General features: G+C 31.3%; 8 protein-coding genes and 1 non-coding gene across 13 annotated transcripts in view; 3 read left to right on the forward strand and 6 right to left on the reverse strand.

Moving 5' to 3' along the window:
- Window positions 1–4,556: 4,556 nt before the first annotated feature.
- On the forward strand, window positions 4,557–14,242 carry LOC107026673 (respiratory burst oxidase homolog protein A). 3 transcript variants are annotated; one of them, XM_015227728.2, is made up of 14 exons: window positions 4,557–5,416; window positions 5,495–5,654; window positions 5,959–6,007; window positions 7,902–8,015; window positions 10,044–10,466; window positions 10,567–10,953; window positions 11,045–11,140; window positions 11,647–11,762; window positions 12,091–12,258; window positions 12,397–12,556; window positions 12,661–12,861; window positions 12,936–13,064; window positions 13,246–13,324; window positions 13,410–14,242. In XM_015227728.2, the coding sequence occupies exons 1-14, from the start codon at window positions 4,717–4,719 to the stop codon at window positions 13,517–13,519; spliced, it is 2,892 nt and encodes a 963-aa protein (XP_015083214.1). In that variant the 5' UTR covers window positions 4,557–4,716; the 3' UTR covers window positions 13,520–14,242. The 3 variants fall into 3 exon arrangements, 2 of the variants coding, with proteins under 2 accessions (XP_015083214.1, XP_015083213.1); XM_015227727.2 differs by having other exon boundaries at window positions 4,557–5,654; XR_003580109.1 differs by lacking the exons at window positions 12,936–13,064; window positions 13,246–13,324; window positions 13,410–14,242 and having other exon boundaries at window positions 12,378–12,556; window positions 12,661–12,802.
- Window positions 14,243–28,901: 14,659 nt separating this feature from the next.
- Window positions 28,902–30,840, reverse strand: LOC107027308 (probable membrane-associated kinase regulator 2). Its single transcript, XM_015228484.2, has 2 exons — window positions 29,399–30,840; window positions 28,902–29,301 (listed from the first exon to the last, which is right to left on the reverse strand). The coding sequence occupies exons 1-2, from the start codon at window positions 30,636–30,638 to the stop codon at window positions 29,180–29,182; spliced, it is 1,362 nt and encodes a 453-aa protein (XP_015083970.1). The 5' UTR covers window positions 30,639–30,840; the 3' UTR covers window positions 28,902–29,179.
- A 3,989-nt stretch (window positions 30,841–34,829) lies between these two features.
- On the reverse strand, window positions 34,830–37,125 carry LOC114078240 (glycosyl hydrolase 5 family protein-like). Its single transcript, XM_027918770.1, has 3 exons — window positions 36,453–37,125; window positions 35,480–36,080; window positions 34,830–35,296 (listed from the first exon to the last, which is right to left on the reverse strand). Exons 1-3 carry the CDS (start codon window positions 37,035–37,037, stop codon window positions 34,872–34,874), a joined length of 1,611 nt encoding a protein of 536 aa, XP_027774571.1. The 5' UTR covers window positions 37,038–37,125; the 3' UTR covers window positions 34,830–34,871.
- Window positions 37,126–40,209: 3,084 nt separating this feature from the next.
- LOC107028813 (reticulon-like protein B4) lies at window positions 40,210–42,487 on the forward strand. The gene is made up of 5 exons (XM_015230020.2): window positions 40,210–40,581; window positions 41,359–41,539; window positions 41,663–41,804; window positions 41,921–41,990; window positions 42,069–42,487. The coding sequence occupies exons 1-5, from the start codon at window positions 40,332–40,334 to the stop codon at window positions 42,236–42,238; spliced, it is 813 nt and encodes a 270-aa protein (XP_015085506.1). The 5' UTR covers window positions 40,210–40,331; the 3' UTR covers window positions 42,239–42,487.
- Window positions 42,488–42,881: 394 nt separating this feature from the next.
- Window positions 42,882–49,514, reverse strand: LOC107028812. The gene is made up of 16 exons (XM_015230019.2): window positions 48,640–49,514; window positions 48,341–48,462; window positions 48,164–48,252; window positions 48,055–48,090; window positions 47,816–47,909; window positions 47,262–47,304; window positions 47,062–47,156; window positions 46,393–46,457; window positions 45,755–46,251; window positions 45,590–45,677; window positions 45,363–45,503; window positions 44,436–45,004; window positions 44,015–44,153; window positions 43,869–43,937; window positions 43,630–43,758; window positions 42,882–43,483 (listed from the first exon to the last, which is right to left on the reverse strand). The coding sequence occupies exons 1-16, from the start codon at window positions 48,852–48,854 to the stop codon at window positions 43,370–43,372; spliced, it is 2,505 nt and encodes an 834-aa protein (XP_015085505.1). The 5' UTR covers window positions 48,855–49,514; the 3' UTR covers window positions 42,882–43,369.
- A 1,624-nt stretch (window positions 49,515–51,138) lies between these two features.
- Window positions 51,139–51,222, forward strand: TRNAL-CAA. The gene has a single exon. It is a non-coding gene; the product is annotated as a tRNA-Leu (tRNA).
- A 469-nt stretch (window positions 51,223–51,691) lies between these two features.
- Window positions 51,692–55,851, reverse strand: LOC107026753. The gene is made up of 4 exons (XM_015227833.2): window positions 55,542–55,851; window positions 54,094–54,246; window positions 53,193–53,264; window positions 51,692–52,398 (listed from the first exon to the last, which is right to left on the reverse strand). Exons 1-4 carry the CDS (start codon window positions 55,755–55,757, stop codon window positions 51,730–51,732), a joined length of 1,110 nt encoding a protein of 369 aa, XP_015083319.1. The 5' UTR covers window positions 55,758–55,851; the 3' UTR covers window positions 51,692–51,729.
- A 1,138-nt stretch (window positions 55,852–56,989) lies between these two features.
- On the reverse strand, window positions 56,990–61,602 carry LOC107028454. 3 transcript variants are annotated; one of them, XM_015229530.2, is made up of 3 exons: window positions 61,429–61,602; window positions 60,399–60,496; window positions 56,990–59,581 (listed from the first exon to the last, which is right to left on the reverse strand). In XM_015229530.2, exon 3 carries the CDS (start codon window positions 59,303–59,305, stop codon window positions 57,260–57,262), a length of 2,046 nt encoding a protein of 681 aa, XP_015085016.1. In that variant the 5' UTR covers window positions 59,306–59,581; window positions 60,399–60,496; window positions 61,429–61,602; the 3' UTR covers window positions 56,990–57,259. The 3 variants fall into 3 exon arrangements, with proteins under 3 accessions (XP_015085016.1, XP_015085017.1, XP_027774619.1); XM_015229531.2 differs by having other exon boundaries at window positions 60,399–60,492; window positions 61,429–61,595; XM_027918818.1 differs by having other exon boundaries at window positions 60,399–60,535; window positions 61,429–61,595.
- A 6,131-nt stretch (window positions 61,603–67,733) lies between these two features.
- Window positions 67,734–70,689, reverse strand: part of LOC107028911 (protein PAM71, chloroplastic) — a 6,280-nt gene continuing 3,324 nt past the window's right edge. Inside the window, exons 7-12 of the mRNA XM_015230155.2 lie at window positions 70,259–70,310; window positions 70,091–70,165; window positions 69,671–69,800; window positions 69,367–69,437; window positions 69,001–69,048; window positions 67,734–67,971 (exon numbers count right to left, since the gene is read on the reverse strand). Coding sequence (XP_015085641.1) covers window positions 67,900–67,971; window positions 69,001–69,048; window positions 69,367–69,437; window positions 69,671–69,800; window positions 70,091–70,165; window positions 70,259–70,310 — 448 coding nt within the window. The 3' untranslated portion in view covers window positions 67,734–67,899. The remainder of the gene's footprint in view (window positions 67,972–69,000; window positions 69,049–69,366; window positions 69,438–69,670; window positions 69,801–70,090; window positions 70,166–70,258; window positions 70,311–70,689) is intronic.

Genomic DNA, 70,689 nt, shown 5'->3' on the forward strand with positions numbered 1-70,689 from the left:
TATGGTATTTCCAACTTAAACTATTAAAGATTGACAATTTTTTTTCTATATATAATCATATTTTTGATATATCGATATATAGATATATTATTAAAGATGACATATCCAATAATTTCTCCTTCAACCTAATTAAGTCTTATATGACTTATCACCTCATCATGGTTTATTCGGAGATCATTTTGTGTAACTTATATCAATCGAATATTTATGATCATCAAAGTTAACTAATTTTTTTTTGTATGTGTATTTATGTCTTCAAAGCTATAAGTAGTAATAAAATCGGCATGTACATCGGAAACAACGTTCATCCTATCATTTCACCATCATAGTTTAAAAATACTCGTAATACGATGTGATATAGTTTGAATATTGAGTAAAATTGCATGAATTTTTATAAATAAATAAATAAATAAAAAGTGCCACACAAATAAATGTATCATTAGTACCCTTTATGTACAACTCCATTTTTTTTTGGCAACCAACTTAAAACTTTATTTGCACACCAATAAAATTAAATTTTAGAAGATGAATATATTGTCATCAATATCTTATCTCATACAAGATATTTTATTTTTCAGAATAGACCACATAGGGGCAGGTCATTAAAAAAATACATTTAATAAAACCTTTAACTAAATTAAAGTGTGCAAGCTAAAAAGAGAAAATTTCTGATTCAGAAAAAAGATTGACAAATCCATAAACTTCTATACAATTTAGGCAATTGGAAAGGAATATTGAAAAAGAAGAGGATAATATAAGCCAGTTGGCCTAAGATTGTGACCTTATAGTATATGAAAAATAGTAAAATTCCAGAGTCATGAAGACATGCATGCACATGAATTATTATTGGTTAAGGTAAGGTTTAATTAATTTGTAGAGTAGGCCAATGTATGACACTATATGATTGAATTGTATTTTAGCTAGTCAAGGGAAAGTGGGGATGATGATGTACAAGTTTATAAACTTAACTAATTTCAAAGTCTATATTATAATTTTTTTCTAACATCTAAATAGAAACATTAAACTAATTGTTTTGAGTTTGGACTTTCTTGAATTTTAAATTTTAATATTATATTATATTTTTGAATTAATTTTTATTGGTTTACGAACTAATCCTATCAATATTTCTTAAGCCCCATAAATCAGCAGACTTATTCAGGCCGGGCTAAAAAATCATTTTCTTAATTGAGCTCCAAAAATCTTTATATCCCGGGTTAGACTAGGCCGACCAACGGGTCTAACACATATTGACGGCTCTAATCTCATCTTGGTCAATGAACATTTTCACATATTTTTGAAACTATTTACATTGTAAAATCTTATACATGTAAAATTGAAATATCATGTTATCAGTCAATTTATTATGCACCCTCGTAATACAATAATATGAACACAGGGAAAATTCAAATTATTATCCCTGAATTTGTTTGAAATTGAGACATTATATCTTTGTAGATTGTATATATATCTATATATATCGATTATTTTACGACTTGTACCACTAGTAAATGTCATTGTATAAAGTTAGAATACCACTAGAACAATTAAAAACAAGAATTAGCGATAGATATCGTCAAAGTTTTTTTGTCAACCTAAGGTATTCATAGGTGGAGGTCAGTGTCTCAAATGACTTGGTGGAGGACTTTTTTTTTTTCAACCGTTGTTCGATATTTATATTTGAGTCTAAATATATTTAGATCATGCATTGTAGGAATATTTTGAATTAACATTCTGATACAATTTTTTTTTTATATATTAATCAAGACTCGAATTCAAAATATATAAATAAAGATGAAATTTTTTTTGATCATTTCAACGCGATTCACGTTGATTGATGGAAGACTTTGTTTCTTCGTTACGATTGTGGAAGAAACTCAACCTCATAAAACTTTGACGCATTTTTATAATATGATTCTTTTACCTTAATAATATCACAAAGTGAAAGAGATTTGACTGAAAAGAAAATAAAGTAGAGATATCAAATTCAAGTTCATATTCTACTTTTACACCTCATGATGTTGTATTTTTGTCTTCATTTTATGTTAGGGAGACTCTCCCTATTCTTGTTATTTCACGTGTCATCGTTTAATTAATTTTACGGATAATATTTTGATAATAGGTGTACATCATCCTTGTGCACAAATTATTCTTTTTTTTTTATATTGATTCAATTTTATTAGTGTCTTCAAAGAAACTAATCAATTCTAGAAGGTTAATGGTGATTTTTTTTTATGTCCTAGCTCACAAATTCCACCGTTATGTTTGAATTTTGTTATAATTTACCTAATTAAGTAATGTTCATTTATTTTTCTTTATAGTTTTTATAAATTCACATCTAGCAAGTTGTTAAATCTTAGCCTTTAATTAAAAGGGGGAAAAACTACTTAAAAACGAAATGGCCATAACAATATTCATACATGTCGGGAGAAGCAATAACAATTATAATATTGTTTGTCTAAATATATATTATGTATATAATGTCTTGTTAATATGAACCATTATTTGGTTACGTTATATATAGCAATGTCTTAACATTTATATCGTCAATATATTTTCTTATACCAATTAAATTTGGCAAAATATTGAAACATTTGTACAACGTTTGAAATTTTACCAGTTCTAAAATAGAACTATATAAGACAAGTTCAATTATTTTCTATCTTTTAGCTAATTTTTCTTTTTGAAGTTTACATTACTATAAATCCTGACTCCAACACGACTATCGAACAATAAATAAAAAATTATTTTTCGAAATGCATGAATTCTATCTATTATATTATGTTTCTATTTATGCAACGTTATTTGATAGTTTTAAACATAAAAGTTGAACAAAAGTCATTCAATTGATGAACAATAATTCAACTCGTTCAAGCTAAGTTTGTTTCGTCCTAATCAAATTTTTTTTTCCCCATCCTTTTCATATACATACAAATAAAAAGAAAAGGCAATATAAACACATTTCTTCTTGAATTATTAGCTTAAATTCTTTCCAATGTATGATTATCAATCTCAAAATTATATTTTGGGTCATTTAGGTTAGTTGTTTGGCCCATTGGGTTTTATACTATTGATCTATTGGGTTATGCATGTCTGGGGAGTAGAGAAATTGGAATTAAAAATTGAGTCGACTGATAAATCAAATCGATAAAAATGTTATAGGTTTACGGCTTTTGGATTGATGAGTTTTTAATGGTTATAAATTTTTTTATTAGATTATCGATTGAATGTTGGTTTTTCGTATTGAATTTTTTGATAAATCGATAATTCACTAAGACAAAGTAATTTACTACTTTACCCTTCATAAATATTAAATATTAATAATTTAATATAACTATATACTATATTAGTAATTACATTACAATCTATATAATTAAATATTATTTTTCTTGTTTCAACATATCAAATCATTATAACTGATTTGCTTGTTTCACTATATCGCGTTAAATTATTAGAAAACTGAAAATTCATATATTTATTTAACGAATATTTTTTATTGATGAATCGAAAAATGAACTGTTAATGACAAAAAAATCCATAAACCGAAAATCGATAGAAAAATATATTTTATTGAGTTGTTATTGATTTGACATATATATTTATAAAAAATCGATATCGTATATAACTTATTTTAAGAAATTATTTTGAGATATCTTTTGTGTGAATACATATTAGATGTATATGCATATCAACACACACACATATATATATATATATCCAAGTGCATACGTTTTAGATTATAATTTAATGGTGTATACCTGTAACAAAATGTATACATTTCAGATTAGAATTTAAGGTTGTATACATAATAGAAGTGTATACATATCGAAATTGTACGTATTGTAATATAATGGTGTATACATATCAAAATTGTACTGAATAAGGTGTATACAAGTTTGATATTAAAGATACAATAATTTTTAACAAAATCGAAAAAGTATTTTACTACTCTAATATAATCCTTAATAAATTATAGTAACTTTTTTATTATTATTGTAATATGATGATTTCTTATATAAAATCAACAATTTATATATATTACACATCTTTTTCTTCCACTTTTGTTACTCATCCATTAAAGTTTCTACTATTATTAAAGTAGTAAAAGCCAAATAATCACTCTATATTATGACATAAATTTGACTGTGAAGAAGAGGATCCGTTACACTAACGGATGTTCATTTTTACCTAGTAAACTTCTTATCGTATAATAATTTATAAATTATACTAGTCAAGACGAATGTAATAAGATCAATTGAAAGATGTTGGTAGAAGAAATTGATTTGTGATTTTTATTATATGTATTTTTTTTGTTTTGATATTGTTATTTTTTGAATACCATCGAATAAACTTGATATTATATCATTTAACTCGATTAAAAAAACGTTGACAGATGAAATCGATTTATGGTTTCTTTACGTGTGCTACTATTACTATTACTATGTGGTACTATGATATGAACATCTATTTCATTCTATACGAGTCACCACAATTACAAATGCATGGTTACTAGTACTTTTTAAAATTTTATTTATATATAAATTTAACCTATTCTAACAAAATTAAAAAAGGACCCTCACTTCCTCACCATTTTTAAGAAAGCTCTGAAAAACTTTCATACAAAGCCAAATCTATTTCTCTCTCTTTCTTTTGGTCAGGCTTCTGCAGAAAACTCTGTTTTCAACGTATATTTATTTATTGTGATTTGATTTGGGACAGATGAGGGGTTTACCTGGGCATGAACGCCGGTGGACGTCGGATACGGTGTCTTCCGGGAAGGATTTAAGTGGTGAGTCATCGCCGGGAACTGATTCCGGGAATATTTCTGGTTTTGCTTCGGAGGAGTTTGTTGAAGTTATACTTGATCTTCAGGATGATGATACGATTATTTTACGGAGCGTTGAACCGGCTACTGTAATCAACATTGATGGTTCTGATCCTGCTTCCGGAGTCGGTATTGGTGGAGCATCGATTGAAACTCCAGCGTCGGTGACGTCGACTTCGGAAACTCGATCGCCGACGATGCGTCGGAGTACATCTAATAAGTTCCGTCAGTTTTCACAGGAGTTGAAAGCTGAGGCTGTCGCGAAAGCGAAGCATTTCTCGCAAGAGCTTAAAGCGGAGCTAAGGAGATTCTCATGGAGCCATGGACATGCGTCTCGTGCTTTTTCGCCGGCGTCGTTTTTCCAAAACGCTGCCGTCGGAACAGGCAACGGTGTAGACTCGGCTTTAGCGGCTCGAGCATTACGTCGGCAGCGTGCTCAGCTCGACCGGACTCGTTCCAGCGCACACAAGGCTCTTCGTGGACTCAAATTCATCAGCAATAACAAAACTAACGGATGGAATGAAGTTGAAAACAATTTCGCTAAGCTAGCTAAAGACGGTTACCTTTATCGTTCCGATTTCGCACAATGCATCGGTCAGTACTCACGCCGGCGATCACTACAGTTTAATTATAGATTAATTACATTAATTTTAATTAATTATTTGGTTAAAGGTATGAAGGATTCGAAGGAATTTGCATTGGAATTGTTTGATGCTTTGAGTAGAAGAAGAAGATTGAAGGTTGATAAGATTAGCAAAGAGGAATTGTATGAGTATTGGTCGCAAATCACCGATCAGAGTTTCGATTCTCGGCTTCAGATCTTCTTCGACATGTACGCACCATTAACTTAATTAATTAATTAGTAGTAATCAGATAAGAGTTAATTATCTTAAAGTAAAATTAGAGAAAAGTAGTTTTAGTAAACAAGACGTGAAGAGAGAGAGAAAAATTTACTGTTTGCTTTCCATGTGGAACACTCATCCACTACTGCATGACAACTGACAATAAAACTAATCGGAATATTTAAGTGGCACGTCATTATCTCTCTAATAGAGTAATTACTTGTGCAAATGGCTCAATAGTGCTTACATTTTACAGCACTTAACAATCCTTGTGGTTTTCATTGTATGGTACAGGGTGGACAAGAATGAAGATGGTCGAATTGGTGAAGAAGAAGTAAAAGAGGTAAATATTCAGTATAGTATTTTTGCTATATTCCCTCCCTCTGAATAGAGTATAAGTGAATTTCGATGAATATACAACATTTGTGACTCACTTGTGGTTGTTTGGTACGTAGATGGTGAGAAAAATTATACTATCCTTATAGTATAAATGATTAGATAAATAATTTTGAAATAAATTTTTTTATCAGATGTAAAATAAAATAATCTAATATTTAATCTCAAAATTATTATCACTTATATCTCATTTAAATAATTTCTTTTCTTTTTAATCCATTTTAAAAAAAATATTATGTACCTATAATTGGAAAAGATAATTTAACTTTAAAATTTACTCTTCCATCCTTAAGAAAATGATGTATGGCAACATAAAGGTATTTAGACTATATCGAGTTAACCACCCTCATATTAATTGTGACTAGCAAGTTTTATTTTTTTAAAAAATAAAAAATTAATAACTTGATATTTTTGTTTAAAAAATAAGTATTAAGTTAGATAGATTAGTTTTTTTATTTTTTATTTTTTTGTTCCAAAAGAATAATATATTGTGTTCATATTACGAGAAATGAACTTGCCTAAATTTCAGTGTTAAATTTTTTAACGGTTAAAGAAATTATGAGAAAGAAGGAAATTGCTTGATTAACCTTAAGTTCAGGATTATTTTTTTAAATTAACATAGCCTTTATAAAATAATTTTTTCGGAGAACAGTCTGTCAGGTTGTGGTTTCATTAAAATGTCCCGCTGACTTTGCCTTATAAAAAGCGTACTGACTTGCATAAATAATTAATTATGCATATACAAAACACATGCATTTTTAATTAAAAACGCTACTACGAAGTGGTTAGGCTTTGTAATCCCTATTTTTATTTTTATTTTTTTCTTGTGATGAGATAAAATAATATGTGTTTGGCGTGATGATTAGGTAGCCAGATAAGAAAATTATAAGAATCAACGACTCCAAATATAATTATAAATGTATTTTGTTAATATAAATTCATTGCATAATCTCTCTAGTCTTGCTGTCTGACGCTAACCATGTTCTAGAAACTTTTTTGTCTGGTTCAAATAATGGAACGTCAATGTATAAAGCTCTTTATGCAAATAATCCCTACATTTTTGTTTTATCTTTTCACTTACTTAAAACATCGTTTTCATTGGAGTTGGTGGGGGCGTTTTTGTCAAGTAAACATATATCATTTATATGTTGTCAAACCTTTTTCTAATTCAAGTATATTTTGTTTTTAAAATTATTTATTCTTCCCTTTTTCCTTTTAAAATAAAATGTCTTTTGGCCCAATTATGTTCCTGAAAAATTATTGAAAAGACATTTGATGGATTAAAACTCCATATTTAAATAAGGGTGGACAAGCCAAATCTTATTTCTTATTATTTTTTAGTTTGTGATATAAATTCCAACAATATATATTACTATTTGACAATCTAATTCTTATTTTTTTGGTGAATACCAAGTCAATTCTCCTATCTAATTAAATTTCATTTGGCATAGATTGAGGTGATAAACTTTATTGGAGGATAATTGAAATAGTTTGAGGTGATAAAACTTTCTTGGAGCCATTGACATATTGCTTATTTTTGTTATACAGACTAAAAGCAAGTGTTTAAACATTTTTATAAAAGTTATTTTAGCTTAAAAACATCTAAAATAGGTCAATCTATACATGTTTTAATCTCCTGGATATGTGTGATTTTTTTTTTAATTTCATACTTTGTCCTAAGAAACTTTTTTCATAAGTAAGACTTGAATTCAAGATCTCTAATTAAAGATGGATGAAGTCAATAGTGCAACAATATTTACTAGTGAAATTAGCTTTATTATATTGTAAACGACAAATAGATAATATTTGCCTTTTAATATTTAATGTGATGAATAATGTAGATCATCATGCTAAGTGCCTCTGCAAACAAATTATCAAGATTAAAAGAACAAGCAGAGGAGTATGCAGCTCTGATCATGGAAGAATTAGATCCTGAAAGACTTGGCTACATTGAGGTAGGACCCTCTCACCCTTCCCCTTTTGTTAAGGGAGGTGCAAAGTAACACAAATTATTATATTTTTGTTTGCTTGCACGTCAATTCGTCTTATCATGACTAACTCTTCCTATAATTAAGTAAATTACTTACTATCAGTTGATTGGTTATTGACTTATGCAAAATGGTTGCAACTAATTTATTGCATTAGACTTGCAAAATTATTTAAAGTCCAAGTTTGTTAGACGACAAAGGAGTGACACTGAGAAACCGTGTTGTTCAACAAATATTTTTCCATATTATAATACCATCGTCATTCTAATTTTCTAAATAAATTGCCAAATTGTAGTCGTTCAACAGTTTCTCTTTTCATTTCTTTCCTATTTCTGCTGGCTCATCTGCTAAAAGGGAAAAAAAAAGAAAAGGTGAAGGTGAAATGAAATATGAAAAAATTAGGTTACTGAAGTTATAAGGAGGTGATCTGTTCAAACTTCAAAGAAAGTCGCTACCTAATTTTTGTTGGTTAAGCTTACCTTATGTAGTTAAGATTAAGATTGAGATTAGTTTCAATATTTTAGGAAAGTGAAAAATGCTGTCACATCCTTGGTCAGAAATTTATGAACTTTTACCAATTTTTATCATCTCTTTTTTAAAATTTATAAGCATTACTACTATTTTTTATTTAGTTTGTTAAAAAAAAAGATCTCTTTTTATATTCGATATTTGATAATTCTAAAATTTTAGCCTCCTACTTAATATGTTTAATACCACCATAACTAAGGAGCATTTTGAAAGAAAAAAATTAGTGAAGATTTTGGTATTTATACGTACTTAATTTAAGATTATATAGTTTAAGAATCTTTCTTATTTTAAATTTTGTTCTTCATCAAACTAAGAGAAACATGATAATTTAGGGGATGCTCTGCATAATAAGATTGATCATGGAATATAGTGGAATGAGAATGTGTGCACTAGTTTATATACTTTATTTTATTTATCCACCCATCCCACCCCCACTACTTTGGCTTCTAAATTCAGCCATGTACCTGGAGTAAGACATAGTGCAAAAACTTTAATTTATTGAAAACCATCACTTAAAAAGATATATGCTACTTTCCATCTCTTAAAAAGATTTATAACCTAAACATGCCTACTACCATTTTCAAAAATTTGAAAATGTCAAATGAAGTATTAGTTCAAACTTCAAATTGGCCACTTGGAATTAATATAACTTAAATTTAAGCAGGTGTAGTAGTTTTAATAATGCACCTACTTTTTTTCTCTATTTATTATATAAATTTCCTTTTTTCCAAATTTGATTGAATATAATTTATCAACTAAATTGATATTTACTCTAGACTATACTTGCATTTTTAAGTCTTACTAGCACTAGTTTTCTGATTTATCAAAGTCTATGGTTCCTCCATCATTAGAAGGTGGAGAATATGCGACCATTACCTTTGTTGGCGGTCCTGACATCCCATGTGGACCTTCCCCTTTGTGCATCAAATGCGCGTTTTGAGCACTCAAACACGTGAACAAAAAATGTCTTTCGCCAACGCAAGTTTTTGAAAAAGGAAGAAATAATAGTTGAAATAAAATTCACCAAAAATGATTAATTATACTAAGTGATTACTACTTTTTCGATTGTGTTAAGCTTTTTAAGTTGTTGATGGAGATGTATTGAATCTTCCAAGAATATCTAGAAAATTTGATATGGGATGAAGTAATATTTTTGGTGAATCGAGCAACATATTTATTCGATAGTTATGTAAGGTAAGGACAGTAAAACAGCAAATATGTGGTGAAGTAGTCCAGGTGTGATCAATCGATCCGAACACCTCTTGTCATGTAACTATAAGTAACTTTCATAATCAGTGGAATAAATAATTTGAAAAATAAGACTAATAACTTGTAATGACTTAATTTTTTTTTAGATTGAGACCCTTTTATGGATGAATAAGCATATTGTAACATTTATCCTTGATTTACTGAGCATGATGCCATGACATAAGTAACATGTTGTGTTTTATCATGTTGATAATGCAGCTATGGCAGCTGGAAACACTTCTCCTCCAAAAGGACACTTACCTCAACTACAGTCAAGCACTAAGCTACACAAGCCAAGCTTTGAGCCAAAATCTGCAAGGGTTGAGGAAGAGGAGCCCAATAAGAAGAATGAGCAAAAAACTTGTCTATTCACTGCAAGAGAATTGGAAGAGAATTTGGGTTCTGGTCTTGTGGATTTTGATAATGATTGGACTTTTTCTTTGGAAGTTCTATCAGTACAAACAGAAAAGTGCATTTCAAGTCATGGGTTATTGCCTTCTAACAGCTAAGGGTGCTGCTGAGACTCTCAAGTTCAACATGGCTTTAATATTGTTGCCAGTATGCAGGAACACCATTACATTCCTCAGGTCTACTAAATTGAGCTGTTTTGTACCCTTTGATGACAACATAAACTTTCACAAGGTAGGCTGCCCCTTTTCATTCTCCTTTACTAAGACCACTGATAATTTGTAAGTTGCAATAGGCGGGTTTATATTTGCTCTAATATTCTTACTGTGTGCAGACTGTTGCTGCAGCCATTGTCACTGGTATCATACTCCATGCCGGTAATCACCTTGTATGTGATTTCCCAAAGCTTATACATGCAAATAGTACGAATTATCAGAAATATTTGGTGAATGATTTTGGCCCAAGCCAGCCTCAGTACATAGATCTTGTTAAAGGAGTGGAGGGTGTGACTGGAATAGTTATGGTAATCCTCATGGCCATTGCTTTCACTCTTGCAACGCGATGGTTTAGGCGGAGCCTCATTAAGTTACCCAAACCTTTTGATAGACTCACTGGTTTCAATGCGTTCTGGTACTCGCACCACCTTCTCGTCATTGTCTACATCGTACTGATCATCCATGGCACGTTCCTCTACCTTGTGCATAACTGGTACTCCAAAACGGTATATCTTCTGAGTTCTTGTGCTCTCCCTTTTTAATAATATTGATGTAATTTTTATTGTTTTCATGCCATTAACATGTATTTGCTCTCAGACATGGATGTATCTAGCAGTTCCTGTACTTCTTTACGCAGGGGAAAGAACTCTTAGATTCTTCCGATCAGGCTTATACAGTGTCCGGCTTCTAAAAGTAAGCTTCTGAAATTAGCATTTCGTTTCACTTGCATTAGAGTTCTGGAATCAGGGTGTTCTTTATATGATCTGATTTTAATGTTGGACATCCTAGCTAATTCACATGGTGAAATTCAATCACAAAATGAAAAAAAAAAAAAAACAGAATAGAAAACAATAATAGCAACAACTACAACTTAAACCCAAGCTAGTTAGGGGATGCGGATTCATCATGCATTACTCCTACTAATATTATTCTGAATGTCATCTTACTACAACTCTACTCCTTGATCTAGACTTGAAATCGTCCAGATATGTGAGCTCACACTTTACACAGGCAGAGTTATACATAGAAAATACTAGTAAACATTTAGTAGCTAAATTCAACATACTACAAGTCGTAGTTAGTAGACTAATGCTTTGTAGCTAAATTTCACGAATAACATTCCCCTTGCTGCAAATGCTGAATCAAACATATCTTTCTCCCATTTTATTCATTTATTGAAGTTAAACAATTTATTGCAGGTAGCAATATATCCTGGAAATGTCCTTACTCTGCAAATGTCTAAGCCTCCGCAATTTCGATACAAGAGTGGACAATATATGTTTGTCCAGTGTCCAGCTGTTTCTCCATTCGAGTGGTTAGTGACTCAAAGCATTTAGATTTTAGTGAACTTCATTACCCTACAGAACAAAAAGTTCCAATTTTACTAGATTACACGAACACCACAGTTTCTCATTTGCACCAATTCAGAGTTGTTTGTTTTACCCTGTTCTCTCTCTTGAATAGTGAAACTAGCACTTTGATGGAAGTGTAGTATGGTGATAAAATATGTGAACTTTGTTCAGAATGGGAGGCAGGGGAAGGGGGATGCAAATCTTAGTCATCTCCAATATTATCCTAAACATTTGATAAGACTAAGTAATAAGTATGCTTCTTTGCTGAGATTCTACATGCTCAATATCCAGGCATCCATTTTCCATTACTTCAGCTCCTGGGGATGACTACTTGAGCATTCATATCCGACAACTTGGTGACTGGACTCAAGAACTCAAGCGAGTGTTTTCCGAGGCTTGCGAGCAGCCAGAGGCTGGAAAGAGTGGCCTGCTCAGAGCTGACGAAAACACCAAAACAAGGTATAATTCTACAAGGACTTAAACTTAAATGGAGATTAGTTTCCGTGTATATTTAAGAATCAAAAGATTCCGGGTAAGTATAGAGTGAACTTGGAGGTATTATTATTATTAATACAAAGGGTTACTCCTGAATTTCAGTTTGCCAAAGCTATTAATAGATGGACCTTATGGAGCTCCAGCACAAGATTACGGAAAGTATGATGTCTTACTGCTTGTTGGTCTTGGCATTGGAGCAACTCCCTTTATAAGTATTCTGAAAGACTTGCTCAAAAACATCGTCGCAATGGAGGAGCAAGCAGTGAGTTTCTTCATTTGTCATGTCACAGTGCATCTTCTGTCTTATTCTGCTTTTTGTTGTCTTCTCGAGATAGCGTGATGAAATGTTTATTTTTCTGTTATCAGGATTTAGTCTCGGATTTCAGTGGAAACTCGGACATGAGCGCTGCAACAAGTGAACAACCAGCTCTCAACAAGATTTCTCCAAAAAAGAGAAAGAGTACTCTAAAAACCACAAATGCATATTTTTATTGGGTGACCCGGGAGCAAGGATCATTTGATTGGTTCAAAGGTGTTATGAATGAAGTGGCTGAACTTGATCAAAGGGTAATGCAAAATGCCCAGAATTTCAAGTAATTTCCTTTCTATCTCAATATTTATGATATTCCCATGATGTTCAGGGTGTCATCGAGATGCATAACTACTTGACGAGTGTTTATGAGGAAGGGGATGCACGTTCAGCTCTCATTACCATGGTCCAGGCACTTAACCATGCTAAGAATGGGGTCGATATTGTATCAGGCACCAGTGTAAGTAACTTAACAGCTTGAAGTTATATTTTTTAAACTCAATTCAGTCTTAAGGCAGTAAGTTCTTTCCTTTTAGACCTTACCCATTAGCAAAAGTTAGGATATTATTAGACATGAAATAACTAATTGATGCCTAACATTGCTTAAGCTATTGAATTTCTCGCTGATTATTTATCAACAGGTGAGGACACATTTCGCCAGGCCGAATTGGAGGAAAGTATTTTCCAAGACCTTAACCAAGCATGCAAATGCAAGAATAGGTATGATTATCATTTGACCTGTCCGACATTGAAAATTGTCATTGTTTTATGGCTAGTTGATTCCAAGTTTGGTATTTTCGAGCAGGAGTTTTCTACTGTGGTGCACCCATATTAGCTAAAGAACTCAGCCAACTCTGCAAAGAGTTTAACCAAAAGGGCACAACAAAGTTCGAGTTTCACAAAGAACATTTTTAGAAGGGCCTGGAGTACGATTAATCTTGCATCAACGGTACACACATCTATCTTCGGTACCTTATTTGATGATTCTACTGAAGACATAACATTAGTAAGGAATAAGTCAGAGATAAATTGTACATAATAGGAAGAAGACTATTTCAAGAGAAAATACATACCAATAAGATGTGTATAGGTTTTTTTATATTCAGTCATCTGTTATCACATACCAAACTTCAGAACTCCTAAAGGGAGACTCTGCTTTGGTCAGATGACTTAGAATATGGGAGGAAAAAAAAGATGACAATTGAATGGTCATGATACACATGAAGAATGAGAATATTGGAATACAGCTAATAAGAAGTTGACCTTCTTGATAAAGAAACACTGAAAATGGCAAGCATGAAAGGACAGACACTCATTGCTTGAATGGGGATAACAAGATACAATTTTGAAAGAAGAAGATAATATAAGTAGGACTAGTGGGGGACTGATAGCTTTGTTGGTGGAACTTATAATGGGGCTAAGGGAATCCTTCCAAAAAATGTCTATGTAGTAACTACTTTTTCTTCTTCTTTTGCTTTGTGATTATTTTTTGGGGTATTTTAATATACTACTTATTAGATTAGAGGATAGAAAATAAGTGTATATGCAATTCTTATTAGTAAAGTTTATCAGTTATTTAATCTGGAGAAAGGTACTATCAAAGGAAAAATCTCATCCATTTTGTTGTATTTCTTTCAAGTTTTTTCTCAACGTCCTATCAAAATTTCACAGATTTTTTATTGATAGAAATTATCATGTACAACTTGTATGCGTTTGAGATATAATTGTTATATTAGTGAGTAGCAAGTTAGTTTTATTAAGTTAGCAGTTACTCCATTTTTTATCATACAGTATAAGTGACATGGTTAAGCATACATCTTTTACAGAAGGTGTCAAATATTTATACTATATAAGGTGAGCTTAAAGATAGTTAAAGACAATTATTCATAGTAAATAGAATTAACAGCTCAAATGATGCTGCAAATAACTTTATACAACATGTTAAATTGCTCTGATCTTAGTGTTTAGTAGAAGAGTACATTTGTCATAAAGAAGCCAGGCTTCTTCATGTTAGTATATGGGTTTCAGAATTCCATGGAAGCCCAATCTTGATCTACAAGTTTAGTTGATCTTGTTGGGCCTCTAGTCCAAATGCTCACCTTCAAGATATATACTGCTGAGAAATTTTCAGCAGTTGTCCCAAAAGTAATCCCTTTAAAATCATTTGCCAACCTAGGTTTTTTTTGTAGTAACTAGTGGTACCATTTTTTTTAGCAACAATTTTTTTTTTAACCACACAATTAGTCATCTCTATTCGATTTTCACCGACCCTATCCCCCCAAAAAAAGGACCTCTTGTGGGGGTGACATTATTTTGAGGGAAGTTCCAACTAGCTAGGAGCCTAAGACAATGGTTGAGAGAGGGAACAGAAAGGGTTCATGCAAATCATTTTCTGTAACGAAAAATTACACCGTTTAGTATATATAAGGACAATATATTTCTTATGCATTGTCGAATGTTCATTTCCATTTTGTTTCTATACTTTATATTTTGAAGCTCTATAGTGAAATTCTTTGACTTCACCTCTCTAGTTAGGTCTTATTAGTTTCTTTTGAACAAGTAATAAAACTAGTTAAGGTAGATAATTGAGGTTTTGAAGCTAATTATATTGACATTTTGGTGCAAATAATTCTGGAATTTAGAAGGAAGTTGGGCAGAAAAAAAGGACAAGTCAAGCCTACGGTTTCATTTGGAAGTCAAATTTGTATACTTTTTCATCCAAATTAATGTTAAACCAATTTGAGGTTTGTTACTAAAAAGACTAATTGAGAACCGCGTTTAAATAGTTTTTAGTTTTAGTGTAGTGATAGATACCCAAATTCTCCTTTTCACAAAAGAAGTTATCTGATTTGACTTGACACGGAGTTTAAGAGTATAAATAAGACTTTTAAATCTTGTGGTCCTAAATTAAAGTTAGGTCAAATGTACAGAATTATCTTTTGATCTAGTGGCCTTAAATATGTCACGTGGAAAGTTGTTACCAAAAAAAGAAAGAGGTCATTCTTTTTGAAACAAACTAAAAAGGAAAGGAGATCATTCTTTTTGAAACGAGGAAGTAATTTGTATTATTCTTGTGTTTGGTATGAATTCTCGGCTTAAATGCTTTGGAAAATATTTTTTAAATTAATTTATTTTTCTCAAATTTAAGGAAAATAATGTACCTCTAAACCACAAGGGAACCATTTTCCAAAATTATTTTCCTACCTCACACCTTGTCACCTTAACTCAAGTCTTGAATACCAATTCCCGATACTAATTCAGGATCTGACCTTAGTTTTCAATTCATGACCCAACTCTTGACCTTGATTTGAGACCTAACTCTCGGCTCAGGTTGGAACGGTGTCAAGTCCCAACTAAGGATTTCGAGTTAGGTGTCGGGTGGGGTTTCTAGTCAGGTGTTGAATTTAAGTTTTGGATCTAGAGATGAGATCGAATCTCAGGTGTTGGTTCGGATCCTGAATCGATCGCCCAAGTCCAATGTCGGGGGCGAATCCCAATTTGAAAGTTGGGTATCAGGTTGCGTGTCAAGGTCATATTTCGAATTGATCATCATGATCGTGTCAATTTGAGTGTTGGAGTGGAGTCTCGTGTAGGTTATCAGGATGATATTTGGGTCAAAAATTATTTTTTAAAAAAGTATTATCTATTCTCCAGTAACAAATATATAATTTTTTTTTCGCCAACTAAACACTAAAAATATTTTATACTTATCAATCAAACATGAGACTCTAACTTATTTTCTCAAAAACATTACTGTGAAAAACATTTTCCTTCGTAGAAGTGTTACAAAAACTAGCTGATTCATAATTCTATCTAGAGGTGTTTCGTCAAATTCTAGAACCCAAATATAAAAATTGGATAGTCTATTTTTATAAAAAGCTCCCAAATGACGGCCAAAATTAATTATAATTTTGGTCTAAGAGGACTTTTTCAATCTATGTTTTATTATATTTTTTGTAAATTGCATTTTTTAAAAAAATAAGAAGGATATGCAACCTTATATACCTAACAACAAATGTTTCGTTTTCATAACGAAATTTACACAAGTAGCATGGGCAGCATAGTTTGTACTTTATAGAATTTCCATTAGTCTACTATGTACCATCCAATATAAATGTTGAAATTTTGTTACGAGGAGCTATCAACTCTGATAATCCGTTTTATATATGTTTCAATTTATATAACATAGTTGAATTATTTCTCTCTTAGGCGACCGGTAGGCAACTGTGTGTGCTTAGAGAAAATGACCTTTCATTTAACATGTGTTCTCAAAATTTATTTAATATCTAGCCTTAACTTAGAGCATAACAACTTAAATTGGCTAGAACTGAAACTCATAAAATGAGGATATGTGCCATTTAGTGAACTTGTAAGGGCAAAGTTGGCAACAACTAGAGTTTTTAAAACTTGAATGAGGTAAAAGTTTTTTAATAATGAGATAATGTTGAAATGAATTATTAACATACAATTGAAGTTTTTTTTCTCCAATGAAGTTGAAATGAATGCTATTTCTATAATTTTTAAAAGTTGAATGAGATAATGTTGTAATAAGAAAACCTTGTGGGTCAATATTCGTAGTTCACTTTCATTTGTTTTTGTTTTTTAAAAATTCTTGTCACACTCATTCAGTTTATTAACCGAAATTTAATTGATAAAAAATCAAAGCTCCAAACTAATTAGAGCCTGTTTGAATTAGTTGATTTGAAATTTTTGTTAAGTAATAGGTGTTGATAAGTAATTTTAAGTGTTAAAATTGATATTATAATAAATAAACAATTACGTTTTTAAATAACATATGTTAAAACTAATAATAAATATGATTAATTATTTGATGAGTTATTTTTGTTAAAATAATAAATATACCCTTAAAAAGTTATAAAAATATTAGTACAAATTTTAGAAAGTTATCTTTGAAAAGAAAAAAAGGAGAAAAGATATATGCAATGAAAAGGAAATTAGGGGCTTTCTTTTGCGAAAGGTCAAATTAGGAAAAATATTTTAAAATAAAATAGTGATGAAAATTGAAAACTAAAAGCGTTATAAACATTGGTGGCAGTGGAATGATTCAAAATAACCTATTGCAGGTTTGAATTCCTAAAAATGAAAAAAGATCTCGTTAGAAGTGTTATTCGCAAAAATGAATTATAAAAAATATAACTTTAAATATAGTTGAAATTCAATATTAGTATCAGATAAAAAACTAAAAAATCTAACCATCTTTAAGTATTCTACACAGCACGAATTCAAATCTAATCAAAATTGAACATATTACTGAATAACGAAATGAAAAATTAAAATTTTAAATAAACTTTTCTACCTTGCATTAAAATTACAATATAATGAAGTTTAACAGGCTTCGTAAAAAGTCAATTTTATCAAATCAACACGTCTAAGCCATAGAAAAATAATAACATAGACACAAAGACTAAATAAATTATACATGTGGCTATTAACATTTTCCACAAAAATGTCTCTATCACAAAACATTAACTATACTATATAAATAAACACACCTCCTTTATAACTTTCAATTCAAAAAAAAACACATAATTTTTTTCTCCAAATTGCAAAAATAATGGCCACTGACCAAAAATACCCACTAGCACCATCAAATATTATGCCTAGAAGTGATGCAGAATTTGCTACAAATAATTTCCAATCAAATAATCAAAGAAGGAAGAAAAAACTCAGAAATATTTTTCTCCTCACAATATTTCTTACTGGAATTATTCTTCTATTTTCCTTCACCTTCCTTCGAATTAAATCGCCTAAAATCAGGATGGAGAATATCAGAATAACGAACGATGGTGATGGGATAATTAATTTCTCCGCACAAGTTTTCTTAAGGAATCGGAATTTTTGGCGTTACGATTATGATAGTACCTTAGGTACTATTAAAACTGAGGAAGGTACAACTATTGGACGATTCGTTATTCCCGATGGAGAAGCACGACGTCGTTCGACGCAAAAGGTTTATGTTATAGCAAATATTAATTTGCCATCAAGAATTAATAGTACTTCTGGGATTTTACCAGTGATTAGTGAAGCTAAAATGAGAGGAAAAGTGAAAGTGTTTAGAGTATTTAGATGGATAAAAACTGTAGATTTGAGTTGTACTATGTCTATTAATTTGACAATTAGTGCAATTCAGGATCTTGATTGCCAGTGATAATAGATTTGTTAAATAAAAAAAAAATGAAAGTCTAACAAAGTACTTTAATTTTTATGTATACGTAATTTTCATGATTTGGTTGTTGTATAGTAAATATATGTTTTTTCTTTGATTGTTTTGTTTATATAGTGAAAGGTTCTATTTTGTAGTATTGAATATAACATTGTTTGATATTCCCTTTATGAAGTTTGTAAAAAATGACTTTTGATTTTTGTTTTTTCCATATGTTAATTCAAATAAATATGATGGTTTTAAAATTCTTGCCCTACCTGCTCATTTGTTGAAAACTTATGAACCAAAGTTTTATAGCCTCGTCTGGTGTAAGTCTTATAGGAATTAAGTTCTGAGGTATATGTTAGTGTAGTAAGTTTAGAGAATTTTTATTTTGGTATAAGTCTACGGGAATAAAGTTATATTTTTTACGATATAATTACGTTACGAAGTTGAAATTTTGCTTCTATTAGCATAGTTATGTTGAAATAAGTTACGTGACATAAATTTAGTTATATTCTGATAGAAAAATATAAATTTACATCAAATAAAAATATATTTTTTTAATTATTATTTAGGTGTTAACAAAATCTTCGACCACTTATGATTACTTAAAGTGTTTTAAAGAATAAAAAATTAAAAACCATCAAAATAAAAGATACTTCTCAATTGGAGTATTTGTGCAAATGACTCATCAAACTATTGAGCTAAAAGGGGTTAAAAGAAACTCAAAATAGAAATATCAAGATCTCCAAATTAGAAATTATGTGAATTTATGAAAATTAAATCTCAAACTTTCTCTTTTTCCCAAAAAAAATAAAATAAAATAGAAGATTGGATTATGTTGTATAGGCCCAATCAGATAGACCCATCAAAATTCATTCCAGCCCAAACTTGCTATAACTTGGTAGATTTATATTTTTCTAATAATTTATTTCAATAATTTATCTTTTAGAACGAGGATTTATCGAAAATAAGCTATTTATTCCAAAAATATAGATCTATAATTTAAGATAACAAGATATGAAATCGTATCTTATATTATTAGAAGTCACAGACATACTCATAAAATTATATTAATATATTATTGTTGTTAGCCTAATTAAATCTGTTTTTTAGTGAACAAATGACCATTATCCTAACAACTAAAAAGGTTACATGATAAAAGAGAGTTTCAAGGTTAAAGTAGCTAATAGCCACTAAAAAATCTCTTTGCCAAACAAAACTCATTTATTATTATTTTCTAATAAAATACTAAAAAGTTCATAAAGATATATTATTTTAATATTCTTTTCTGGAAGAAGGCATAAGTATCTTTTAAATTTTATATATGAAATTCGAGACACACTTAAGTTTTACAAGAATTTGACTACCCCTTAAAAATTGTTTTTTTTTTTTGCCCTTTATATACTACAAGGAACCACAACTCAATTCAATTAGTTTTGAACTTGTGATACAATAAAAATTATGTTATTGATTTATAAGAATCAATAGATATTTTCATATAGTTATTATTTATATCTCCGTATTAACTTTCCAACATTTAATATCATGGTCCCAATAGCAAACTTGGTGTAGAGTTCGAGGAGGAACCAGTATTAGAAATTTGGATTTTCTCTATCTTTCTTTATAATTGAGATGTCAATTAGTTTTATTAGGGAGGTCACAAATTATTGCTTAATTTTCTAGTACAAATGTAGGATCTAGAAAAAAGCTATTGAATTCATTCAAATCCACAAATCACAATCTTGCTCTGCCCCTTTGTAGAGTATTGAATATTAAACAAAAATAAAGATATTTTAAGACAAGTTTCCTATAGATTAGTTTGAGTTACAAATTTTATTCAAACTAGATCAATTTTTAGATTTACTTATAATTAGGTAAATCAATGTTGAGTTAATAGATGAATGGTAACATATCCAAATTTAAAACGAATTAAAGGATCATGTTTTTATAGAATAATTTTATCATGTCTAAGTCTTGAGGCATCATAGAAAAAATTGAACAATCGATAAGTCACGATTCAAACTTTAATGTCATGAGCTTTCAATATTAATGACTCACAAAATAATGTCCTTTTTTTGAACCCTATTTTCTTATTAACGTGTCCTTGTTTTAGTAAAAGAAATTGTCTCACTTCGATTCATTAACAAAGAATGGGTCCAACCAAGAAAATAAGAAGAATCCAAATGGATATTTTTTTCTTGAAGTTTTGAAATTTTCAATATGAAAGAATTCTTGATATATGGGTCCAACAAAAGGTTATTTTGTTGTTGAAAAGATGGTACTTATGATCCAACGAGGTGTCAATCTTTTATAATATAGTAGAATAATATTATTTTATTTTATATGTCTAATTGAATAATATTCATGGTAGCTACCTCGTAAAGTTCTAGTGTTGCATTTTATTTTTTTGTTAAAATTTACTTAATTCGTCTACTTAATTATATTATGTAACAATTTTTTGTCATTCACTTATTTAGCTATTTGAATTTTTATATTATAAGATTCGATTCTCTTTATAATTTCCATCTCTTACACTACCAATTTTATTTTACTTTTTTAAAGAAAAATATTAATGGTGGCTTCAAATTGATCCAATTGGAAGTTGCAAAATTTAATACATTTAAAGACAACCAACCCCACTTTAAATTAAAATAAATAAGACGCACAAATTGACTTGGCTTAAGTCATCCACTAACTACCTTTCAACTGCCTTTCTATATCTTCATTCACATTCATATCATCAATAAATAAATGTTATAAAACTAATTCTGAATATAGATTCAATGAATATCAATTTTTTAAATTTTGGTCAAGTTTTTTTGGAAAAAAATATAATGATTTTGAGTAGTAGACAGATAGAAAAATAGTTTTTTATCGAAGTACTTTTAAAACATTGATCTAGCATAACAAATTACTGCTTTAATATTTGTAAATATGAATTTCAAATTGATTAGTCAACAATCATTTTTAACGAAAATATTTTTTAAAATAAGCAGATTTTAAAAGTTTAGCCTGCTATTAGAACTAAATATACTTATGGAATTACAAATTTAAATTTATTATTTATCGATAATTTAATAAAAAAATTTTACATATATATCTATATTTTATATCTAAAAATATCAGGTTGGAATCACATTTCCCAATTGGCAACAAGTTATCATCCACTTTCTAGACTTCCTTATATATGTCCATTAACACATTAAACTCAATTCATAACTTTAGTTCCTCTTTAGTCTTTTTTTTCCCAATCAAATTCATGGCCCAAGATAGCCATATCATCCCTCTTGCACCACCAAGTGCATATCCAAAAAGCGATCAAGATCTGAATCTCAGTGAATCGATGAGTTATTTACAACATTCACAACAACAAGAATCAAAAAAGCGGCAAGTGCTTTGTGTATTTTCTATCTACTATCGTCATACTAAGCATAATCATGCTAATTTTCTCTATGATATTTTTTCGTTTCAAATCTCCATCTTTCGAGCTAGATTACATCAACGTGCAAAATCTTCGATTTTCGAATTCTACTAATTCGTCTTCGTTCAACATGAACATGGGAGGTGAAATCATCGTAGATAACGATAACTTTGGTCAAATTAATTATCAAGATAGTAGTATGAGTTTTTTTTTGTATGATAATGTAACGATTGGTATCGCGAACGTTAACGTGGGCCGGGTCGAAGCTAAAAAATCCAAGAGAATTGGAATTTCATTACAATTGACAACAAATCAATTGAATTATAGTTATGGGAATTTGAGCAGTGATATAAATTCAAGAATTGTGAAATTTACAAGTTTTGGTGAATTTAGAGGAAAAGTGAAGGCTATGAAGATTATTAGTAAACATAAAATATCAACAATGAATTGTACCATGAATTTAAATTTTACAAGCCAATCAATTCAAGATCTCCTATGTAGTTGATATATATTTACTTTTCTTATGTATATAGTATTTAGTTTTTTTTTTTTTTTGGAAAATATATAGAGAGCATATGTAAAAGACTATTCCTTTTTGCCTTGTTCATTTTTTTTTTCAATTCCATTCTTCATATTGTACATGCAAGTAACAATGATGTATTGATGTTTAAATGACGACATAATTTATAATGTTATAAACAATTAGTATAAGCAAAATCGTACGAAAAGAAAAAAGAGTGTTAAATGAGATAAGTACTATAATACAACAAATGTGTCGAATTCGATCAATTATTAACGAGTAATCTTAATATAAATGAGTTTGAAGAAAAAATAGACTACATAATACAAATAGATAATTATAATTCCATAAGACATGGTGAAACTCCTTCCATACGAATTTGTATTAATTAATCAGGCTAGTAAATAGAGGATACCATATGATTAATTAGACGAATTTAAAAAGATTAGTGGAGTTATCAATGATAATTTTAACAATAGACATGTAAGACTTTTTATCAATAGGTAGATGCAAAATGAGATTGGATCGTAGTAATTTATTAGTATAGAAATTTATAATGGTCCTATATATCTAACAAAAAAGTAACTATCAACTTGTTGGAAACTTTGTCATCAAACAATACTTTAATTCTAATTTTATCTTGTGTTTAAATATAATGATCCGTCCTTATATACATTTCCCTTTCGATTAAGCAAGCAGATTTATATGATTGTATTTACTAGCTAAAAATACAAAAAAGTATACAAACTATTACTCCTTCCGTCCACTTTTGTTAGTCATAATTTTCTTTTTTAAAGTCAAACGATAAAAAATTTGACTAACATTTTATGATGTATTTACTCATCGTATTAATATGCAAAGAATTGCAATTTATAGTAAATACGACAACGCTGCGATTTCTCTAGTACTCTTTGTATAATTTTTGAATAATTAAATTTTTTGTTTAAACTATCAAATTAATATAATCTAATAAAACTTTGAAAATTAATTCAATTGATTTTCTAACAGCGCAACATGACAAATAAAAGTGGACAGCGAAAGTATTAGAAGATATATATTGTGTGGAAGGATATACATGTGTATACGTTTTTTTTTCCACTTGGTGTTTGATGTCCGCATATTGCATTGATGTTGTGATTAAATTTGGATCGCACGCTACAAATCTAAATGTAAATCTTTATGTACATATAAATTTGTAAGACTTGTTATAATAGGTTTTTATATAAAAAAAAAAATCAAATTCATAGATAACATAGCAAGTAATTAGCAACAAATTAGGGGTTGTTAAATTCCTCTTCTCGTCGTTCATTAGCAAAAGCTTCCATGACTAGAGCATCTATACATACATTAAATTGTTTATTAAATAAAAATAAAACACATATATAGTCCCCTCCAAGTCAACATTCAAAGCTGTGAAAAAACAATAAATAATAAGCCTAATTAAAAAGTATATTGTATATTTTCCATAACTTATAAAAACACTCGTTACACTAAACTCTCTTTACGTGCCACAAATTAAAAGTATAGTTCTAAAAAATGTCTCAACCACTATCTCCAAATTCATCCATAGCTTCTACAAACGATCAAGCTCGATTTTTAGCACAAAAGTCTCATCGAATTTTGATTAATAACGACGATAAGAATATTACCATGGCGTTACATCAGAAAAAACGACGTCGTAGAAGATGTATCAAATGTTGTGGTTGTTGTATAGCCATTATTTTATTACTCGTGGTTATAATGTTGGTACTTGGATTCACCGTTTTCCGTGTACACGAACCGTCTATAAGGATGAATTCCGTCAAGATTGACGGAATAAGTTATCTCAATACGTCCACTACTCTCCAACCAAACGTTAACTTAACGGTATCCGTTGACTTGTCCGTCGAAAATCGAAATTCAATGTCATTCAAGTTTAATGAAGCGATGACTAGTTTGTTTTATGATGACGTGGCCATCGGAGAAGCCCTAACGCCACCAGGGACCACCAAGGCACGGAGGACGTTACGGATGAACGTAACGGTGGAAATAATGGTGGAGAAAATATTGAGAATTCCACGGTTAGGGAGTGATTTGAAGTCCGGTGAGTTACCGATGAGTACGTATACGATGATTAATGGAAGAATTAATATTTTGAATATTATCAAAAAGAATATTGAAATTGAAACGAATTGTAATATAATGGTTGATTTGAGAAATCAATATGTTGGAGATATTGATTGCAAGAAAAATGTGTCTTTATAGATTATAAGATGTTTTTTTTGGAAATTTTATTCGTGTTTTGGATGTGTTATAAATATGGTTTTAACATTGATTATAATTTATATAGTTGTATTGTTTAAAGAACTCCTTTCTTGTCCTTCTTGCGAATTTTATGTTCTCTAGGCCTTTAGTAAGTTATATATCGAAAAAGATAAAATCTAATGATTTTATCGTTAATGATTTTGTAAAAAAATCTAAATTAGAAAATTTTTGGTAATTGATCTGAACGATTAAAAGATTCTCTAAAAGAAATATGAAGTTCACCTTTTGATAGAAAAATATTTGATTTTAAAGTCGAATCAATACAAGATTGAAATATCGTTCTCATCGGAATTATACCAAATCCACTAATGGGCCTAAAAGTAAAAGCTGAATTATAGGCCTTTCCTTGCAAAGTAGAGCAGTGCTATTTAACCCAATTACTAATAGCTAGTACTAGTAACTAACTAAATTGTATAATTAATGAAAAAAAAAGTTTTACAAAGAAATTAAAATGAAACTATGCTTAGGAAATTTTCAAAATATATTCCCAATCTTATATATATATATATATATATATATATATATATATATATTTGTTATTTTAGAAGTTTAAGATAAGATTAATGATTCTATTTTCATTTCCTTGGTAATAATTGTTCTTTAAAACTAAATATACCTCAATAGAGTAAATAATGAAGAGAAATAAGGGTAAAATAGTCTCTTTAAAAAATAAATTTCTTATAAATATATTTTAAGAGGCGTGTAAAAAAGAAACATAATAGATAATTTGAAAAAGAGAGAGTAAGTCTTAATATTGCTTATGTAGAGTTGGAAATTGGAATCATATTATCACAATCACATGCAAACATTAACTCATAGTAGTTCACATTTTGGCCATATTATGTAACTCTATAGCTTATGTAGAGTTGTAAACTAGAATCCTATTCACATATTTGACTTGCAAGCTAAAAACAAAGTGTAAAGAAACCTTGATTGATGTAATTGGCATATTATATTAAAAATCATTTGTTTTATTAGTTTAATTTCTACATATTGATAATATAAAATAAATGTTTTATAGTATCGGGCTGTCTAAAAAATTTAATATATGTAATTGTATCTACTGGTCGTACATTCTTTAATGACAGATAAATTTAGAGTTTAGAAGCTTTAAGCATTTTTTTTTTAGACATATAGTATTAAGTAAATTTCTCAATACGAATATAGAATTTCACCAAATTATTGAGTCATATGAAGTCTATAACTAAAATTCTAGTTTAGCACCTAATTTATAGATCCACCTTCACCACATAAAATGAAAAATCAAAAGAAGAATAGTAGGTTTACAACAAGAAGAAAAAATTGTAACTACTTACTATAAATGTAGACATGTCTAATCAGAATATTCAATATTGGTAAATATATTTACTTTTTTAATGGTACATGAACCTTCAAAAGATGCTTTATTATTTTCTCTAAATGGCTAAATTAGTAAATAATTATATGCCTTTGGCTACTATATGGATTCTTGTGCTTGTTTTATTCATGTTTTTCATTTAATAAAGAATAATAAACATTAAAACGATCTCAAGAAGAAAACAGAAATCAGATTTAATTTGTGATCTCCATGACCTACAAGTCCATCTTTGGATATATAGTGTAACAACCGGGCACGACTCACGAGTTAGACCAAATTTAATAATTTTTGTAATATTTATATATTTTTTAACATATTAAATATAAAATTTCATTATTAACACTTCAAATTATCATCATAAAATTTATTAATTCATAAAATTAAATTTTAAATTCGTCTCCGTCAACTATTTGCTTTACCACTACCAAAAACATTGTGACTTTTTGTCACTTTCTATTATTTAACTCTGTCTATGTGATTTCATTAATTCTGTGATTCTAATTGGAAAGAAATAATTCAAATGTCAAAAAAGAACATTTATTTTATCAATAAAATAGAAAGTAAAAAGTAAAATGATTTTTTCTTTTGTGACATTTTATTTAACGTTGCATTTTATTGATTGCAAAGTGAATAAGGCATGTATGTACGAGTACTTAATTATTGTTGAAAAAAAAATAAGCATAGATAGAGTTGTTTGCTATAAAACATTCATTAAAGATAAAAATAAATATTCTAACATTAAATGGTTTCTAAACGTAAGTGTTTTTTTTTTCAAACAGAGTAAAAAGGAAACCAAAGTTTCAATTTAATATCCGAAAATGTGACACATCATCTATAGCTCTTACCACTAGACCAAGAGTCTTACGTCTTGTTTGGATAGTTGTTACCAATCGTGTTATATGATATTATTAGTTTAAATTTAATGATTATTTTGATCGTTGTTTACATATTCTTATATTATATTATTTAAATTTATCGTTAAGTAATAATGAAAAAGTATTTTATGTAAGGATTGATTTGATATAATAGTATTATTACCTAGTTATTATTTTCTCATTTTGTCTTTATTTATTATTTAATAATCATATTTCATTTTTTATTCTATTTTTTCATATATCTCTACCTATACCTTACATTTCTTGTAGATTTATCTGGCAAATTATAGATTTACGATATTATGTACGACGGAGACTAATACAATCTATTTAAACTTTGTCTTCATTGTCCTTTTGGTTTGAACCTTATTTTTTTCGCCATTTTTGGCTTGGTTCTAAAACCCTACCCAATAAATTTTTGGGTGTAAGTAGTGGTTAGAGAAAGAAGGAAACAAAATTGGTCAAAGTAAAAAGCTTTGTTAAAAGGGCGTGGCATTGCAGCAGCACTTTTGTAGGGAAAAGTTTAGGAATAGGAGACAAATTGAATCTCAACAAGTATATTTCTATCAATTTATTTACTAAAGCATCAAAATCAACGTTCACAACTTTCGAAATTGACATGGAATGGACAACACAAACACTTCATTCACTTTAACTATGTTTTGTAGAATTGTGTTAAAAAAGAAGAAGAATGACCTACCTATCCTATCTTCTCTCTTCTATTCTTTTTCGACTTTGAAGATTGAATATTACTAATACTATATACTAAAAAAGAAACCCCCAAAAAGGGGAAAAAGATAAAGGAAAAACTGAAAAAGCAAGATGAAAAGAAAAGAAAATTTAACTAGGATATCTTTGTTTCCACTTTACCCGGATTGTTGACCGCTAAAGACACTTTATAACTTCAAAAGTTGCTACTCCAATCCAAATTATTGCCAAACTCCTTACATCTAATACCATATTTTTTTAAAAATTATCCTGTGATGATTTTGACGTTCAGGTCAGCTTTCACACATTTCATCGGTTATCAAATAACTTTATTTGCTAAAAGACTTGAATAGATGAGGAGAATCCCTAATTCTTTTCTGCCGTCACTGAGTTTTAAACCTGAAACCTAGAGTTTACAATCATTTTATTGACTATTAGGTCACACCTCGATGAATAAACAAAAAAAAAGATAGATGACTTTCTTACCTTGTGGAAAGATTTATCCAACAACACTTATTGGTACATTTACATGGTGCCTTTGAGAAGTCTTATCCAATTCTAGGTTATTATAATATATATATATTATAAAAAGCAATTACTCCTTCAATGAACACAATATTTTGATGATTAGCAAAGTGATGAAACAAGTTCTCACAAAAATTTTATATTCCATCACATATCTAAACTTGGGTTGATGAAACAAGTTTCTTGAAAATTCACTCAATTACCCATGTAAAATTAAAACTTCTTTTTAAGTATATATTATAAGTTTTGAACCTCCGAGTGAAAATTCTTCGAGTTGTGTGCTAGAATATAATTTGTATACTTTCTCGTTGTACTTTGAACCAAAAATCTAGAAAACACAAGGGAAAACAATCGCAGCAACAACGTACAAAAGTAGAAGCATTTTTTACAAATTCTTAAGCAACAACAAATGCACGTAATGCAAAGCAGAAGACACTATTTAATTAAAATTTAAATAGGAGATTAGGATAAACCTTTACATAATAATAGAACAATAAGTACAACTAATAGTATAATTCTATAATATTAAAGTGCTAATTAATAATTTACAAAGAGCAAAGCACGAGAGAAAACAGATAATTGACCACTCATTACTTTGTCATGACCGTTGAATTCTCTATAATCGAGGGAAAACAAAAACTTAACTACTAATAATAGTAATAATTAACGATTTTAGGCAGAAAATCTTAATTTTAATTATATTTCTAATTTTCTCACCGCTATGGCTTCCTCTAATGCAGATGAATCAGTTGTTAAGTGAGTTGATTTTTCATGTGAAGCGTCGCTTGCTGATCGTGATAAAATGGATGATTCTGAATCTATAATTAATTAAATTAGAAACGTGTGAGGAGATAACTAAGATTATGGAATAATTATTTTGATTAATTAATTTTTGGGAATGTTAATTGGGTTTACCTCTAGATGAATTGAATGACCTCTTGCAATGTAAAATGGCGCCTTGAATTGCGTCTTGTTGCTGCAATAACGAGTCGTCTCGACGGTTAGATGCTACCGGCGACGCGGCGATAACCGCCGATGAAGCCGATCTGCTTTTCCCCAAACGTTTACGAACTACTCGCAGTCCTGACGGAATATTCCCCTGCTTCTGGTTCTTCTCTGCCGTCTGTGGTGCGTCCGATGCCGGTTCTGCCTTCGCGGTAGCGGACGGAGGTGGTGAAGGTCCGGGCTTAAGTGCAGCATTTCCTGTAAAACTTAACTGTCCGGAGAATTTGAGCTTCTCGCCGTAACGCTTCGAGACGCGAATGTACAGAGGTTTTACTTTTTTTAAGTATTTCTGCATCACATCTTTAGAAAATTTCTTCTCATCGGAAGAAGAAATGGCTGCATTTGTTGAAAATGCTTCCTCCGGATTCCGCTTCTGTGTTTTGCTGCTGCTGTTGTTAGCTTTAGAGCTGTTATCTCTGGTAAACAGTGACTTAATAGGAACTTCTTCAACCTTTAACTTCACTGTTAAAAACTTGCTCTGCGTTCGATTTTGACGCTCCTCTTTTTCATCCTCTGATACTTTAATCCGTAGTGGTTTTGGAGTAGCTGAAACAGAGCCATCATCGCCATCACCATCACCTTCAGATAATTTTCCAGTTTTTGTTGCTGCATTTGATTTCGGCTTCTTCAGCTTCAACATTAACACTCTAAACTTCGTTGCAGACTTCAACAATGACGAAGAAAATTTAGAATTCGCTTCCGATGCAGTTAGCAACAGCGATGAAGGCTCAATTGGAACCAAACTTCCTTTGAAGAAAAGATCATCCGACGGCGAAAGTGATACATTCGGATCCGTACCATCAACACTCGAACTAGACGGAGAAAGCGTGAATTTCAGCTCTTCTTCATTCTCCGACTCACTTACATCTCCTTCCTCATTCTCCTCCTCCTCCTTCTTTGAACTAATTTTACACCTATCATTTCCTTCAACTTTCACTTCTTCTTCCTCAGGAAGAGCAGTGAACTCCAAGTCAAAAAACGGTCCGTCATCTCCGTCTACCTCTCCATCCTCGTCGGAGTCAGATTCAGACGAGTTAACACTAACTTCAGTGAGAACAGCCGAACGAGTTTTAGCACCGGCGGCATCGTCAGAGAAAACTCCGGCAGCTCCACCACCACGCCAGTACTTGAGTAAACTGAAAGCTTCCATAGTTGGTAGAGCCAGTATACAATTATTATGAGAAAAAGGAGATGAATAAAGTGAAGAAAAGTGAGAGGTGTTTATGAAATGTGAAGAAGATTGACAATGGAGAAGCTTAGCTAATACTGTTGCATCAGTACTCTGAAAGGTGGCAGAGGAACAACAGTAACACAACTAAGGTAAAAGTTTTATTTTCTCTTCTTTTTTTACATTTTCATTTATATATTACTCCTAGTAGTAGCACTTATTTTTTAGTTTTTAAATTCTACTACTCCTTGTCTTTTTCTAAAATATATAAATAAAAATATCTCTCACTTAAAATAGATAATTAAAACCTTGAGATATTTTTTTTTAACTTTTGTAATTCTTTTTTATATAATATTGTTTACAAAGTATTACAAAAATTGAGATGTAAATAGAATATTTATTCTAGCATCACTATTATTATCATCGTTATGATTCGAATTCATAACCTATAAATCACGCGGAAACAGCGAGAAAAACGTACGTTACTTTTATAGTTTCTAGTTGTGTCCCTAGTGTTGAGCTTGTAATACAATGGTGTATATATTCGTGGTTACAGAATAGTCATGTGAAGAAATCCAGTGTTTGTGTCAGCCCATTGCATTATACAAAAATCCTTTTTATAAAGCTTTTTTGGAACATCTCTAAAAATTACACACGTACAAATTTTTATCTAAAATAATAATAATATCTTTGTACTGTAAACAATTGATTTAAAAAAAGTTACCTGCATTGTCGTTTATCTCGATCCAAATTTCACATAATTCATTATCGTTAAAAATATTTCTACATTTTATACGTTTAATTTTAATAAAAATTATACTTCAATTAAATTTTAATGTAAATATCAAAAATTAAGCGGACGACATGAATACTTACTGCAACATCCGTAGACTGCCTTCTTTATTTCACATAATTTTGGGTAAGAAAAGTCACGTGGCAAACATGCACGGAAAGTACCACATAGGGGACCTTTTGCTACGAATAACTCACATTCATTACTATGCGTAAATGCGTAAATATCTCAATTTATATAGTATAATTTAAATTTTAAAAGTCAAATAATTTTAATCAATTTATATATTTATATTCTTAATATTTAAGTATTAATTATATTATATGAATTAAAACGGTGAAATAAAAGTTAGTGTTAAGTATTTATTTTTACATTCCCAACAAGATAAAATTATTGACCTTCAGTTAGAAAATATTGTTGATATTTAGCTATGGAGTTAGAACTGATGAATTTTTGTCTCATTATTGCAGACAAAGTACGTAGGGTATGCTTGTAAGCGAAGCCCACATTCATTAATTTTAAAGTACTAATCTATCTATACTATAGTGGAGTACTTTTTTTTTTCAAAATATTTATCTTATTTGATTTGTTATTAGTTAAAATATAAATTCGATATATGAACGATTCAAAAGATGAACGAGTCTAAATTTGGCTGAAATCTAAGTAAATAGTTATATTAAGATGGAGTCTTTAATTCGTTTAACATTTTAACACGAAGAAATTGAAATAATTAAGGTGTCACATTTATGATTTGACTAACCTTATATCTGACATTTATTAAAAGTAAAATTTTATGTATAGAAAAAGAATTGCATAAATTTGAAGTAATATAAATTGATTGAAAGGTCATTGCCAAAATGATAACGTCGTTCAGGTGATTTATTGACATAACATCTTTACAGGTACCTACCACTTTCTTCAGGACATATTATAAGTATTTGAGCTATATTTTGACTAAAACTTCAACTAATAACTTTTTTATTTTAAAAACGAGTTATTTTAAATAAGAGAAGATTACTTAGATGTTTCTACTAATATACTTATAATCTTAATATTATGAATTTAAATCCCTAAAAAAAATAATGAAGCGAATGAAATTGATTGAGATGTCACAATTTTGAATCATGATATGTTAATTAATATTGAGGCTATTTATTTATCCTACATCTTACCCAAGTCAGACTTTGCAACTAAAGTGAACAAATTGTGCAAAAAGCATAGTCAAAAAGGTCTTACATCACATCCATTTTCCAAAGTGAGCCTATTTTCGATAGTTGTATTAATATTTAACTATTTTGGAGTAACGTCAAGTAAAGTCTCGTTCGAGGAGAAATACATTCTGTTGAGATGATTTTTCATGCATAAAGCTCAAATTTCTGATTAGAAAAAATATAATCTCATTCACTGCACCATATTTTTCGGTGATATCAAGCTCTCAGTTTCATTTTCGAACTATCTTTTATAATACACTAGCATATGTGAATTAAAATTTATTTTTACAATATAAAGTTGGTAAAAGATTCAGGGGCACAACACCAGTTATAGATTAGGCTTGTGTTATGTGTTTTAAAAGTTCAAATATTTCTACCTCTAAGTTCATGTAAAAATAGTTCATCTTCAATAATATGTGTGTAAACTTCAAGCAAACAAAATATATTTAGCCACATGTCGTTGAACATACAAATATAATCCAAATTTCATCTTCTATCAGATATATGTAACTTTAAATATCACATATCTGAAATTATTTTGAAAGAAATAGACTTATAAACTGCTATACACTAAATAGTTGTGTATGGTAGTGTTAATTTTTAGCTTGAAATAGTTATATACTATCTTAACTAGTTATAATATATTATAAATAATTATAATACGTGGTTTATTCCCCTTCTAATTATTAATTAAATAGTTGATACCTCGTGATTATGGATAAAACACCATGTTGGTATTAAAGTAGCTTTAATTATTGTCTCATGCCGCAAAGCTCCGTGATGGGGTCCTAATTAATTTATTCTTTTCTCTCTTCTGTAACTTTATTTAAAAAAAATTGAATTTCATATTAGTATAATCTTACTTTAACTAGAAGATAATTGACAAAAACCTTAATTTAAATGTGTAATAATTATATAAACTACAAATAGTTACCAATGATTAAAGAGGAATTGTCCCTGAAAACAAGGGGGGACTTAATTCTTCTACCCATTTAACAATTAACATTCGTGTAATTATTTCTGTTTTAAAAATAGCTATCACGTTTTGAGTTAATTTTAATAATTTTAAAATTTAAATTAAATTTACATAGTTATTATACATCATTTATAATTGTTTAATAATTAGATTTACACTCAAATATTTATTATATACATCATTTGTAGTTAATATAAACATCATATTAATAATTAAATTTATAATCAAATATTTATAAACGGCTCATCCAATAAGGTGGAATATATATTGGGTTCCAATTTTCTACCTAATTTTTCTAACATCACCAAACATAAAAAAGAGTTTCATAAATTACTTTTAAGGGCTCCACAATAAGAAAATGACGATGAAAATCTCAACTTTATTTCTTTTTACCAACTTATTCTCTCATTATTTGTCTTCTTTTATCTCCTTTATTAATTTTGAGATCTACTAAATATATTGTCATACTCACTTCATTTGAATTTGTTTGTTCCTACTTCTAGTCCATTTTAAAAAGAAGAATATTTTTTTATATTTTAGAAACTTTTTAATTCGAAGTATGAAGTATTCATATGACATGCTTACAAATATAAGATTTAAAATATATTTTTTATTTAAGATCACAAGATTTAAAATTCTTTCTTATTTTGATAAATTTCGTGTTGAATAAAAATGACAAAAAAATTAAAACGAAAGAAATTATTTTCTTGCTTTGCAAGTTTTGTACATCAAACGAAAAAAATTCCGACTAGCGGGCCATGTTATAAAAACATCTAAGAACATAAATATCAAGCAAAATAAAATAAAATAAATGTTAAGTGTACTACTCAAAGAATCAAAAGTTTGTTAAAGAATCGCCTTTGTTTAGAATGCTTCACTCCAAAATTTTCTAATGCAATTTTCAATTTAATCGTATTCTATTAATATGAATATCAAACATTAAATATCACATAAACCTAAATTAATGTACTTATAAAGATTTTCACCAAAAGAGTAATTATCTATCTCATATGTTCATATTTACTTGTTCATTATATGAAAAATAATTGTCCATATTGAAAAAAACAAAAGATAATCTATTCTTTTATATCTATTTTACCCTTACTTTTAAATGCTAATCAATATCTAATACCGTTCTCTAAACATTAAATTTAATATATTTAAAGGATAGTATAATAATATTATACTGTCAAATCAATAGTAAATAACTACTGTTGAAGCGATGAAACACACTTCTAATAAACATTAGTTGAGACAAGCTTGAACCATTGAGATTGAGGATTATCAATACTTTTTCCATCTAAGCCAACACATTTCCTAACCAAAACTTTGTTAAAAGAAGAATTAGTGTCAAAATCCAAACACAACTCTTTTCCATTCTCATCAACATTTGAAAGTTGATAATTTGAAGCAAGTTGCCATCTACTTTTTTCATTATTAGTGCAATCTTTTGAAAGTGTCAAAGGCATGCCCTCTTTTGATGTTGTTAAACATGAAGAAGTTCCGGTTAACCGGATCGACGTGCCGTCTCCGTGATAGATCCACCGGCTAGCTCCGATGCAACTACTTGCTTCTACTACATTGTTGGTTGCAACATTCAAACACTTGCCACTTTGTGGATGAAATAACAAGTAGTATTTTGGTTTCTTTGATTTTGGATCTAAAACATTCAAAAAGAAAGAAAAGAGGTGTTAAATTAACATAATGCAAGGATTAGACAACACAAACTATTTATATACAATCAGGTCACCTTAAAAGATACTAACATAAAGTGTGATTACGTGTAAAATTAGACAAGTTATCTGTTATAACGAATACGTTAAAAGTGTAAGAGACCATTTACCTTGGAGTTTTTGTTGAATAAGTTGCAATTTTGCATGATATTGAGGACTTCTAAGAGAATTCCAAATATTATTAAACATCCCAAACGGTTCATCCATATCCGGTTTACCTTGTCGGGTATAATAATTACCTTGCAAGGCCCAAACGGCCCAATCCAAATCCAAGTCCACTAAGAATGTGAGCAAGCAGCCCATAAACAAATTGCCAGAAGGGTTCATTCCCTTTTGGTCAGCTCCAAATTCACTAACAAATAAAGGTGCTGCATTTTTACCCTTTAGTAAAAATCCTGATTTATCCATAATCTCTTTCTTAATTGTATCACAAACCTTGTTTAGTGGTTGAGTTAAGAACCAATTAGCTTGTCCTTCAGTAAACGCGTAGCGATGAATCTCGTATATGATTTTATTTCTCATGTTTAATAAGTTTAAGTGCTTTCGTTTTAAGAAGGTAAAATCAATGTCGTAATTTAATCCTGATATGATTATAAGAATATTAGGGTTTGCTTTATGAATTGTTTTTGCACCTTTTTTGACATTTTTGTACCATACACTTTGGTTTTGAAGTGGACCACGTAGCTCGTTACGTAGACTTATACCGATAACCTAGATAAAAATAATAAATGACAATCAATAACATCTTTATGGAATGATTCAAGAATATGAGAAAAGGGCTAACTATGAAATTACATCAACGATCGATACTTCTACTATAGTACAAAACCTAGTTTTTTCGCGAACTGAAAATCTCACGTGTCTACTTATCGAATCTCTTATGTTCAAAATGTAAAACAAATTGAGGTGTATTCCTTTCTCAACTTTCATCTATTGGTCTAGTCTATCTTAATACATATATGTTTTTATTTCTTTAGGAAGTGGTCAGGTTTGCGTACAATCTACCTTCCTCAGATTCTTACACTGGATATATTGTTCGTAATATATGAAAAGTCAATAAAAATAAGTAAGGGTAAAACATACCATTGGTAAATACTTGTATTTTTTAGCAACAATATCCAACCCTTTTAACCATTCTTTAGGTTGAAAATCCTCATCTACCCAAAATCCATTCCCATCATGATTCCCACAACACCACATGGGCCTACTAAGGTGATTATCAAGGATAGACATAATACCATGACGGCCCATTTCTTCAATCACAGCCCTTTGGGCCTCAAAAACACTAAGGCCCAAAAGTTGTGGATTCTTTTGGGCTATTTTTGTAAGAGCATCATGAAGCCCATTAATAGCAAAAGATTGGGCCACAGTGAGATTTGAATATCGAGTGAACATATAAGTAGCCCATGTAAGACGAACACAATTAAAGCCCATTAAGGATATATGCTTAACAATTTTATTAATGGGCTGTTGATCTAGGCCTTCTGGTATCATGGTTTGTAAATGGGCCGCCCAATTTACACAAGCTAGTTTTACTCTTTGACCATTTTTATCATCTATTATCCATCTAGAACTTGTTGATAGAGGTAAGCAATGAGAAAATGTTGTAAAAGTGCAAAGAAAAATAAAAATTGTGGCTAATTTTGCCATTTTTTTGGTTAATAGCATCAAAGAGGATTAAGAGAAGTAAGAAGAATTGATGGAGTTTATACATTTATAGGAGTAATTAGTGTTGATCTAATGGGATAAAGAGAATACTTCATTATTTTATCTATTGATAATTATGTTAAAGTTATAAATAGTAATAGTGTGAAAGAATGTATGTTGCATTGTGTTACCAAGAAAGGTAAATTTAGGTAAATTATAGGTAGTGTATTGGGGGAAATTATCATGCAAATATATATGTTCGCTTATGACAAAAGGACATCTGCCGTCAGATATATTTGAATTGATTTGTATATGTTACGCATGACATGTGTATTTATTTGTCCAATTTATAAATATAAGTGACTACTTATGCATATTCAACGTTGAATACATAAAAATCACATAAAATTAAGTTAAATAACACATTTATATATTATATCTTTCTTATATTGTAACTATAGTCAAACTTGATAATAATTTCATGTAGTACTCCAACTAAAGCAACTAATGACTCATATATCTTTGCTTTGATATAATATAATATAAGTTTTAAAATGTTTGATTTTTCTTGTCCGTTTTTATTTATCGATTATATTTAAAATAAACATTTATTCATCCACTTAATTCCCGATTTATCTCTATTATTGATCATCCTTCATCCGTTTTTATTTATCAATTATATTTAAAATAAACATCTATTCATCCACTTAATTTTTAATTTATCTCTATTATTGATCATAGTTATTCTTCAAAATATTAAATTTATTGATACAATAACATTATCACTCTATTAACTGCTCTATAAGTAATGTGCCTAGTTAATACTAATGAAATAATATTGTTTTTATTTAAAGAGGCATGCCAAAATTTATAGCCAATGTAATTATTCTATGAAGGGAATAATATGAGATTGTAATTAATTCCCAAAATATAAACAGTGGGACCAAAAAAAAAAACTAGCTTAAGAAATGTTTCTCAATTTCTTAATAACCAAGCTGTTGCTACGACTTTTTATCACCTTTATTTTGTCGTTTTGGACGGAGAGATTTGTGTTATTTATATTTATGGTAATAATATATTCAGTATAATTTTTTCAATCAAATCTTATGTATAAAATTCATAAATTAAAATAGAAAAATTATTTTTAATAAATTATTAACGAAGAAGATTTCTTCTTTTTCCTGATTGGTTCCCAATATATACATATATACATATATATATATATGCGTGTGTTTTAAAATTTGACTAATTTAAACTAAACATATACTTAATAAAGAAATTTCTGTCAAAAGCGAGAGATAAAAAAGATAAATAGATCCAAAGATCTTTCTAGTTCCCCCAACAAAGCATTAAATATCTTTTCATGCTTAGATATAATAATAAAAGAATATGTATATATATATTATTGATATATAATTCAATTCAACTTGTCTTATTCATTTCCAAATAGTAAAATCACGCGTGATCATTTTTTTGAGAATTTAAAGATTTTGTATTATATAAACTTGAAATTTTCTATAAATTAAGTATATTGGTTTTCCACTATCTTATATTCTAATGAAATTTCATGTTAATTGTTCTATAGTGCCTTAGTTGATCTGCACGTAAATTGCTTATAATATAAAGTATGAACTAAATGAGTACTAGTTCATGGTTTGACCTCCTTCGTTAAGAAAGCAAATAACTTCTAGAATATATTATATTTAATTCTCGATTGTGTATATATATCAAGTGTCTGATATGTTTCATGAGGTCTGATTAAGTATTAAATTCATCTTTTATCAAAGGTAGTATTTTTATAATTTAAATTCGAGATTTTCTTATTTCACTATAGTCAAAAAATAAATTAAAAGAATAAATTAAAGTTATAATCCATTTCGAAGTATCTTGATAAATGAAGATGAATAATTTATCAAAATTTAAGATTCAAGTTTCGAAAATATATAATTTTTTAATAAGATCATTTTACTTTTTCTTGTAAATATATCCAATTTAAATTGAAATAATGAATTAATATCTTTAATACTAAATAATTATTTCTTTTTTTTTTATAAAAAAAAGGAGGAAATGAGACTTTGAGTCTTCTAGTAAAAGAAAGTCTCCTTTATTAAAAAGCGATCTACTTTCGATATAAAACTTTTCAATACAAATCTAAATTGAATAAAATATTGAATATTAATTATTTGAAAAAACTTTATTTCATAAACCATGAGATAGATGGGAGTATTAGTTGGAAAATAATGACATTAAAAACACTATGACCTCGAAATTATCAATTTTGTATAGTATCATCACGCTCCCATTTGTCTTTACATTTTTGGTCCTTCTAGTATCTTCCATTTTCAATATCAGCTGCCACAGCCCATTAAATCAACGGCCCAGATTCTTTCTTTTCACATATACTAGAATCTCTCTTCCCTTCTCCACAAAGGAAAAGAAAAATTTGTCTTAAGCCCCTCTATTATTAACAAAATATCAATCTTTATCCCTACAAATATAAGTACTATGTTTCTATAAACCTACAAAGGAAATGAAAAAAAAAATTGTAATTTTTGTATTTTGTTTTTATATTATTCGATATATGCGTTCGATTGATTTAAGGTAATATGTTATTTGATTAATTAATCAAGGTATGGACAAGTTTTGCTCATTAGTTTGATTAAGGAATTTGTAATTTGTATTATAAGTTTAATATTTAAATCAAGTGAATTAATTTTAAATTTTAAATGGAGAAACAAATTAAATTCATCAAACACATAATATTCAGCTCAATTGATTATTTACTGTATTCTTTTCATATTTAATTTTGATATACATAACTTGACTTGTATGAAACAAGAGCACCATCTTCATAAGGTAAATACAACACTAAGCACCCTTTTCAAAACGATTTGGAAATTCTAATAATACACGTAACACTGCACGTAAGCTATAAAATTGCCACATGAAACATATAGTTTAATTTTATGCAAGCTATAAATCATTATTTGTGTATATCCAAAATTGAAAATATGAATATCAATTGAAATCAAGTTAAAAATTACATTTATATATTATACACGGTGAGAAATCTAACGTTAAAATAAGGGTTATTTTTTAAATAATAAAAGGTGGAGGAATGACAAATAATATTTACTAATAACCAAAGGACTAAAACCGAAAATCATACATGTATAAAATTCACCTACAGATTCATTGTAGCACCAAACTACTCTCCATTTTTTTCTCTCAGAATCTCTGCAACTTTTTACAAAACACAATACATATACACTCACCGATTTTCAAGGATTAGGGTTTTTCTCTCTCTGTGAAGTTATGACGGAACACGACGAGCATAAAGTGGAGAAAGAGGAGCATGATGAGTCGCTGATGGACAAAATTTCTGAAAAACTTCATTTCAGTAATCATTCATCGTCGCCGGAACCGGCGTTGTCTTCGTCTGATTCCGATGATGAGAAGAAAAAACCGACGTCACCAGCACCAGCAACGTCGTCGTTTGGGTCTAAAGTTCGTCGGCTTTTTGGTAGGGAACGTCCAGTTCATAAAGTCTTCGGTGGTGGAAAACGTGAGTTTTCGTTTTTTTTTTGTTTACTTCAGCTTATTGTTGAATAATAAATTGAACTAGAAAGGATCTGGTTGGTACTGTTAATTTTTTTTTGAAGTAAAAGTTTGATTTACTTTACATCTGCGAATGATTATTCAGCTTTTTGTTTTAGTTCTTTTTGATCAATCAATAAGCGAAAAATCCCAGATTTATGAATCGTTGACTAAGATTGAAAGAGAGTGTTGCTGGTTAGCGAAGTGTAACTTTCAGTTGATTGAAGCTTTATAGTTCGATTGCTACTTAATTTGGTTTTAAATGTATTTTGGTGTGTTTTTAGTTCTATGTGCCTATTCATTGTTTTTAGATCTGGATCTGTATGTTAGTCCAATAGTTTAGTTTCAAGGGAGTGTAAAAGTCTTTGCTTTTTGTTGAGTGTTATTGGTTCGAATGAAATCACCCAATCGCCTCCAATTAAGGCTTAGTCGGTTGATTGATGTATTATTTTGTTCAAGAGATTGGATTGGAGTATCATATTTGAGATGATTATGATTTTTTTGGGCACAATTTTTTTTAGTCTAGCCTATTTTAGTGTGATTTTTGGGGTAGGGATGTTTTAAGTTGTAAAAAGGTTAATAATTAGTCTAAGTGAAGAAAGTTTGCTGGATTTGTGGATCAAAATTTGTGAACCTAGGGTAAATGGGAGTGGATTGGATATGTGAGGATTTATATATATAGCTGAAACAACTTGATTATTGTATGGAATCAGAATTCATGTGTGTTATTGTTTTGGTGGTGTAGCTGCTGATGTGTTCTTGTGGAGGAACAAGAAGATATCTGCAGGATTTCTCGGTGGGGCGACAGCTATCTGGGTTCTCTTTGAGGTAGTAGAATACCATTTGCTCACCTTGCTCTGTCATGGTTTGATGATTGCTCTGGCTGGATTGTTTTTGTGGAGCAATGCTAGCACTTTCATTCACAAGTAAGTTACTCTTGTTGTTAATACTTGAATGCTGTAACTTTTTATTAGAGGGTTTATTTATCGGACATTGAGTAGTTTGGGGTCGAGGTATAGTTGATTGATAGATGTTTTTGCCTTCTATAGATCTGCACCACATATTCCAGAGGTTCACATCCCTGAGAAGCCTGTTCTGGAGTTTGCCTCAGCTCTTAGGAATGAGATCAACCGTGCTTTGGCAGTTCTGAGGGCAATTGCATCTGGAAGGGATTTGAAGATGTTCCTTTTGGTGAGTCTCTCCTGACATTTAAGGTTACTGTTTAGTTTCAAAATCTCATTTCTTGGTATTACTTTGGGAATTGGGGTGTGCAGTTGCATCTTATATAATCTTGTCAACTTCTTCAGGTCATTGGTGGTTTGTGGCTCGCATCAATCTTGGGTGGTTGCTGTGATTTCTTGACCCTGTTCTACATAAGTAAGTAATACTTGTTCACTAAATTTAGATGCAATGTCTGAGACATGAGATTGATTGTATTGAAATTTCTTGGTACAGTTGTTGTTGTGCTACACACAGTACCTGTTCTGTATGAGAAATACGAGGATCAAGTGGATGCATTTGCGGAGAAAGCCTTGCATGAACTCAAGAAACAGTACGCCGTCTTAGATGCAAAGGTATTGAGTAAAATTCCTCGAGGGCCATTGAAAGATAAGAAGAAAGATTAGATACACACTATGTTTGGAGGAGGAAGAGAAGAAGAGGGAGGGTGTCTGTTGTGTTATTATAGATGCATCTTTTTGGTTGTTCTTTGTGAATTTTGATACAAGATGGTGGAAGTTTGTATTAGGTTCCACAGTTTTGTGTGTTTAAAATGGTGGAAATGAAGTTGATGTATTAATGATATGAATATGACATGAAAATACTCTTTAAATGTTTGATTATTTGGCTTTTCTGTATGTCATTTTTGTTATTTATCGTCTCGTCTGTGAAATTGATAGATGTTTGTGTGATGTTCTTTACACATGCTAAGATGGTTTAGGTAGCCAAACTGAAGCTAAAATCCAAATGGCTGTATTTTGAGGAACTGAAATATCTTAAAAGTTGATAAAAGACTTCGCTGTGACAATTATTGTAACTCTTTTTTCTCCTGGAATTGATTTCTTTTTTTACGAAGAAGGGAATATTAGTTTTCATGTTACCTTTTTATGTGTTAATATCAGCTATTGATCTGAGATATATTTGTGCTGAGAGTTGAATGACGCTACAAATAATGGCAGTGTTTCATGCCATTGATGGCAAAAGCTTGCAGCGTCTACTTATATCAATCTAGTCTTGTATTTATGTAAAAATAATACATGAAGCAAATAATTGCAGAAATACATATGGTATTGTAAGATGGTATTTTCATCTAAAAAATTCCTTAAACACACATCAGTGCTAATTTTTTGAGAGAAAGAAGTACAAGCGGTTGGCTTCCTCTTTAGCACTTGCAAAGAAGGTGGAAGAAGAAACAACTCTCAGGTCTCTTCTACGTCCTTTTCCTTTGGTGTTAAACAGGAAACAACCAATATAATACATCATTCAGACGTGTACAATCTTAATATTACAAGAAACAACAACAGAACAACGATTTCCAACCTACAACATAAAACTACAATGAAACCCAGAGGCAAACAGGTCAGCAAGACTCGGTTACTACCAGCCAGCACACACATTAGGTACTCTAATGAACGTGACAAGTACTACTTATAACCCCTTAAGAACTACTACTTTCTTTGGTTAACATCTTGTATCTTGTGAAGACGTAAACTGTATGGTAGGTCGAGCAGGGTGCAGGAACATGAAATTTAACTATCCTACAGAAAATAAGACAATTGCTCCTTTTTCCTTGATCCTCCTTCCCCGTATGACTCATTCCATTGTTTTAGCTCACTCATTATTGCTCCTCCAGCTGCAAAGCTGGCTGCAACCTGTTACCGGAAAGGAAAAAATTACACTGTGTAATCAAAATGTGCTACGGTACTGTCCAGAGATCGTCCTGAGAAGTTGCAGTAACAAGTGAACTGATCGCGAGAAATCATGTTCTTAATTAGGTATATAAAGGAACTCTTCTAACCTGATTTTTGGCTTCTTTGAAGTCTGCCATATTCAAAGGCCGGATAGTGATCACCTTATCCTCCTTATCCACAGCTGTAGATGGAGCAGCTCCATCTTTCTTAGCTTCCTCAGCTCTGCGCTTCTTATCCTTCAGAAGTTGAAGCTTATTAATAGGAGGGAGTACAACAGTAAAGGGATGGATGAACAAGCAAATATCTCTTAGTAATATAAATTGGCGAAGAAGGATATTTCACATACCAAGTCTTTGAGTCTTTCTTGCTGTATTAACTCTCTAACAGGCCGGTATGCAGCAGTAGTGCACAGATTCTGTCCCAAGCATTGCCAGACATTTGTTAGTAGGTGGAATTTAAGGAATATGAAAACTAGGATCAAGATAAACAAACCTTGAGATCGCTTCCAGAGTAACCTTCAGTCATTGTCGCCAGCTCCTTGAAGTCCATTCCATCATCAACTCTCTCCTTCGCCAATAGAGTTTTCATGATCATTTCCCTGTTCTCTACTGATGGTAAACCAACCATAATTCTGTATTGAAGATAGGGGATCGTTACTATTCCAAATCAACAATAGAAACAGAATGTAGTGGTACTTTGATACTAGAAGTACTCTTTAAACGTTCATAATAATCTAGGAGATATATATCCTTCATATACTACTGGAATATATTGCTGCGATGTGATTCCTGTTCTTAACAACGCTCAGCTACTTTATACATGCCAACGGAAGGAGTTCCCATAGGCTGATAATCATCATACTTCAAGTTTAGGAAGAAAAATTACAACTCATCAGTTGCAGATCAGATATTACCTTCTCTCAAAACGCCTAATGATTGCTTCATCAAGGTCAAATGGCCTATTGGTAGCTGCAAGAACAAGAATTTTTTCACCTGATTTTGTTAGTAACCCATCCCAATGAGTCATGAACTCATTCTTTATTTTCCGCATAGCTTCATGCTCCCCGGCTCTTGATCTCTGACCAAGCATGCTATCAACCTCATCCACAAAGATAATAGTGGGAGAGACCTTAGCTGCAAGAGTGAACAAGGCGCGGACATTTTTCTCATCTTCTCCGAACCATTTTGAAGTAATTGTGGACATGGACACATTGATGAAACTTGCTCCAGCTTCCCTTGCAATGGCCTTCGCCAACATAGTCTTCCCTGTGCCAGGAGGTCCAAATAGCAGTATTCCCCTGCATGGCTTCAAAAGGCCACCTTTGAATAGGTCCGGTCTCCTCAGGGGCAACATCACCAACTCCTGAAGAGATTCTTTGAGTTCATCCAAGGCACCAATATCAGCAAATGTCACACCAATTTCATTTGCTGGTATAACTTCAGGTCTTATACGCTTCTCGAATTCATTGTCAGGAGGAGCTTCCTGGTACCATCACATAAAGCAATCTTCAATTGGAGTGGTGTGATCAGAGAAACAAGGGATTGTGCTCCCACATTACAGTAAATTTAGCAAAATGAAGAGGAAAAGTAAATCACAGCAACTTGAAGCACTTAGATGTGTGACAGATAATCTGCTCAGCTTGTAAGAGTCGTGGTTAGAACATTAGCACGTTAGCAGGGTAAAGTTTTAATCAGCAATCCCACATTGACAAATATCAGGTATGTCTTGTATTTAACACATAGTAATAGGTCAACCATGTATTCATCAAATCATTCATTTTTCAATATATAGTTTCTTCTTTTATCTTCTGACAGTTGGAACAATCAGAATGGCAACTCACAGGAGTTTTGGGGGCTGGGATTGTAATGTTTCCATCTATGACGGGGGGAGCCGGAGCTTCAGCTTCACCTTTGTTGTCTGGGAGGACACCTTCAGTTTTGACTTCAGGTTTTGTAATACTAATTTCTCGGCCCTGAGCATCCTATAACAAATGAAATGAACTTAAAAAAGCTGAAGAACTATTCCAAATTACGTTGACCTTCTCAAACTGAATTGAAATTCTCCTACCTTCGATGTTTCAGCTTGTGCTTCGAGCTTTATGCTATCCTTCCGAGCAGATTTTCCTTCCTGAAATACGTCCAATCCATGGGACAAGCTGTGGTTTTTAAAGTCAGAAATTCAGCAAGTATTATACATATCATCATACAAAAGGGAGAAAAAATAGAGAAGGACCTTGAAGATGAAATAACAAGCTTCCCATTTCTGTATTCAGGGTCCTTCGTACACATCAGATGGTACGAGATTGCAGATACTACAATTTCTTCTATATAGTTACTTAGGACCATGGTGTCCGACATACAAATTGAACCTAGATCTTCACATTCAATATCATTAGCAGAAAGTACTTCCATTATGTGATTTCTGTTGTCCTGAAACTGGATCATCTTCATATCCTCTTCTAATTGAGTCTTCCAACTAACAAGATGAGTTTCCTCTTCTGGGGGTTTGATTTCAAGGTTATAGGGAAATACTGAAGAAAGCCTTTCATCTATTTCCCTATAATCATTTCCAGGGTCCACAATTCTTGAACCAAGGATCAGAACAGCCCCAGACAATTTCTTCAGCATTTTCTGGAACAACACGTATATCTTTTCCGACCTGCAAAGGACCTTCTCGACATCCCTGAGATACAGAACCATCGGACTGGTTTTTGATACTCTGACAATAATCTGTAAGTAGAATCAGCAATTTTAGTTCGACGAATATATTAGAGAAAGATCAGGCAATGACTATAATGGCCATTCTATACTTGATCATTCAGAGTTGATTATAAGCGAATATTTTGGGATATATAGAACCCAAATGAATACCTTGTACAAGGTCTGTATAAGAAGCTTCTCGTCAAAAGCCCAGCTACTGTTGCGCATAAGTGGAGCTGTGACAGAGAAGAGAAAAATACACAATTTGAAGCTTAATCAGAATCTATAAATTCTATCTTAAAAAGAAAATCCTACGAACTCTTTCATGAAAGACCACATTTCTGTCTATCAGGTGGTAATCAGTCCAGTCTAGGCAGCCCCTCAAAGGAAAATAATGAAAGCACATTCAGTCACTGATTGATTCCATCTGACAATCCAGGTAGCATCTCTGCCTAGTGACTAGGTAAGAGATACATACTTCAGAGTTCTTAAAAAGAATCTCATGTGTAAATGAAGAGAAAAATACAGAATTGTTCATTGTCTTATACTTTGAACCTAACAAAATTTGAACCCTCGGATTTCACCATTTAAACAAAAAAGTAGAAGATTCAAGCCATCATTGAGAAGAGAGTTGTTCCACACCACCACCACAACACACACACACTAGAAAAAGGGAAATAGAAAAAGGAGGAGGACAACCTAATAGTACATCTGATGAAACATTTGCTGGGTATAACACTATGACATAATGCTTAGGCAACAATACAAAGATCCAAGGCAGTTAAACTGATTCAGTAAAGATTCAAGAAAACCAATATCATAGTTGATGCAAGTCAAAACCTAGATTCCCTGATGAGCCATATGAACTTATATCATTCAAATTGGCTGAGGCAGATGCATTCCTCCGCAAATTTGTAGCTATAAAAGATCCATCTCTGCAAACATATCAAGAAACAAGAATCAGAAACATGACCAAGGAAAAAAAGAAGATAAATAAGTGAGTAACATATTCAGAGGATAAGAGAAAACTTATTTCATACTTCGATCCAATATCCACTCCACTGCTTTGCCTACGCAATGATCCTGCAGCAACATAATTACATACATTTGTGACAAAAACAAGAAAATAAAACATACAGTTTGGAGCATCAAGTTGCAAAACCTCACAATGAAAATCGCCAATCAAAAACTGGAAGTTTCAATGTCAACAAAGTTAACAATACTCAAAAGTTGAAATTCTCAATCCACTTAGGCATGCGGTCAAAAGCATCATTTAGCTCTTCATATTTTTCTTCAAATACCCTATGTTGTTCTACAATTTACATAACTTACTTCAGACTTGTTTGAATAAAGAAGAAGCTTTACCCGGTGAAACAATGAAGTGATCAAAATTCGTTAATGAAAATTTTGTAATCTTAGTTTATTTTGCATCACCACTGCACAGAATCTTAGCTTCTCAGGAGACTTGTTGTTTGGGTAAGAAATGAAGAAAAGGAGAACTTATAATCTAGTTTTTTGTATCAGCTTCACTGCACTTTACTCCCAGCTCATAGGGACTTGGTATGTTTCTCTCTGTGGGTGATTTAGTTCATACCTTTGTTTTCCTCCTTAGACTGAAGCATGGAAAAGGATCCAAACATTCCAGACATTCGCCCTACTGTTGTCTCCGATATAGACCTTTTAAAAGACTGCAATAATCGAAGTTATCAACAGTAAATACACACTTTATCAATATCTTTATTTCAGAAAAACAAATTCTGCAAAAAAGTTTGACACTTTCTAGAGGAAAGTTGGGCCATAGGACAAGTGAGAAGATGTAGACTTTTGACTTACATATTCTTTGCATGTTCCTCCATATTTGCTTTGCATCTGTAGAAGAATGACCATCAGAATATTCAGATATGGAGAAGGAAAGGTGAATCTAAGCTCTTTATTCACATACCTTCAGTGAAAAATCAGTTACATCCAGTAGCAACAACTTGGCATTAAAGTAATGAGCCAATGCCTTGGCGAGCATTTGTTGATAAAGTTCTGGAAAAGCGAAACGTAGAGAAACTAATGGGCAAGTAACAAACAGAAAACTCAAGCCAAATCCAATTTATTGTATGCAAAGACTAACCAGCAGGCCCTGACAGCAAAATTGTTCGACTAGCAGGGGAGAGGTTGCGAGTATGCTTAGCAAAATCGGCATTTGTCAAATGAACAAAAGACGCACTTGTCAGCAACACCCTTGTTTGCTCGCTGTCATATGTCATATAATTTTCAAAAAATCAGTAAGTTGACGTAAACGCAGCAACTACTAAAACTTTTCAAAAATCTTGCCATAACTCGTCAAAACCAGAACATAATCTACGTATATTTCTAAGATATTGAAACATTAAATGAAACAGAGTATAGCAGAAAGGCTTCGTGATTTACCTTAGGTAGTATGGAAACTCATCAAAGGTGACTTTACTATCCTTGCCATTGGCTATGAGATTAAGCATCTCTTGCTCCATAATCAATGGCGTAATAACATTCGCTGCGGATCCACTAGCCCATCTACTAACCGTCTGCCCTGAAGCCAATCCAATTCCAACACCAACACCTATTCCCACACCCAAAGCTGACAACAACATATTCTTCTGTTCCATTGCTTATACACTTTCTCAAACTCAGAAATCACAAAACAGAGCACCGACAACAAAACACGATATCTCTATCGATAACAAACACAGAATCTCAATTAAACACAGATTTGAACCCGAAAATAGTTAAAATCGTTGAAAACTTCACCGTCACCTTTGGTAAAACACACAGAAATTCAAATTTTTGGAATTTTCTAAAACTTATCTCAATCAAACAAATAGATCAGTATCCTCCTCAAAGATCATTCAGATTCCGAAAACAAAACTCGTCACAATAATCACCTTTTCTCGCACTCTGTATTTTTAATTTTTTAATTTTTTTTTACGTTCGTGCAGTTTGTTCACACTGCATATAAAGTGTCCTCCTTCATAAAAATCTCCAATTCATCCCTGAATCGTACTCGTACTACCGCCTTTGCTTTTTTTTTTTTTGGTTTCCAGAAAAATAAATAAAATTGATCGTTTTTTACGTAGTTTCTAATACGAATGGATCTCGAGAACCTGAGAAACACCGTATATGTTTATGTTTATTGATGATAATGAAGAAATGAGAAGCGGTGGTTTCACGGCGGTTCACGGCGGCGAAGAAATGAGAAAGGAGAGGAGAAAGGTGGTTAGAGTGTGTATTACACAGTTGCCGCTTTTTCAGGCTTCGGGTAATTACAACTTTATTTCCTATTAAAAAAGAAAAGCAAAACTAACTGTTGGGGTCCACTATGGATTGCTGACGTGTGAGTATTTGTAGATAAATTGAAGGCAGAAATCCTCTACGATTAACACCGTACATACATACTTGTACAATTTTATTTTTATTTTTGCTAAATACAATTTATGTTAATGAAATTAGATTGACCTTAATAATAAAATATAATAATATAAATCACGAATTCATGATAGTAACCAAAGAATTAAAGAATAATGTATTTTTCGTAGCTTAATAAATCGCTAGTATATTGATATTTCAATTTACGTGATACAATTATAAAATGAAACTGATTTTCTAGGACTGGATGGAGAGAGTGGGGTAACAGGTGATTACAGTAGGGATACGATACAGAGAACCATTTGAGATTATTATTATGGGCAAGGCTGAGAACGCAATACTATGCAACAAAAGTAAATTCAAGTGGGCCTGATAATGCCGAAATAATAAACCAATCAAATTTCACTTAACAAAACTGTTTTTACAGAAAGATCCCTTATATTTATACCAAAATGACATTATTAATCCTTATCTTTTTATATTATTGTGGTATGTATCGAAGCAAGTGGAAAGAATATCTCTATTTTTGGAAAGTGTTCGTTGAACTTGGGAAAACTTTATAGAATCAGGTATATTTAATGTGACACGGAATCAGAATTTTTAATATTGAGATTTAGAATTGAAGAGGAAAATATTTAAATTAGTTGGAGAAAATTCGATATTTACTATATAAAAAAATAATTTTAATCATGTATAAATAGTAATATTTTTCGTCGAAAGAGATTCGGATGAATATGACAATATTCGAGTAGACTCCTTTCTCTAATGTGATAAATGTACAGGTCATTTAATGACAATTACACAATTTCACTTAAAATTTTCGCTCTACAAATTAAATTTGAACTAGCTAATTCAATTAGTAAATTATGAATATCGTATAATTAAACGAAAATAATTGTACGAGGGGTTGGGGGAACACAAAGAGATGGGAAGCATAGGGACTTGATTTTCTAGTTAAGTATTGTTAGTATGAGTATTTTTTTTATAAAATAAGACACGATTTTCTATTAAATTCACAATTGATATTGCAAGTTGTAGGGATTGCTGAGCACAAACTTGTTCAAGTCACAAAAAGCAAAACAACATAAATAAATGATTACCTTCTGAGTTTGATTATTATAGTTTTTTTAAAAATAAAATAAAATTGATATTTTGTTGTGATTAATATTTAAATGTTTTATTAGGTTTTACTGTTATTATTTATTTTCTATTTCTTTTTTATATTATTTTGGTCAACTTTTTTCCTTGAGCTAATGGTTTATTAAGAACATTCTTTTTACCTTGAATATAAGAGTAAAGTTTATATACACTTTATTCTTCTCATATCATATTACAGAAATTATATTGAATATCTTATTATTGTTGAACGAAATTAACATCGTGTCTTATCTCATACCAGGGGACAAGAATAATTACACCCTTTAATTCTGTCCATTTCTTGTATATTTGTAGAGCTTAACTTGCTTCTTTTTTAGGTATTTTTTAAGTTGGATAGAAATAACCGAATATGCTAATTTGAATCAACAAGTCAGGATGGCCGAGTGGTCTAAGGCGCCAGACTCAAGTTCTGGTCTTCGTAAGAGGGCGTGGGTTCAAATCCCACTTCTGACATTTATTTTATTTTTATCTTTTTACAATTTCGTTGACATTATTGATCAAATATACATGCTTCAAACCTAATACGCACACGATAAATACATGATTAACACAAATTTCTTGCTCAATCAACTCGATCATTCGTATCAATTCCCTATGCAATTGACAAGTAATAAAAGGGACACCTCAAATACTAATAATTTATATTTACGCCCATAGTTTTTCTTTTTTATCATTTGTGATATTAGCCAAACTTGAGAGTCACCAGATTTGGCTTATGAGTTGTGACCCAGTGTCTTCTATTAGTCAGTCCTATGGTCCTCTTAATAATTTACACCTAAGTTTGTACGTGTCACCTTTACTTTTAAATACCATTACAGTACCTTGTATTGCTGTCTCCATAAATCACATTTGTACATTTTTCATAGGTAAACATAAAGACATATGCAGAAAGTAATATCTCAAAATTGCTAGATAGAAGGGATTCAAATAAATAATTTCATTGAAAAGAAGTTTGTATTTTTATTTCATTAAATCTAAGAATACAAATCCATTCCAGAGACTATGCAAGAGGATGGATGGCAATAAATTTCTTGAACGTCCATATATTACACCCATTACAACTCCTAGAAAAATTAGTGGTAACATCCTTTGTACATTAAAATGTGCTAAAGCAAAGGCAATGGAACTCATAAGAATGGAACACCATACAGGCATGTATTTTGTCAATGAAGGGAGAAGGAAGCCCCTAAATACAATCTCCTCCCAGAGAGGGGCGCAGACGACAAGAACCAACGCGTACAACGCCATTGCCACTGGATCACGTGCTAATATAGACTGCTCGACGCTAGACAGAGTTAACGGAGTTGAAGGGAGAACAGGTAACAGGTCGAGATTGAACTGTGATAGCCGGTTCACTAATGGGAACATGAGACATCCAAGAACAACGTCGAAGAGCCAGTTACCTTGTAGGCTAAACTTGAACCAGTCTGATGGAAGTGGACGGAAACGGGTTAGACACCGTTGAAGAATTAGAATTCCAGCAAGACCCTCGGTTACATCGGTTAAAAGGCTGAATAAAGCCTGCCCTCTGAATGTGAGTGATTCTTTGCTGATACCGACCATATATGCTCCAAACGGAATCATCCAAGAACCTATGAACCAAAATGAGACGATCCAAAGAAGCATAACCTGCATGATCACACTTCTCGTTACCATGTGACACACATAACATGGAGAAGTCGAAAACTAACAACAGGTATATGTTCATACAGAAGAGAGGGGGGAGGGGGAGCAAAAGTGGAATTCAGGAAAAACACATCAAGGCAAGCCACTTCCAATTTTAGTCGGAAAAAAAAATAACGAGGAAATTTGGAAACACGGGAGCATAATGAATCCAGAAATGGACCATGTAAATATAAGCAAGAAGTACCCAAGAGAAAAGATAATCTGATAAATGGTTGAAGGCAAGAGAAGTAGAAAAAGCTAAGGAAGCACAATGTTTCTTATATAAACATGATGAGCTATAACTGGAGGTGTAAAAAACTATGTAGAGCTTAAAATATATAGCAATAAGAAGGTCGCAAAACATAAATTTGTAGTAGAACTAGGTAACTTAAAAGAGGAAAAAACAAGCATTTCACAAGTTTCATGACTAGAAACACTCCTTAAAACCTACACACCAAAGCCTATGCAGAAACTGGGAAACTACTCAAAACTGTTTTTAAATCATAGATATTTGTGATTTCCTTTTTTTTTCTTTTCCTTGTATACAAATGCAAGTATCATAAGTATGACTGCCACTGAGATAGTCTCCTTGACACACAATTGAATAAGGTAACCTCTTTCTTTCCCATTTTGGAGAGATATGTTAATACATGGTAACTTGACAAATGAACAAACTACATTCTGACTTGGGAATGATCAGAAAAAATTGTATAGCGATTCTTAGTTAGGCCTCATTGTTAAGGAGGATTACCCCTTACCTGAAGGATGGTCTCAGCTGTCCATGGGACTGTCCATGGTTTTCCGATCACCTTAAATACTACATCTGCAGCCTGAAAAACATAGAGCTCTCGTTAAACGTGAGAAACATTAGTTTCAAGTACTTAATCATCTCAGTTAGTATAATTAACAAATACTCATCAAAGAAGAGTTTTCCTGCAGCAATGAGCCTAGAATGTATCAGTTCTTGTCTTCTTGAAGGTCCTTGTGACCGCATTAAATGATGTGCACACAGATTCAAACACTCTAGTGAACATGTCATACACACATTGGGCAGTGCACTTATGGCATATTATTTTTCCATTTGACGGAAGGTGCATTTGTACGCATATTTGTCAAAGATGGAGAGTAAAATAGTTATATTCCTTTCCTAATTCTACAGACTACAAGGGCAAAAAGGTTCTTTTTTTGACATCTGTGGTGTCTGTGCCAAACAGAAGATGAAGCATTTGTTACAAACACCAAAACTTCAAAGGACTTATGAGATTTCTCTTTCTTCCTTTTTTTAGTAAGAAATGTAAAAATTCTGGGACTCACAAAGTGGTTTCTATGTTGTGGAAGAATGTGACTGTCACAAGTCACAACATTTAAATGGTGAATATGAGCAACTGAATCAAACTCCAAAGTAATAATTCGCTTCTAAATTAAAAAATATCAGGGTCTCCTTATTGATACAATTCGATACAATAAATACTAGTTAATAAAAAAGGTTTTCACCAAAAAATAAAGCAACAGCAGAAAAAAAGAAAACTGAACTTCCCCTTCTATTATCCCACCCCCAAACCCAAAAAAGAAAAGATCACAGATATGACGAGGGAAGTTATAGCTCCACCGCTGTATGGAATACAAGAAATACCAGCTCTATAAATGAAAGAAAATTACCTCTCTAAATCGCGAAATCCAGTTTCTTTTCTCCACACTTGGTTTATCAATTTCCGGGTTTTTCAATTCCTTATGTAAAACGTCATCAATAGACTCAGGGTTGGAGGAACCTGAAGACGATTCTTCATTCCTAAAGCATGAAATTTTCCACCTCTGCAAAATTGTCAAGTATACGTTTAGAAATGTACATAATCAAGTAGCATAAGAAATCATTAAAAGAGTAAAAGACGTTGAATGTACTGGATAAATACTTAAGAAGTTACATTCAATTTACTGATAGAACACTTCAAAACAATTACTAAAGCTGATTATGTAACTTATCTTCCATCTGAACGTGTACATCATGTCAAAAACCATAAAATATCAACTAACTAGATTGGAACATTATGGCGAGTAAAGATTGGAAGTTACAACTAACTAGATTTAAAAGTACCTATCTTACCCAAGCCCATTACTTGTAACACAGAAACTTAAAAAAATTGAACTCTAGAAATATAGAAAAGCGAGCAAAGATTGGACATTATGGTCAATAACAACTGAATTATATGCAAAACAACTACAAACACAAGGAATCAATAACTAAGCTCTAGAAACACAGATAATGATAAAGATCTGAAGTTATGGTAAGTAAAGATTGAACTGTACAAAAACGATTGAGAGAACATAAACCCACTAACAATATTACCTAAGCTCACAACTCTTTTTTTTTATGACAAGGGAAACACGCAGCCGCTACCCTTTGGGTGCGCACAGGGTAAAACCCCCCTCCTATGCAATAGCTCGCAAACCACATAGGAGAGGTAACCCGCACTAGGCAAGCCTTGTGCGACGAGCTCGACCCAGAAGGCAAACCCCTTGCTTTCGCTGGCAAGGGGTTTCGAACTTGAGACCTCCAACATGGAACTCCCAAGCTCAAAACACTGGGCCACCCCGAAGGGTTACCTAAGCTCACAACTCTAAACAAAAAGAATCAACAAACTGAACTCTAAAAATACAGAACAATGAGCAAAGATTGGAACCGTATGACAAGTAAAGATTGAGATAATACAGCTCCTATATTAAAATTTAACATAAATCCACTACATATACAACCAAACCCACAACTAGAAACACAAGGAATCAACAAACTAAACTCAAGAAAAACAGAACAATGAGCAAATACTGGCACTTCATGGCAAGTAAAGATTGAGCTATTACAGCTACCAAGATCAAAATTGAACATAAACCCACTACATATACTACTACCAAGACCATAACTACAAACACAAAGATTTAACCAATTAAACTCTAAAGATACATAAAGATTGAGATGTTACAGCTACCAAGATCAAAATTTAGCATAAACCCACAACTACAAACACAAAGATTTAACAAATTAAACTCTAAAGATACATAAAGATTGAAACTTTATAGCTAGTAAACATGAAATCTAGTGAAAAAAAGGTTACCTTTGTAGAAATCCTGTGATGGGGTTCAGAGATTCTGATTCTGTGTGAAAGTGTGGGCAAAGATTTGGGACAAAATGTTGAAACCCTAAATCTAGGAGATGAAGTAGAAAGAAGAGGAAAAGAGTGAGTACAATTGGAGCTCAGCATGAGACTAATCTGACTTTTATTATCACAAAATGCTCTAATTTTGTGAGGAAATGGAGAAATTGAATACATGGGATTTGGGCATTTTTCCCCCTTTCTTCTTTGAACCACCAAAAACCAAACCCTAGTTGCTACCAATTAATTTCGATCTTGAAAAAAAATAATCTTTTTTTAATATTTATATGTATTTTTTATTTATGCAAGTTGACGTTTTTGACGATTGACGTGAGGAAAAGAATCTATTGGATTCTATAAATAAAAATATAAAATATATATGTATGTCCATGCAAATCTATTTATTCCTTCAAATTTTTTTTTGCTTCTGTTGATTATCATCCTAATTTAAATATGTATGTCCTTTCATATATTGATCTCTAAGACTTTTTTGATATTCGAAATATTTTTTTGAAATAATATATTTCGTTTTATAAGTGTGAATAAGAATTTATGATAGAGTAGCTCATTAAACATTAATTTTATGTCAATGGATTCTAAATTCTTAAAAAGAAATAACGATCTTAACTTAAAGTAACAATCACAAACAAATACAAGTAAGTATTTAATTCAATAAAAACGAATAAGGAAAAAATGAAAACTGAGAAACAAGAGTACACACCACATACTTGAATAGCAGCAATTAGATTAACAATAAAAGTTAGATCCCTACTAACTTTAGAAGAAAAAAATTGAGTTAAATTTTTTGAATGTGAGTAGAAATAAATAGTAAGATATTATAGTTTCATAATAAGATACAAATACTATATACTTTTTTTTTTCATTTAACAATTTAGCTTTTAATTTTTTTTACATAAATCCACCTACGCTTTTAATTAATTCTTATCATTTTTTTATTTTTTTTTCAAATATTAATCACAACACAAATACTATTTCCTTGCTCATATTCTAATTTTTTACCTTCAAATTATATCGGCATTATAAACATTAGCTTGAGGGCCCATTTATTTCACCTACTTATTTGACTTGTGTGTAAATACCAAAAGTTGGGAAGAAAAATGCCATCTAGAGCACTTTTAGGTACAAGTATTTTCCTTTTATTAAAATCGCTTTCAAAAAAATGACTAAGTATCGTAATTAATAAGTTAACCTTAGAATGAGAGTTATTCAAATAAGGTATATACACATACTATATTAAGTATACTTTCTAACAAATTATTCGATATGTATTGTACTTATTGGTTGTTAACAATATACAATACAATTTCGAGATATAACTTGTATCCATGTGCTTCATATTAGCGGCACGTTGATGGCTGTTAGAAACTTCATAAGATTGACAATCAAACTCAGCAAATATCAAACTCCAGAATGAAAAACTACCAAAAGTTGTACCACAACAAGTCCGAAATATTCACAAGACCAAATGTTACATGAAAAGAAAGGTATGTACAAATACCAATGACCCTAGTGGGGTTTCTCCCCTTATTGATACAGATACATTTAGCAGTAGCAGTTCCAGTTCAAACCCATATAACATAAGAAACTAAAATGAAAGAGGACACAAACATAGCGGTGGAGCGCTGCAGACCTGCAAACCAAATTGAGAAATAGAGTGGCTATACATGCATCCAGTTCTTAGAGACTATGAAAGAACTCCCTGGCTCAGATGCAGGAACTGGTTCCTTGCTGCTGCTTGAGGTACGGCCAGAACCGCCTGCTAGTAATGCCATCAAACCTCCTCCGTGCACCCTTCCTTCAGAAACTGATGATGAGCTGCCTGCGACTGGAATGTTGGGTTGGTTAAGTCCAAGATATTTCATGTGAGAGTCATTGCTGGATGTCGTACCAATACTCTGCATTTTCGTGACAGCAAAACAGATGTCTTCCACGTTAACAATCTCCTTTATTTTCTCAGACTGGTTTGGCGCTAGATCCAGGACTATAGTCCCAAGAGTGGCACCACCGTGGACGCGTTTGTCTTGAATGAGAGCACCGTGAGATGCACAAAGTCCAGTCTTCCCTCTAGCAAATGAGTTACAAGGACCATCACCTTGGCCAAATTCAGAATCAGGCTGACCCCAAGAGCATCTCTTCCCTCCGCCGTGGGCTTTGCAGAAATCAGTGCTTCCCTGAGCACTTTTTCCACAGCCTTCAACTTTGCATCTTTTTCCACCACCATGGCGTACACAAAAATCAGTTCTTCCCCTTGCACTCCTGGTACACTCTGCCACAGCACACCTCTTGCCACCACCATGGGCCACACAGAAGAGTGTCCCCCCATGAACACTCTTTGGGCAGAGCCCATTTCCTTGGAATGAACATCTCTTGCCACCACCGTGACCCTTACAGAAAGCTGTGCTCCCCTCTGCCCCCTTATTGCATCCTTCAAAGGTACAACGTTTACCACCACCGTGTGCCTTGCAAAACATGGTGCTTCCTTGGGCTCCTTTAGTGCATTGGGGGTACTGACAGCGCCGGCCACCTCCATGTGAAATGCAAAGACCAGAGAGTCCTTCTGCACTTTTGGTACAGCCCTCATGCTGGCATCTCTTCCCCCCACCATGCCGAATGCATAATCCAGACTTTCCTCTTGCAGCACGGCTGCATCCTTCTTGACTGCAACGACGTCCACCCCCATGCGCAATGCAAAAGTCGGTGCGTCCTTCCGCGCTCTTTGTACAACCTAGGAATTCACATCGACGACCACCCCCATGGGCTTTGCAAAATGCAGTCCGACCCTCGGCTCCCTTGTGGCAGCCTGGTTTCTGACACCTGCGGCCCCCGCCGTGGGCGATGCAAAGGCCAGAAGCACCTCTTGCTCCTTTTACGCATCCCTTGAACTGACACTGTTTAGTACTACTGCTACGTTGCTGCTGTTGTTGCTGCTGGTTTGTTAACCCGGAAGTACAGGTGACTGAGCTCTTTGAATTTGTGATTATACTTGACGACAGATTGGGAGAGACTGTAGCTTGCTTGAATTGTATTGCAGCCTGGTTCATTAAATAACTAGCCTCAGTTCCCTGTGAAGTTCGTAATGGATGGAAAATGTCGCTGGTCTTCCAATGTACAGCTGTTGATACCTCATCAGTGTGAAAAGCTCCAGTCATCGCCTGCGGCGCCTTCATGATACTTTGTGGTGAAGTGGAGAGCAAATGCACAGTGGTGACATCAGATTCAGCAGCACCACTAGAGAGACTTAGTTCCAGATCAACTGCAAGCCCTTTGGCAAGTTTTTTGGACTCAGGATGAGTAGACTTTCTAGAGCTTGAAGTCTTCTCACTACCAAGATGGAGACTAAAGTCTAAGTCCAGGTCCATTGAGGACTCTTCATCATTTTCTATTGCTGAACACATAGAAGTGCATGCAGCACCTGAGCTCCCCTTGCTATCTGACGAACTTGATGAATGTCCTAAACGTAGACACAAAGATGAACCAATTGGCTGAACGTTAGATACACCACGTGAACTCCATTTTCGTTTGATTCCTTTTGGGGCAGGGATGGACGGAACTGAAGAGCAAATTGAATCAAGCCGTAAGGTGGTATCAGCACAATAACTACCTCCAACTCCAGCTTCACCAACTGCGATGGATTTGCCCAGATTCCTGAATGCACTTAACTGAGGGTTAACGGTAAACCCCACATAACGGAATCTCGGATCCATAAACTAATAGCTGGTATAAAAACTTCTATTGGAACCAAATCTCAATTGAAAAAGAACAGTCAACCTGACTCCCGGGCTTAAGTAAAGTTAATTGTAAACTAGGGTTAGATGTGTCCACGAGAACACATCCCACCCCCACTAACAAATCCTGAAGTATCCTTACGATCCATTAGCAATCAAATATTACTCCCAACTTATGATCAGCAGCAAGGAAGTAACATTTTGTGCAAAATCAAAATCAAAGTCTCTGATGCAAAATCATGAAAAGCAGACATCCTGCACCAAATCAAGTTACAATGATAAGCAAACTCTAGGTCTCTCTACCGCCAAAAAAAGGATATCACATCAGAGCAGAACAGAACCAAAGAGATCATAACACTTTACTGAACAGAACGAAGCTATTTTAAAAATAAATTTTCCCCCTGTTAATGCAAGATTCTGTTCTCTAATTGTGAAATGTTTGAAAATACCTCTTATATTTTGTAGCTCTATATGGTCTATGTTGTCTACATGTGTTTTGCAGAAAGCTCCGAATAGTTCCTAACAAATGCTTCTAGCTAAATAGTTGGAGCTATGCCTTATTCTTTGCAACTAAGTAGCTGAACTTCAGTGCAGCTGGAAAAAGTTTTCCTTTCACCAAGTCTATGTCTAATAAACTAATTATCAGGCAATATGCGAGTCCATAATTCAATGAGGAAGTGAGGGAAAAATTAAATGATAAAATCCAGTTGGTATAAATGAAATTTCTTTATCAGCTAGTTCTTTGCTTCATTGAGCCACATATAAACAAGGAATTTCTTGCTTGAAACTAGTTCTGCAGATATCTTTTTAGCTCTTCTTCACCATTCACCCATTATTATGATATCACTTATTTCTTTCATCCTTACTATAATTAATAAGACCGTAAAAATGTCACCTTTAACCATATAAAAGTTCAGAGCATATAAAGATTGACAGTTTTTCATCAGAAATAACACAAGTACAAGTATCGACTAAGAAGTGAAGAATAAGCATGAAAACATCTTATATCAGCTGGCAAAGTTCTCCAATAAAAATTGATCATCTACAGCTGACTAATGTGAACTAAATGTACCTTTTTGTTAATCCATTAAGCAAAAATCCAATTTCTCTGAGTTCACAGACCAAACTAGAACGCTTGGTGCTCAATTTCTTTCCGTGCTTCGTTCCTATCTGATTAAACAAGACAACATAAAGAGACTTGATAAAGGCCTAAGGCAAAAAAGGAGCAATAAATCAGATAACTTACATACAGATCAGATATGAACTAAACAAGACCTAATGAAGATACAACTATATTAAATATCAAAAGGAGAATTTGCAGCATAAACATCAACTTCCCAAGATCCAACTTTAATAAGATGTCTATCCAGCCAAAAGTAATAAATCTAGTACTAAATCTCACACATAGAAACTAGCTATAAACTGCATCATTAAGAATTCAGTTCAGTTATTCAATTTCAGCTGTAATTACCACCCCTTCCTTTACAGAAACTGGTCATTGCACTGTGGAGCCGAGACGGTACCCCGCGTACACACTACCCTTCCCAAACCCCAGTTGTAGAGCTCAATTAACAAAGCACAGTATCTAGTCAAGCAATCATGAGCATACAAAAATACCAATTACCTTGCAGAAAAAAAGTTTTGCAGAACATTAAACATCAAAAAGAACCCACCTTGAAAGATAGGAAACAGAAACAGATCAAAAAGATTGTGAATAAAACACTCAATCAATAAAGCAGACATGAATAAACATACAATTAAAAACAAACCTAGCCAAACCCCCTTAACACCAGCTAAAACCAGAAAAGATAGATTTAGAATTGATAAAACCTCAACTCAATTCCCCATCTTTAGCTTTTACCAAAAACAAGTCTCAATTGAGATGACATATATGCAAAATCACAAACACCCACAAGCTAAAAATCAAATCTTGCACCAAAAAAAGCACCAAATCAATAAAAACAGAGAGAACCAATTGGATTTAGAGCAAAATCACAAACACCCACAAAATAAAAATCAAATCTTTCACCAAAAAAAGCATTAAAACAACAAAATCAAAGAGAATCCAGTTGGTAAAAAAGACCATAGATCCAAGAAAATACCTTTAAAAGATTGGATTTTGTGCAAGAACTTAGCAGAGAGAAAAGGGGTTCTAGGGTTGTTTTTCTTTTTGCTGATTGTGTGCCGCCGGCAATCAAAGGGGAAGAAGATACAAAGAAATGAGGAGATTATTATGAGGAAAAAGAGAGATAAAGGGGTGCATGTGTGTATTTTATATATGTTGTAGGGACATAGTGATTATGTATGTGGCTGCTAACTCTATACAGATACATGTGTTCCTCTATGTGGAAAATGTAATCGTAGATTGTGATCGAGAGATAAATATATTTTTATTTTCAATTAAAAATATTATATAGTATATTTATTGCATTTGTTAGAGAATGATTTATTTTTAGTGTTAGTTAGTGACTTAGGTTCAAGACGGTAATCTCCTTCATTTCTTAATTCAAACTAAATTAATCTTAATTAAATTTGTTGACACAGTTTTAATTTAAAAATTCAATATAAAAAATTTTGTGAAGAAATTTGAAAATATCAAAAGAATTATCAATTATAGAAAGTAATATTGTTATTCATGAACTTGTGATTACCACTTAAAAGAAAGAAAAGGAAAGAAAATTAATTTATATCTCTCAAATATTAAAGAAGAATTGTGAACTTAGTATAACTCAAATAACTTTTATTTAAATGCTAAATTAATATGATTTTTTATAATTTATAATTTAAAATTGTCTTTTTTTCTCCAACTTAAGTCTCAGCAAAAGGGTTTCATATTTGGCACTATCATTACGTAAGCTAATACGTAAACACTATATAATTGAAGTGCAATATGAAAAATATTTGTCAGCAAAAGAAGCACAAATATGATACGAAAACAAAACGATAATGTTTTTTCTAAATATATATTTATATATATTTCGTTAGAAACTTCTAGTGAGTGACAAAGTTAAGTAAACCACCATCTTATAATTTTCTCATAAATTTTACGTAAAAAAATAATCTTAAATCATGCTTTAATAAATTTATTAAATACATATTTTGAGATATATCTGTTTATAACAAATTTGAAATATATAGAAAATAAATAAACCATATAAATAAAATATGAAGAAACATAAATTTTAATGATCAAAGAGATTGCGGGTACAATTCTGTTGATTCGTTGATTCTACTCTTCTACGATTTATCCATGATCCGAGGGCCGTTAGTGACGTATATCTCCTAGATTTATCCATGATTCGAGGGCTGTTAGTGACGTATTTCTCGAATAAGATGATTTAAATTTGACCTCTCTATATGAATAATCCATCAATTTGTGGAGTATTCGAGATCTTGATCTCTTTCTGTAATTTTCGAGATGTCTTTTAAGGGAATTTAATACCATTTATATAGGCATAATTTAGGATTTAGCGTTGAGTAGTCTCCAAGAATGAACACAATTTATAACGTCTCAACTCAAATTCAATACATCCAATAAAATCCCACAAAATTTCAATGTCAACAGTATCACGATTTAAAATTTTACCATAATAATAAAATATACAAATAGGTATAAGAAATTAAAAGTTCAAATATTTATAATATAATTATTTTAATTGATCGATCGATTAAATATATAACTTTTTCCGAATCGAAATGTTAGGTGTTGTTTCCTTCGATGAAAGGAAAGGGCAAGTGGACTAATTTATTTTTATCGTACGAAAAAAAACAATAATGTTTTTAATAATGTTAAGACATTTTCTTGTTTCTTCTTCTATTTTAATTTAATTAGTCAGCAGCATCTCGACACCGTTCATGGTGCCCCTCCCTTTATTTATTTATTTACTTTTTTGGGCCCACATAGTTCAATTATGACACATCACTGGACCCCACATTATATAAAATATTTTAATGTTGACTATGGTAAAGTTTTTAAATTTCTGAATTTAACTATGGAATATATTTAGTGTATTAGTAATTTTGTGTATACTTTTAACTCTTAACTGTAAAATGTTGACACAAGTATAAAACTTTAACACAAGGTGTTTATATCAAATTAATGTGATTTAATTAATCATAATTTTATTCCATCAAATTTAAAAGAATATAACTTTCAAGTAATTCTAAAATCTTATGATGGAATAAAATTATGATTATAATTTAACGTTGTATCCTTTAGTAATGGTAATGATAAGTTTTTCTTAGAATGATTACTTACAAATATATAAAAATAAATAAGAAATTGTTATAAATATAATAAAAAAATTGATTCCAACAAAAACATGTTTTTTTTATAAAGAATTGTTGTTATTGTATAGAGTTGCTATGATTTAAATTTTAAGATAAATATGTACTAGCATTATCTATTTATAATTGATATTTTTATCTTAATTTTATATTACATGCTTACCTAGTAACATAATATAATTTTGGTGTAAAAATATTATATATATTTTTCTAATTATTTTTTTAAAGATTGAACTGGGTTCTTATTCTGATTTTTATTACAATATTGACTTTTTGACTTTTTTCTTTCTAGTATCAAAAACATATGGAGGGCATAGAAACAACATGTCAATCTTCTTTAGAAAGAAAATAAATAGAAATATGCCATGAAAATATCCAAAGATCCATCCTTTTCCTAAAACACTTTTTTACAAATTTGAAAGGAAAAAAAAAAACGATTTAATATTATTTTCTAAATTAAAAAGAGAAGAACGTGGGTAAAAAGGAACCCTTTGAAAAAAGAGTGGTGCAAATTCGTTTTTTGAAAAAATGTAGATAATCGATCCATGCAGAATCTTGGAAAAGAATAAATCATAAAAAATAGCTAAATTATTTGAATTAATTGTAATTCTTTTTCTATTTATACAAGAAAAATAAAATTGAGATGATTTAAATATGTGAAAGAATGTATGTGATGTAAGGTGTGAGAAGACGTTATTGTAATAAGATTTAGTGAAAGATAGAGATAGATCGAAGAAAGAACACAAAAAAGTCAAAAGGCAAGACTTGATCCTAAAATTTGAAAGTTTGGAGGTTGAGTTAAGATAGAAAGCTGGTTAATAGCCTAATCATGTTTTATGTGCGAGAGATAGAGTGATATTTCGTATAGTCAAATAGCCTCTTATTTATTCCCTGTGTATTACTACATACCTAACTATTTTAATTTATTGAGTTATTTGTCAAAATTTCATTTATTCAATGACCAGAACTAAACGAGAATATATAGTCGGACATATAATAAAAATTTGTTTATTTACATCAAATTTTTGAGGGTGAGGGTGACGTAAGAAGGTGAGAGAAGACGTTATTGTAATAAAATCTAATGAAAGGTGGAGGTAGACCGAAAAAAGAAATTGATTATTAAGGTAGAAAACTAATTAATAATCGAGTCACATTTTATGTGCGACTGATAAAGTGATATTTAGTATATCATAGAGTCTATTATTCTTTTGTGAGTATTGCTACATGTTGTCTCATTTATTTTGTACCTAGATATATTATTGAGTTATTTGTCAAAATTACATTTATTCATTGACCAAAATTAAACGAAAATATAATATATAGGTCGGACGTAGAATAAAAATTCTTTTATTTGCATCAAGCTTCCGAGAGGCTAATTCAAGACTTACTAGAACTATTATCCAACAGAAAAATAAGAGTTTTAATTTCGCCTCGTATAAATATGAATAAGATGTTATTCTTGTAACTCTGTATTGAAAAATATCTTTTTTTTAATCAAAAGTCTACCAAAAACTACCTCACAAAGATAAAAATAAAATTTATATACATCATTTTTTCTCCGAATTCACTTATAAAATTACGTTAAATATATTATTAAAATATACACCTATCCCTTCAAAATTTTATTCTTTTATGCCCTTCACATGTGTACCACCAAATGTTGGCACATTTTCAGTATTCCTTTCCTTCCCTGGCCAGTGGCCATACCATACCCATACTTTAGCAAAACTATTAAACATCTTTTTAGCCAATTCTTTTGCCCTTCATTTTGAAACAATATTAACATAGTCAAACTCTTCTATAAAAATGATATTTATTCCAAATATTTTTTTTAATTGTTATAGTAAAATATTATTATATAAGATGAAAACTTAGTTCCAAAACTTTTATAGTGAAATATTATGATAAAATATTTATATTAATTATTATTTCTTAATAGACATGCACAATTCAAAATCGATAAGTAAAAGTACATAATAAATTTATAATCACGAAATCTTTAATTTGAGACTATAAAGTCATTACTAGAAAAACTGAATTAGAAATGGTTAAATTTTATAGCTAAATAGCAAAATTCATCCCTAATTTTATATAGCGACATTTTTGTTAGTCACAAGTAAAATAGCGATAAATTAGCAATTACATCCATAATTAATTTTTGGTGTTCTTTAGAAGTGAAAAATCAGTTTTTAAAATTATTTTATATGTTAAGTTAAATTAAAGCATATTTAAACGAAAGAGAATTTTTGATTAAAAACGTTTAATTAAGGAAGAAGGTTTGGTCATGAAAGGAGTGGGAAACAGCTAAGAATATATTCTGTGTTTTTAGTGTATATAAATAATACTGTGGGCATTATTTTTTAAAAAATTTTTAATTTTATTTTTTTATGTTGTCTATTCTTTTCTTTTGTAAAAAAAAAAAAAAAACCTTTGATTTGCCTTTTTTCCAAATCTAGGATGATAATTGGACAGCTCCTTTTATGCCTTTTTACTGTAATACTATATACTAATATTTTATATTCGATTTTAAATAAGAATATGCCTTCTTAAGATTCCATGCTTAAACAATGCACGTGTTTTTCTAGCTATCACTTTGTGAATTTAGCGATAAAAGTCGAAATTTTTATTAAAGAAATAGTATAAAAAGTTTAAAAGAATATATTGAATTTATATCAAATATAATTTGTTGACGAAGAAAATATTTGATCAAATTAAATTTTCAGAATTTATAATCAAACGCTAGTTAAATTCTAATACAAAAGAATTAGGTACCGTATGATTTATTTGTTTTTTTGGTTTAAACTAGCTTTTAAACTCTATTATTTCCCATAGTACTCCATTATTATGTCTTACTATAGTACTAATTAATTTATTATTTGTGGAACTAGAGTATAATGAAAGTGACATTTCTCTCTTTGATTAATTTGGAGACCAAAAGAACAAATGTGACTTTACATAGTGTTGATAATAAACAAGAAAAGAAGATGCATATGAGCTTAAGTGGCATATAATTTTTATTTTTGAAATTTTTTTCGTTCCTATTTGTATAGGCGTTTCAGCTAATTTAAATTTACCTCATGTAAAATCTATTTAAGAGAGATATACTCGATAACAAGATGTTTTTCTTCGACTATGTGGCAAACTTTGAGATTAAATAAATTGCATAGTTTGATTCAAAACTAGTTTGTATAGGTCTGAGTTCACCAGATCTTCTAAAACAATTATTTAATGCATATTTAATTAACTAATATTATCAACAAATCTGTGTTTGTACTGTATTACTATTACTTGTTTAACAAATGACTTATTTTTTGGGACTATCGATTTATCTTTAATTTTTTAAATTTGAGGTGTGGGGTGGGGGGATTATATGTGAGATTTTATTGTCGATTTGACTAATGTACATTTATGAAAACTATCTTGACCAACAATTTGAATAAAATAATAATGTTGAATCAAATTATTTTTTTTGTCTTGATTGATATTAAAACACGTTGGTAAATAAAATTTACATCAATTAACTATTAAATAAAACAATAATATCGTAGCAGATCGCCCTTTCGTTTAATTGATACTAAGTGTACAACTATTGTCATAGTGAGTGCATTTGAATTTTGCAAAGTATATCTATATATGTCCATCCATGGTGGGGGTAGTTATTATGCTATATTAATTATTTCAATCTACAACTATATATTATATATTATATTTTTTTAATTATATAGGAAAAAATGACTTTTGGGTTGTGTCTAAAGGCATATTATATTGGGAAAAACAAACATGTTTTTTTAATGGATCAAAAAGACTTAAAAAAGTATTGGGGTTCTGAAATCTTCTTTAACTCTAAAGTCTAAACCATGATTTCCATCTTTGACAAATGTGCACATTCAATGGATGTAAAAGATCCCTAGCAATGAAATGATATATTGCATATAATAATCTTTATCAATTTAACATATATACACAATATAAGATTCGATATTACTCTATTTTCTTAAGTTACTATAAGGTTCAATACGAAGAACACGTGTATCAAAAGATGAATCTATAACAGAATATATGAGTTCACGTGAAACTAATATCTTTTGCTCAGACTTTATAATATCAATATGTATTAAGATTTAAGACATTCATAAAATATTTGATTATGAATCCAATAATTATCGACGAACTCATAAATTTTAAATCTCGAATCCAACTATGTAACATAACTAAACATTACTACTAATGTATATGAAAAAAGTACAATTTTGCTAGAAAAACAAAAAAATGAAATAATGGTTGTTTTAACTCACTATCTCTGTTACTGTTACTGCTGCAAATACTAGGAAGAGAGTACCACCTATGTAGGCAATAACCTGAAAATAAGAGATTTTGTTCACTTATAAAATGTGCAAATAAACATCAAAAGAAACTTCAGGTGCATTTGGTAAGACAGAAGTCATTTCCGAGAAAAAAACATTCTCCATAAGAAAATAATTTTCTCCTATTTTGTTACCGACCCTCAAAAGAGGAATATTAACTAACAACTTCCCTCAATTGTGAACGAAAGTCATTTTCCTTTTTAGAGTGATGATAAATAGTATAAACGCGACATGACAGGTTGCTAAAAGGAAGGCATTCTTCATGTTTAACAAGATATGATCTAGTCCAAAGTCTTGACAAAGCATTATTTGAGTTTTCCAGATGACTTCTTCAGTCAACTAGAAAAAATTAACTAATGAAGGTAGGTAAAAGGATGATTAAAAAATACAGTTTCAGTTTTATTCATTATGTAGTTTAGTATTCCATAAGCAACTCATTATAAAATATTATATGAACTCTGTTGAGTCTAAACAGAGGTATAAGAGTAGTCTTAGGTACGGAGAAGGGTGAAAAATGCCCCAAAACTATTATAAATAGAACAAAAGTATCGTCTGTTTGGTTTTTGGTCCAAGAACACCCTGAACTAGTAGAAATGGGATAAAAATGCCCTCGTTGGTAGCAAACTGGCCCAATTATGCCCATATGAGCCATATCCTAATAACGGGCATAATTGGACCAGTTAGCGAATGACAAGGGTATTTTTGTCATGTTTCTAATAGTTCAAGGGCATTTTTGGACCCAAACCAAATGAAGGGTACTTTATTCTACTTGTAATAGTTCAAGAGCATTTTTGACCCTTTTCCGTTTCAAGTACTTGAAAGAAATGAAGAGATGTTATGACAGTGTGTACTTTACTGCTAAAAAGTATGAACTTTTTCTACTTAGAGAATAAAAAAAAGAACATTTTCTTGTCATAGTGGCTTCCTTAGAAGAAATCTACACGATAAAATTGTTTCGAGCAGAAGATTCTGAGGATCATATAAATGTCTGCCTCTTTAATTATTCAGATAGAGTAATCTTACCTTCTCAGACAAGAATGTCCCCAGTAAAGAACCTCCAAGAACAGCCAACTGCAAAGAAAATTTCACTACCAATCAAATTTTTATGCGTATTTGACGCCAACACAGAAAGCAAGAAAAAGAACTAATGCACTGATATATCTATGTGGTCATGGTTTATATAAACCACGCATGGTATTCTTACGTCTATAAAAAGTAGAACTTTGTAATGCACTGAAGGTTTCAAGTTAAAGGCCATTCTTTTAAAAACTATTTTGCATTTCTTGATGAAGTTTTCCTTCTAGTTGCTAATATTTACAAAAGAAGTCGTGTTGCAGATTGTACATGACACCTGTAAAAAGAAATATTCAGTTAACGGTCTGCATTTACCAAAGTAGCAGCTCCGTGGCCGGCTAATGCCCCTCCAATGACTCCAAGAGGTGAAGATGCAGCAGCAAGAGCTGAAAGTAGATAGTGTACTTGAAGTTAATAATCAAGTCTAGGACTCGTAGATAAATTCATCCAACAGAGATTGAAATTCATTCAAAAGTATTTGCTTATTCAGCTTCCGCAATGTTTTCAGATTGCATAATGTCTGGCTGTTTGGAAAAGAACAGACTCTTGTACAAGTTGATTTATAAGACGAACAAATGGTAAAAACATAAGTTTCTGCATCAAACTTTGTATTACTAACCTATTGTTGAAAAGAATGATTTGTCACCCCACTCAGCAACAAATACCAATGCGAATGTACTAACTATGGTGCTTGCAGCAGACAATAGTCCAGCACCATTTCCTGAAAATTCCGAAACTGCCAGCTCGGCCTGGTGTCAAAAGCAAAGAGATCCGCAATTAGAATATGCTCATTTGCTGATGTCCCAAACGTTTCAAATTGCAATAGACGTCTGATAATGAAACGTCGGTAGGGGAATCTAAGTAGCTTAGTTGGTTAACTACCTGAACTTTTACCTTGTTTATGAGGGTTCTTCCCGCCTTGTAATTCCCTCCCGTATTTCCCCTTCCCCTAACCCCATTTTTATTTGCAGTGATTCTACTTGTCATCTTGAAAAAAAGAAAAAATACTTAATAGTAGAAGGGATGCTGATAGGCTTACCTCTTTCTGTTCCTCTTCCGCTTTCATACCATCGCTAGAGGAGGCATCAAGCAAGGTTGACACTCCAAAATACACCTGTGACAAAATTGAATATCTCCAGACATGTCAACTTCACATGACACGTGGGTGCAAGTCATATCATGAATTAAATATTAGGATCATGTTTACCAGAAGGCAAACGGCAGCAATATCATCCACTGGCAAATCATTTCCACCTAACCTACATTTATGAAGCTGCATCAGGATATAACAGATGAACCGCTCGTGATATATCTGTTATTTAAAGATTTGGAAGATGCTATTGAAGTCAATTTGATAAAATGAAGTGATCCATCTAAATTACCATGCAGGTTACTACACTTCCCAATGTAAAGAAAAAATGATCAAGATCACAGCTACGTGTTTTTTTTTTCCTTACTCCAAGAGTGACAGACGAAAAGATGGTTTGTAGATTGAGATAACGAGCAGGAGATTTTTAACATGTAAGAAGTTAATACACCAGGAAACATATTAATCCGGATAAAAATGAAAGAAGGGCAAACATATTCTCGCACAGAAATGTGGTACCAGGTCAGTGGATGCAACCTAAGACAAGCAAT

The sequence above is a fragment of the Solanum pennellii genome, chromosome 8 (assembly GCF_001406875.1).
Source record: "Solanum pennellii chromosome 8, SPENNV200".
NCBI lineage: Eukaryota > Viridiplantae > Streptophyta > Magnoliopsida > Solanales > Solanaceae > Solanum > Solanum pennellii.

Bases quoted from the DNA above. Each gene is read 5' to 3' on its own strand.
- LOC107028812 (XM_015230019.2), bottom strand. From the start codon at position 48,854: ATGGAACAGAAGAATATGTTGTTGTCAGCTTTGGGTGTGGGAATAGGT. The intron at 45,005-45,362 runs GTGAGTTGCCAT...TGATGGTACCAG, and splicing joins TCCCAGCCCCCAAAACTCCT to GAAGCTCCTCCTGACAATGA. The intron at 43,484-43,629 runs GTTAGAAGAGTT...TTCCGGTAACAG, and splicing joins TCAAAGAAGCCAAAAATCAG to GTTGCAGCCAGCTTTGCAGC.
- LOC107028813 (XM_015230020.2), top strand. From the start codon at position 40,332: ATGACGGAACACGACGAGCATAAAGTGGAGAAAGAGGAGCATGATGAG. The intron at 40,582-41,358 runs GTGAGTTTTCGT...TTGGTGGTGTAG, and splicing joins AGTCTTCGGTGGTGGAAAAC to CTGCTGATGTGTTCTTGTGG. The intron at 41,540-41,662 runs GTAAGTTACTCT...TGCCTTCTATAG, and splicing joins GCTAGCACTTTCATTCACAA to ATCTGCACCACATATTCCAG.
- LOC107026753 (XM_015227833.2), bottom strand. From the start codon at position 55,757: ATGTATTCAATTTCTCCATTTCCTCACAAAATTAGAGCATTTTGTGAT. The intron at 53,265-54,093 runs GTAATTTTCTTT...TATGTTTTTCAG, and splicing joins GGATTTCGCGATTTAGAGAG to GCTGCAGATGTAGTATTTAA. The intron at 52,399-53,192 runs GTAAGGGGTAAT...GTGATCATGCAG, and splicing joins CAGCTGAGACCATCCTTCAG to GTTATGCTTCTTTGGATCGT.
- LOC107026673 (XM_015227727.2), top strand. From the start codon at position 4,717: ATGAGGGGTTTACCTGGGCATGAACGCCGGTGGACGTCGGATACGGTG. The intron at 11,141-11,646 runs GTAAGCTTCTGA...AATTTATTGCAG, and splicing joins ACAGTGTCCGGCTTCTAAAA to GTAGCAATATATCCTGGAAA. The intron at 13,325-13,409 runs GTATGATTATCA...ATTTTCGAGCAG, and splicing joins GCATGCAAATGCAAGAATAG to GAGTTTTCTACTGTGGTGCA.
- LOC107028454 (XM_015229530.2), bottom strand. From the start codon at position 59,305: ATGGATCCGAGATTCCGTTATGTGGGGTTTACCGTTAACCCTCAGTTA.
- LOC107027308 (XM_015228484.2), bottom strand. From the start codon at position 30,638: ATGGAAGCTTTCAGTTTACTCAAGTACTGGCGTGGTGGTGGAGCTGCC. The intron at 29,302-29,398 runs GTAAACCCAATT...AATTAATTATAG, and splicing joins GTCATTCAATTCATCTAGAG to ATTCAGAATCATCCATTTTA.
- LOC114078240 (XM_027918770.1), bottom strand. From the start codon at position 37,037: ATGCTATTAACCAAAAAAATGGCAAAATTAGCCACAATTTTTATTTTT. The intron at 36,081-36,452 runs GTATGTTTTACC...ATTTTTATCTAG, and splicing joins AATACAAGTATTTACCAATG to GTTATCGGTATAAGTCTACG. The intron at 35,297-35,479 runs GTAAATGGTCTC...TGAATGTTTTAG, and splicing joins TATTCAACAAAAACTCCAAG to ATCCAAAATCAAAGAAACCA.